The sequence below is a fragment of the Suncus etruscus genome, chromosome 4 (assembly GCF_024139225.1).
Source record: "Suncus etruscus isolate mSunEtr1 chromosome 4, mSunEtr1.pri.cur, whole genome shotgun sequence".
Taxonomy (NCBI): domain Eukaryota; kingdom Metazoa; phylum Chordata; class Mammalia; order Eulipotyphla; family Soricidae; genus Suncus; species Suncus etruscus.
In genome coordinates, this window is record NC_064851.1 from 26975411 (window position 1) to 27047499 (window position 72089).

A 72089-nucleotide genomic window follows, 5' to 3' on the forward strand; every position below is an offset into this window, starting at 1 on the left:
AACAGATTGGTATTGGAATAAAGACAGAAGCTCAAATAAATTGAATAGACTTGAATATTCTGAGATCAACCCTCAGATATATGATGAATTAATCTTTGATAAAAGACAAGAAATAAAAATGAAGCCATGTAAGTCTCTTTAAAAACTGATGTTGGATGGGGCTGCAGTAGTAGCACAGTGGTGAGGCATTTACTTTTTATGTGGCTAACCCTGGAGGGATGTGGGTTCAATCCCCAGCATTCCATATGGTCTTCCAAGCCAGGAACAATTTCTGAGAGCAGAGCAAGGAGTAACCCCTGAGCACCACTGGGTATGGCCCCAAAACCAAAAACTAAACCAAAACAAAACAAAGCATAAAACTGGTATAGGTGATAAATTAAAAAGGATACAAGGAAATGAAAACATATACTCTGCTCATAGATTGGGATGATTAATGACACTAAAATGGTAATAGTTCCCAAAGCATTGTATAGGTTTAAAGCAATCCTTCTCAGGATAACCTTGACATTTTCAAACTGTATCAAAAAATCCTGAGATGTACTGGAAAAATAAATGTCCACAAATAGCTAAAGAAATCCTTGGAAAAATAGAAAATGAAGGGTAGGGTATCAATTTACCCAACACTAAATTGTATTATTAAGCAATAGTCATTAAAACAGTATGTTATTGGAACAAAAGCAGATCATCAGTTCAATGAAATAGACTTGAGTATTCTAAAACTGATCCCCAGTTATACAATCAACTAATTTTTGATAAAGGGACAAATAACATACAAATTGGAGCAAGGAAAGCCCCTTCAACAAGTGGTGTTAGGAAAACTGGTAAACTACATACAAAAATGTAAACTCAGAACTCTAACACGGTGCAAGTCATATAAGATCTGAACCCATGAAGTACATAAGGTAGCTGAAACTATCAGGCACATAGGGAAAAACAAGTCTAAAAACTCCATGATATTGATACTAAAGGCATTGGACCAATGTCCAAGCAAGTTATAAACAAATGGGACTATGTACATTAATCTGAGAAGCTTCTGCACTTCAAAGGAAGGAGTTAATAGGACACAAAGGCTACCAATAGAATGAAATAAACTATTCAACCAATACCCATCTAATAAAGGGTTGATATATACATATATACAACATATATGTTGATATATACAAAACACAAGGTATTGACAGAACTTAACAAGAAAATATAATTAACCCCATCAAAACTGGAAGAAGAAAAGAGTAGAAATTTCCTCCAAAAAGAAATACAGTTGAATAAAATGAACATGAAAAAATGTTTCACATCACTATTCATCAGGGAGATGTAAATAAAAACAACAATGAGGTATCATCTCATATCACAGAGAATGGCATACACCACAAAGAACAAGAATAACCAGTGCTGGCGTGGATTTAGGAAGAAAGAGACTCTCCTTCACTATTGGTAGTAATGCCATCTAGTCCAGGCTTTCTGGAAAACAATATGCATATTCCTCAAAAATCTGGAAATTGAGCTTCCGTCTGATTCAGCAATATCACTCCTAGATATACACTCTAGGAACACAAAAACATAAAACAAAAATGCCCTCTGAAGTCCTAATCCAGTGTAGGACTAATTACAAGAGACAGAATCTGGAAATAACCCAGATGCCCAACAACAAATGAGTGGCTAAAAAAAAACTGTGGTACATATACACAAGGAATCATATGCAGCTGTTAAGAAAATAAAATCATGAAATTTACTTGTATTGAATAGACATGTAATTTATTATGCTGAATAAAATAAGTCAGAACAGAGAGGGATAAACATTTAATAAACTCACTCATCTGTGGAAAATAAGGAAAATAAAAGACAGGGTGGTAATGATATTTAGAAAAAATAGAGATAAGTATTATGAGGACCGATTCATGGGTAGAAAACTGATCACAAAGAGTGGAGAGTACAGTTAGATTAGTTAAAGGTCTACTATGAAAGTTATAGAACTGATCATTCTGGACAAGAACCGGAGCTAGAACATGGAACCCCTTAATTAACAGTAGTGTAAAAGTGTCAAAATAGAAAAGAGATTTAACTAAAATATCATCTCAGAAGCAGGCAGGGGAGGTTGTATGGGATATAAGAAGGCATCAGAGAGGTTAAGAGGGAAACTGGGGGCACTGATGGCAAGAAATGCACACTGGTTATGATTGCTGTACATTGTATGAACAACTTAATGGGGAAAAATGTATTATGAACAAGCATGTAATACAGTTTTTAAATAAATAAAAAAACTTGTATTAGGGAAACTAGTCAACTAAATGCAAAATATGAAGATATGCATATAAGAACTTTTTTTTTTGTTTGTTTTTGGGTCACATCCGGCAGCGCTCAAGGGTTATTCCTGGCACTATGTTTAGAAATCGCTCGTGGCAGGCTCAGGGGACCATATAGGACGCCGGGATTCAAACCACTGTCCTTCTGCATGTAAGGCAAATGCCCTGCCTCCATGCTATCTCTCCGGCCCTTGTAAGAACTTTTTAATGAATTAAAACCTAATAATATTGTTATTTATATTTTCAGAGTATAGGGAATAAGAGAATAATGGCATTAAGGCATTGGTTTGTCACATTTTTCTATAAAATTCTAGCCTCAAGATATCTGTGGCTTCTCTATTCTATCACTCAGAACAAAAAGAAATGGGTAAGAATGAGGTCAAAGATGTTCTTGTGTAAACTAATTCTACAACTAATGAGAAAGTAGTTATTGTCATTATGAAATTCAAGTGATTATAAAATGGTAACTTTTTATTTTGGGGGTGGCCACACACAGTTCAGAATTTACTCCTGCTTTGAGCACAGAAATAACTCCTGGTAGGCTTAGGGGACCATATCGGATGCTGGAAATCAAATTCAGGTTCATCTCGGGTCAGACGCGTGCAAGGCAAATGCCCTACCACTGTGCTATCACTCCATCCTTGAATGTTTACTCTTATGGTCAAATATTAAAAATATTTAATGAAGGGTCAGAGAAATATTATAGCTGGCAAGATACTTGCTTTACATCTGATGAACCAGGATTTGATACCTACCAACTTATATGTGTCCCACAGGCCCTGCAGGAGAGATTTCTTGGTGCACAACCAGGAGTATACCCTAACTCTACTGAGTATAGACCAAAAACAAAATAAAAACATGTCAGTTATTTTTATAAAATTAAAATCAAGTATTTGAACTGTAATATTATATGTTCATAAGTAGGTCTAAAATAAATTGATATCCTGACTCTCAAGGATATCATGTTAAACAAAGCAAGGAGTAACCCCTGAGCACACTGAACGTGGTAAAAAAAAATTAAATCAGAATATAGACAAATACAGGATGATCTCATTTATCAGTGATATGTTGAATAAAATGATAAAGAAAGGAAATGCAAAGAGTAAAATGGAAGATGACTAGATGACTCTGAAGTGAATGGGGATGTAAAAGAGATAGTAGCCAGGAAATTCAAGCACCCTGGAGGTGTAGAGCTGTTTCATCTACATGTTATCTGAAAGACAGAATCAACAAAACTAAAAGCATGAGACGCAAATGCAAATTCACACAACTAAAAATGAGCCTGTTGGGGCTAGAGCAATAGTGCGATTTGACCCAGGACAGACCTCAGTTCGATCCCTGGCGCCCCATATGGTTCCCCAAGCCAGGAGAGATTTCTGAGCATATAGCCAGGAGTAACCCCTGAGCATCACCAGGTGTTGTCCTAAATCCAATAAACAAACAAACAAGTCTGTCAAGGAGTCAGGCTGGAAGGTGGAAGGAAAACTAGGGACATCTTTAGACACTGGCAATTGGACTGGTTTTAGAAAATAAAAATGCCTAAAATTCAACAGAAAAATGACTTTGTAAATTATGGTGACTTAATAAAAAAATTTTTTTATAATAATATATTGTATATACATTGTATTCCATTATTGAATAACAATATTTTTTTTCTTAACACCACCCATCACCAGTGCAACATTCCCATCACCAATGTCCCAAGTCTCCCTCCTCCCCACCCGACCCCCGCCTGTACTCTAAACAGGTTCTCAATTTCCCTCATACATTCTCATTATTAGGACAGTTCAAAATGTAGTTATTTATCCAACTAAACTCATCACTCTTTGTGATGAGCTTCCTGAGGTGAGCTGGAACTTCCAGCTCTTTTCTCTTTTGTGTCTGAAAGTTATTATTGCAAGAATGTCTTTCATTTTTCTTAAAACCCATAAATGTGTGAGACCATTCTGCGTTTTTCTCTCTCTCTCTGACTTATTTCACTCAGCATAATAGATTCCGTGTACATCCATGTATAGGAAAATTTCATGACTTCATCTCTCCTGACAGCTGCATAATATTCCATTGTGTATATGTACCACAGTTTCTTTAGCCATTCGTCTCTTGAAGGGCATCTTGGTTGTTTCCAGAGTCTTGCTATGGTAAATAGAGCTGCAATGAATATAGGTGTAAGGAAGGGGTTTTTGTATTGTATTTTTGTGTTCCTAGGGTATATTCCTAGGAGTGGTATAGCTGGATCGTATGGGAGCTCGATTTCAAGTTTTTGGAGGAATCTCCATATCGCTTTCCATAAAGGTTGAACTAGACGGCATTCCCACCAGCAGTGGATAAGAGTTCCTTTCTCCCCACATCCCCGCCGACACTGTTTATTCTCATTCTTTGTGATGTGTGCCATTCTCTGGGGTGTGAGGTGGTATCTCATCGTTGTTTTGATTTGCATCTCCCTGATGATTAGTGATGTGGAGCACTTTTTCATGTGTCTTTTGGCCATCTGTATTTCTTCTTTGTCAAAGTGTCTGTTCATTTCTTCTCCCCATTTTTTGATGGGATTAGATGTTTTTTTCTTGTAAAGTTCTGTCAGTGCCTTGTATATTTTGGAGATTAGCCCCTTATCTGATGGGTATTGGGTGAATAGTTTCTCCCACTCAGTGGGTGGCTCTTGTATCTTGGGCACTATTTCCTTTGAGGTGCAGAAGCTTCTCAGCTTAATATATTCCCATCTGTTAATTTCTGCTTTCACTTGCTTGGAGAGTGCAGTTTCTTCCTTGAAGATGCCTTTAGCCTCAATGTCCTGGAGTGTTTTACCTACGTATTGTTCTATATATCTTATGGTTTTGGGGCTGATATCGAGATCTTTAATCCATTTGGATTTTACCTTCGTACATGATGTTAGCTGGGGGTCTAAGTTCAATTTTTTGCAAGTGGCTACCCAGTTGTTCCAACACCACTTGTTGAAGAGGCTTTCTTTGTTCCATTTAGGATTTTTTGCTCCTTTATCAAAAATTAGGTGATTGTATGTCTGGGGAACATTCTCTGAGTATTCAAGCTTATTCCACTGATCTGAGGGCCTGTCCTTATTCCAATACCATGCTGTTTTGATAACTATTGCTTTGTAGTAAAGTTTAAAGTTGGGGAAAGTAATTCCTCCCATATTCTTTTTCCCAATGATTGCTTTAGCTATTCGAGGGTGTTTATTGTTCCAAATAAATTTCAAAAGTGCCTGGTCCACTTCTTTGAAGAATGTCATGGGTATCTTTAGGGGGATCTTTAAAAAAATTTAATAAATTAAAAATTTTTTAATGTGCTCCAAGGGATCAGTACAAGTTGAGGTACTTTAGGAGTTTTGGGACTCCTGTTGGCTGACAATACTCAGTGGAGAATGTGTTGCTCTTTAGGGCTCTAAATACCAGAGTTTGCTCAGAGAACCCCAACTAGTAATCCTCAGAGTTCACTTGGTGCTGGGGCTACTATTGCAGTTTCCACTTTTTTCACATGGACAATACTTAGGACTCAGGGATTGGTCAGTGTCCAGTGAGGTCTTGCAGTTATTTCCTACTCACTGTACCATATCAACAAGTGAGATCTTAGTGGCTCTACTGTTTGGATTATTCTGTGTGTGCCACAACAAAGTATGGGATATTTAGCATGCCGAAACTTAAGTGTGAGAACACCTCTGTAAAATCACCCCATGGGCCATATCTCCAAACCCAGTGAACAAGTCTGATTCAGGGCAGCATATTAAATAACTCAAACCAGGCTGAGGGTAAAACACATGTGGTCTGGCAATCTTCTACTTCATATGGAGACCCCACTCCAGAACTGCCAGAACTGCAGTTCTTATTGAGTACAGAGACCACCACTAGGTGGGAAAGTAAGGACAGATAGCTCAGGCTATTCTGTTCCAACCAGGTTTATAAGTAAATCAATATCGATTTTGGGTTAGATCCAAGTTATAAACAAACATGAAAAGGAACCAGAGATGATGTCTGCTTTAGGTAACATAATACGTAACCTAAGAATTGCCCCTTCTTTGTTCAAAAAATTGAGAGGAGTACATAAGTCATGCTCTACTTTTCTCTGCAAGAGACAGGATCCCCAGATCAGAACTTAAAAAAGTGGTTGTTATTTTGTATATGCACAGTAATAGTTGACTGTAATAGCATTAAAGTTTAAACTGTATCAATCATTCTCAAAAAAATCAGCTTCTTCCATATCTTTGTCTTATATAAACAACAAAAATTTTACATAGACTTTTCTAAACATAAATATTGGAATTTTTCTGTAGATATACTTAATTTGAAAATTCTTAAACATTCTTACACCAAGCACTTTAAAAGGAGTGTAGAATATCCATGAGTTCCCATCCATAAACTTCTCTAAACAAAATCACAAGAACATTTCTGCAATATAATATACAGTTTAAAAATAAGTCTGTTAAAACATTTTCATAATGAGCACTGTTAATAAGAGTCTATAGCATCCAAGTTTTTTTCCATCTACTTCTGTGGACAAAGAAATTAGAACATTTTGCAGATATAATTTAAAAATAAATTGCTACATAATAATACATAATAAAACATCTTAGCAATTGTGAAACATTAACTAGGATAGCTGAGAACTTTAAAAAATCTAACAGGGGCCAGAGAGATAGCATGAAGAGATGCAGAAGGACAGTGGTTCAAATCCTGGCATCCCATATTGTCCCCTGATCCTGTCAGGAGTGATTTCTGAGCATAGAGCCATGAGTAACCCCTGAGTGCTGTCGGGTGTGATCCAAAAAAAAAAAAAAATCTAACAACATTATGCAGTTCCCCAGAATTGTGCAAACTGATATTAAAGCACTAAAGTTATATACAAAAGTTTCCATTTGTAGTAAGGCATAAACAAATCAAGTAAGATGTATACAGATAAAACTCAATTTAACCAGCAATATAGTGACTGATGCAAACAGGGTCAACTAAATATGGGATCTTCAGTCATTCCAACAATAACAAAGAAGAAATAACTATTTAAAATATACAAGGAGCAATGTTCAAAATTGCTGTCTTCTGTTTAGTTGAAAATTGACTGGGAGAGTCAAGTGGGGTACGTAAGGAATATTCCTCACATGTGCTAACCCTCAGTTCAATCCTCAGTACCACATATATCCTACAAAACCAAAACTAAGAGCTATACCTAAGCACATAGCCTGAGAAAGTCCTGCACACAGCTATATGTGGTCCAAAAGCAAAACAAAAATAAAATTTGTCTTAACAATATTTCATAGGAAATGTCAAAGTTATGTCTATAGACAGTGTGCTATTAGAAAATTAAAAAATAAATGTCATAGTATAAATAAAAAGTAACATTTCAAAATTATAAAATGTTCAGAGCCAGAGCAGAAGCACAGTGGTAGGGCATTTGCCTCACACATGGCTGCCCAGGAAGGACTTGGGTTCGAATGCCAGTGTCCCATATGGTCCCCCAAGACAGGAGCGATTTCTGAGGGCATAGCCAGGAGTAAATCCTGAGCGTCACAAGGTATGGACCAAATACTAAATATATACATATACAAATACTAAAATATATACATATATATACAAATATATACATATATATACATATATATAATGTATAAGTGTATAGAATTGTAAAATATCTTAGATAAAATATCTTTGTGTACCTGACATTTCTACACTTAGTAAAGAAAATAATGGAGCCCAATCAAATGCTGGGCATTGAGACATCTGCACATATGTTTATGCTTTAAACATACATAACAAGCCAAAAAAAAAGAGATTTTTCTTTATTATAAAAATACTGAGATAAGAAAATGAATAAATAAACTACTTTTGCAAGGTTGCAAAGAAAGTAAGCAACTGAAAAAGCACTTAAACCTAGATCTGCTTAACTTCAAAACTTATTACTTCAAGATTTGCCATTGGTTGACTGGTTTTTCAGGTGAAAACAGTAACTCCACATAGTAGAAAACACAACTAAGCTGTCAGTGGCTCTTGCAAATGAATGATGGCATCATTCCTTTCCTTCCTCTTTTAATAGTCTGTGTAATTTATCAGGTATATATGTATTATTATGTTAGAATGTATACGAAAGTGTATGCAATATTTATTCTTTAACGATACCTTTAAGTGTTCCTACAAAAGTAAGCATTATTAATATTTTATGATTTACATTTTAGACAGAGAAATAATGAACAGAGTTTGGATTTTAAGTATATCCCAGGACTCTAGGAAGAAATCTAGGTGTGAGTTTTTTTGACAGAACCCTCTGGGTGATTCTATTTGTTAAGCATCATCATGCAAGTATGTGTCAGATAAATCTAGAGTTTAAGTATGTGGATTGATTAATAAAATAACTGGAAAATTAGAGGAGATGTTAATGATAGAATCTGTATAGCATAAAATAAGTGGGGGAGCATATCTTAGATTTGGTAAATTGAATATTTACTATGAAGCTATCATTTTCTATAGTACAATAGAGCTTATTTTGAAAAAGGCAAAAATTTGACAGGGAGAGAATTCAAATGAAGAAAATATCATTGGGATTACTCAGTCAAAATAAATGAGAAATCATAAACTGAAGTCTAAGACCTCCTGCTTTCTTTACTAGAATTTACAAATAATATCTCTGCTGGTCCCTTGTGTGCACCGAGGATCAAATCTAGCAAAAATGCCTTCATATAAAAATGGCCACAGCTTTTTAATTACCTTCCTTAATTACTAAGAGATCTGTTGCAGCAAGTGTATCTCACATGGGTCCATTTTATTCCTACTCCAGAATTAAGTGTGTACCCAGGTTTTCCTTATTAAGGAAGAAAACCACAGAGCTATAAACAAAAGCCTCTAACAAGTAACCAAGACAATCACTTCTTGAGTTCTAAATCTTGCAACTAGAAACACTATTTATCTATTATAAAAGCTAGTGCCATACTTTCCCCTACAGAAGAAAGTCTTCTCAACTTGCCCTGGATTTTAAGAGAATCTAAAGTGACACTGCTTCTTTCTGTATAATCAACTAGATCCAGGATATTGCCAGATATCACTTGATCTCAAATGCTGTAGTTAGTTGGCACTCTGAAAAAATTAATTACAACCCATGGAACAATGTGGCATTTCATTTTGCAATCATGAATCATTCTCTGTCTGGCCTAGTCTCTTGAGATTCATTTTCATAGTAAACTAATCTTTAGAGTGTCAGACTATGATTAGCGATAGTGACAAATTTTACAGATTGGGTTCTCAGAGCAGTGCCTACCCTGTTGCAATACAGAGTTAGGTGGTGACACTTTTGATAAAAATCTTGAAGTTAGAAAAATAGGCATAGAAATTTGGTTTGTGTCTCTAAACAAAAGAAGACTTTTGTTAGTTTTCACATCTAGAAAAAGTTGAATGCTTTAGAACAAACTACATAATCAAATAACTCAATGTAGATGGGACAACATATTGGGAAGATACTAACTTGGCCAAAAGGTTAATTATATTTCTATGCTTGCAGGTAAATTATTTACAGTTTGAAGTAGTATTTAAAAGTTGAGAAACTAAGTAAAAAGTTATTGGCATTAATATGTAAAGTTAAAGTCTTAACTTTAAATATTGAATCCTGTGAATTAGTTTTTAAAGAAGCAATGCATTTTCTACCAAATTAAATGTGTTATATATGAAAGACAATTGTATAGAAGAATTTGGTAGGACATGTAAGATATTGTAAAGGCATAAGAGAAAAAAATGGGCATTTTTAATCCTCTTGCATTTTTAAAAGTATTATTGCATTTTTTGTTTGATTTTTCTTTTTGTATTGTTGTGTTTCTCTTCTTTTTTCCCATTCTTCTCTCAAATTAATATTTATAGCCTCTAGAAGGACTTGCCCATATTTTGCTTGTTCATTTTTACCCCATTTCATTGCTTTTCTTCAATCAGAACCACATAACTTGAACCATCTTGCTCTGCCTCTCAAATTGAGGGGGGAAATAATGGAGGGTACCAAGACCAAACAGTTGTATGATCACTAAGTAGTAATAAAAATGATCTACTTAAACACCAAACCTTAAGCCAATGACAACAAAATCAATACCCAATCTACAATAAGCTAGACACAGAGGGGACCACTTATACTAGCAGCCCGAGAGGTAACGGAGGGGCATAGGGATGCATGCTGGGAACGGGAGGGGGGGCTGGAGGGTGGAGAGAGGACATCTCTGGTGGCGGGAATTCTCCTGATTCAATGTCAATATGTACCTAAAATATGACTATGAAAGATTTGTAATCCACTTTGGTCAAAATAAAAAATTATTATTAAAAAGTATTATTTGCAGGATACAAAATAGCATACTAGAGTCCCAGATTTGATAACTGGCATTGCAAGTATTCATTGAATACCATCATATGGACCCTAAATAAAAATATAACCAGCATTTTATAACATTTCCATAATTTGTGTGTTTGTCTTTTTTCAATTTCCATATAACTTATTATAAGAATGTTTAAAATTGATTCCTCTAATTAAAATAATCAGCTACCAGATATATACAATATTTTTGTGATCAGCTTTATAATGGCAAAAGAGAACTGTTACATTTCAAAAAGGAAAAGAAATTAGCCTTTCAATTAATAGGGAAGAAGCTTGAAGATGGTCCAAAATTTTCTTTGGCTGTTTTACCTTACTTGTAAAAAAAAAAAAAAAAAAAAAAGATAAATGGGAGAAAAGACAATTTGTTGCCAAGATATGCCTATTTACAGTACTAGCATCTTCTAATATAATGCTAGTACCTATTTACACTGTGAAATGGATGTTGATAAGAAACTCAAAGGGCAGTCCATCAATCTTTTAACATAATAATGCCTTGGGATTGAATGATCTATAGAGATACTTTGTAACCTTACCTGCTCCTTCTGTCAGTCTGCTGAATAATAAAATTTGGGTGTTTTTCTTTCTGTAACTAGTAATTCACTAGAAGAAATATTTGTTCCATTTCGTTGGTGGATTGGTAGTGTAGGCATAATTTGTTGTGGAGCCAAGAAATACACACTCAAAATATGGTGCTATTTTGATGACCAAAATCATCCCTGACAGAGCTCAGGTGGCCATATGTTAAGAGAGATTGAATTTGGGATTTCAAACATGCCTTAGAAGTTTCCGTAATAAACACTACCTCCTCTTTTTGTTCAGATAAGAAAGATAGGAAGGAAGGAAGGAAGGAAGGAAGGAAGGAAGGAAGGAAGGAAGGAAGGAAGGAAGGAAGGAAGGAAGGAAGGAAGGAAGGAAGGAAGGAAGGAAGGAAGGAAGGAAGGAAGGAAGGAAGGGAGGGAGGGAGGGAGGGAGGGAGGGAGGGAGGGAGGGAGGGAGGGAGGGAGGGAGGGAGGGAGGAGAAAGAAAGAAAGAGAAAGAAAGAAAGAAAGAAAGAAAGAAAGAAAGAAAGAAGAAAGAAAGAAAGAAAGAAGAAAGAAAGAAAGAAAGAAAGAAAGAAAGAAAGAAAGAGAGAAAGAAAGAAAAAAAGAGAGAAAGAGAAAGAAAGAACGAAAGAAAGAAAGAAAGAAAGAAAGAAAGAAAGAAAGAAAGAAAGAAAGAAAGAAAGAAAGAAAGAAAGAAAGAAAGAAAGAAAGAAAGAAAGAAAGAAAGAAAGAAAGAAAGAAAGAAAGAAAGAAAGAAAGAAAGAAAGAAAGAAAGAGCGAGCACAGTGGTAGGGCTTTGCTTTGCACACAGCCAACCTAAACAGACTGTGGTTCCATCCCTAGCATGCCATACAGTCTCCCGAGCTTGTCATGGCAATCTCTGAGTGCAGAGCTAGGAGTAACACTGAGCACTTCTGATGTGACCTTAAAAACAGAACAAAAACAAAACAAAAAAATACAGAAAAAAAAGAAGCAGATAATAATTCAGGTAAGGTACTCAAATCTATAGTGAGAAAATTAGGCTATTGTCTTTAAGAAAGGTTAGGAAGAGATACTATTGTATTTACTTTTGTTTGTAAATATTTGTTATTAGGAAGATACTGATAAGTCATGATTATCTCTCAGATATTTCTATTAAAGCCAAGAAACTCCTCAAGAGTTTTACTATATAATTTCTTGTGATGAACTTAAGAAAAGGATACCAGGGTCTTGATGAAGACAGACTTGGAATCTGAATTTAGAATTTAAGTTTTATGTCAAATGTTGATATTTAAATTATAAAACATAGGTATATTTCCATATTATCACTGAAAGAGAAAAAAAATCCAATGTCATTTGAAGATAGCAGTAGCTTTATGTCAATCTCATGCTACTGACACCAATTCTCTATAGAACCCACAGATATAAAAGTTGAGGAGTAAATTATAGCGCTAATAAAGTTAACCTGGTAGAGTCCAAAATGGCATATGCAGAAGAGAAAAAAAGCAAATAGAAACAGATCATGCTGTGATAATTGCTACAATTTTATTGGCAATTTAAATAAAATAATTCAAATTGCTGCAATTAACACACATCGAATTCAAAGGCTGGTGAGTGACCTCACACAGAACATACTGTGGAATCAGCCTCCTCCAAAGAATTAACCTTCATAAATCATTTGCATCCAAAGGATGCCTGATTTCATTCTCTGAAAAAAGAAAATCAATAGGAAAAGCAGTGCCCTAAACAAGAATGGCCATCAGAACTGCTTCCTGGTTTATATTATCCATATAAATGCATTGACATTACATATATTGCATTCACTAACTCCCAACTCCTTGGCTGAAACTGGAATTTTGCTTTTTCTGCTTGGGTGCTCCCACACAGCTTAGAAGCAACTTACAGCTGCAGACTTTTTGTATTGCTGAGAAGTGAGCCTGATTCACACTGACAGAGATTCCACTTTCACTTGACTACAGGCACACAAGACCATCTTTGTGGTTTAGGTCTAGATAAAGGGCTCTCTCCACCAACATATTAGAGCACAACAGCCACAAATTGTTATTTCAGATTTAGAGGAAGTGTGCTCACTGTTTCGCCAGTCACCTGAAACCAAATTTAAGCTATAATATCTGGGACACATTTGAAGCTTTTTCTTTTATAAGGTCAGACTTATGCAAGTACAGAACAGACAGTACCAACAATGTTGATTTGTGATCAAAAATAAAAAAAAAAGTAACAGTTGAATGAGTCCAATGTGAGAGATAACCTCAACTAAACCTGGGTCTGAGGTCTTCTAGACCAAGAGAGTAAATTGAACTATTTCAGCTAATACACAGACTCAAAACACTCAACAACTGAAGCATGTGATTTTTTTTTTAACCCTTTAAAAAACCATCTCCTCTCAGGCCTGAGCAGTGGTGCAGAGGTAAGGTGTTTGCCTTGCACGCGTCTGACCTAGGATGGACCGAGGTTTGATTTCCCCTCTCCCCCCACATCCCATTGGTCCCCCAAGCCAGGAGCAATATCTGATTGCGTAGCCAGAAGTAACCCCTGAGTGTCACCGGGTGGCCCAAAGTAAAAAAAAATCTCTTCTCTAGGTGATATTATTTCAAGATCTAACTCTATTATGACTTTTTTAGTTAACAGTTCCTTCATGACACAAAGACAAATAAGTATTGAGTTGCTATTTATAATTTTATAATTTTCTTCAAATTATCTTATAAATTATCTGTAATTTTTATAACTTATATTGTTGAAGTGTTTAATTTGATACTATTTGTAGGGCCTGAGAGAGTATAGCAGGTAGAGTGCTTGACTTATTGCAGTGATCTAGGTTCAATCCCCAGCAAACCTGAGTAAAGAACCAGGAGTTAGTCCTGAGTACCACTCAATGTAGCCCCCCCCCAAATCAAATAATAATAATAATAATAAAAATACCTGAAACAAGACATCTTCTTCTTAATTTAATTCCTCTGAGAGTTTTTATATCATTGGTAATAAAAATATAAAAAAGTTAATAAAAGGAATAACTCACGTTTACTTGGCAGAGAAAGTATAATTGTACCAGTTATGGAATGCTAATGGTAAATTTGGAAAGATCTATATAGTTCTCTACAGATAATTTTAATAGAATTCGGAAACAGAAAGAACAATAAACAAAAGCATTGGTTTTGATAAATGTGATCAAAAGCACAAACTCCCAGTCTTTTTTTTTTTTTAATATAATTTTTATTTTGATCATAGTGGCTTACATATTGTTGACAATAATATTTTAGGTACATATTTACATAAAATCAGGGGGGATTCCCATCCCCAAATTGTCCTCCCTACTCCCCCGTTTCTGTCTTACCTCCCATTTCCTCTTCCCTCACCCCCAGGGCGGCTAGAATATGTGGTCCCCTCTGTCTCTAACCAACTACTTAGTAGTCTTGCATCAGTTTGGTCTTGATGCCTCCCTTATTTCCCCCTCTAAGTAGGGGCAGGGGTAGCTAGTTCAAGTTGCGTGGTTTTGCCTGAAAAAGAGAAAATAAATAAACCGGGGTAAGAGTTTAATACCCCGAAAATGGGCAGAATCCTTCTAGAGGTTCTCATCATCGATTTGGGAAATGAAGGAGAAAAAGAAGTTGAAACACTCCACCAGTACCAAAAGAAGTGTCAAATATCCAGTGAGGACTCCAGCTATAACGATAAGCACCACAAAAGAACAGATAAAAAATAAACCAAAACAAACTAAAAACAAACACAAACAAACAAAAAACACGCCGTGGTCTTGAAATAAGAAACATGGCGTAGCACATAACGAAAGAAAAGAAAGGAAGAGAAAGAAAAGAAAGAAAAAAAAAAAAGAATAATTGGGGCCAACAATTTCAATAATCACATCCAAACTGAGGAATCGACCAAAATAGCTAGTAAATAAAAATAATAATAACAATAATAAATGAAGGTAAGATATATATATATATATACATAACCAAGGTTTTGTGTTTTTTGTATTTTTTTTTTCCTCCTGCCCTGGCACAGTAAATATTGGGGTCATTCGAAAAGGAATTCACTTGCCCTATAAGATATGGGGTTTCTCCGTCCTTGGAGTATACTGTCATGGAATCAGCTCTAGTCTTTGCTCAGGATCATTACTCTCCAGGTTGTGGTTTTTTTTTTTTTTTTTTTTTTTTTTGGTGTGTGGAAAGCTTCTGCTCTGTCCAGTGTGATAACGTCAGAGCTCTGTGTTTAGCAGTCCCAGTATCTGTACATATCCTGAGGTGGGACTTACGGTGAAGTCAGTCTTTGTGAATCTGGAGGTTCTGTTACCTCAGTGCCATTTTAATCCATCTTCTGTGGTTGGTGATCTTGGTCTTTGCGCTGAACCTAGGAAGGCATCTAGGATAGCGTCTTTCTTTGTTCTTCCAGAAGCCCCTTTCCGTTACAATTGTCTCTGCCGGACCTTTGGGACTGGGGATCATGCTTATTGTGCAGGTCTTAGTTCAAACCCTAGACTAGGGCTTTTTTATTGGTCCCAAGATGTATACAGTCTGGTCGTGGTTCTAGTATCCAGTCATCTGTAAATCACGATCTTGGCTTTTGGACCTACCAAAGGGTGCCACGTCTTCTGGTTTTGTCTTGTCGTTAGCTGGTGAGGTAGGCTAAACTGCTCTAAGGTCAAGTTGTTCACATTTTCCTCATTGTCGAGATATCATGTTAGAGCTGGCCCTTGTTGTTGACCCTGCAGTAATAAGGCTGTCCCAGATGGAGATTGTTTCTTACAGCTGTTGTGAGGAGCTGTGCCGTTTCTATGTCTGGGATCCAGGGCTCAAGGCTGGTTGAATGGTATCTAATCACCTGAGGTCTAAGTTGATTCCACATGACATATTTTCAAGGTAGGAGATAACCCTGTATTGTAAACAACTATGAGTTCCTATCTCTAGTAGATAAGAGCTCTTTTTTTTTTTTTTTTTTTTTTTACTATGTAAGATTTCCCCTTTATTTAGTGTGCCTTTGCAGGGGGAAGTGGTGCTCCATTATATGTCGGAGTATTTGGGGTGGACAGAGTGAGTAACAGAGATAGGTCACATACCCAAAGACGATTAAAAAAAAAAAAAAAGGAAATAAAAGTGTATGTGCCCACAAATGTATATGTAAGGCAAACATTTAAATAAATAAGTTAATTAAAAAAATATAAAAAAATTAAAATGAGTTAGCGAAGTTTTTAAAGGACCAATGTGGTGCAAAAGACTACTTTGCATTTGGGAGAGAACAGGTAAAGAGTTGGTGTATTACAGGTCTTATGCCTATGTTGGAAGTACAGTTTTCCCATTGTCTTTTGGATTTTTCTTGTGGTGTGTGGGTTCCCAGGCATCTTCCAATCACACCCCCTGCCCCCCTTCAGATTGGTAAAAATTTGAAACTCCCAGTCTTAAAATAAATAAGTACTGGGATATAATCCACATCAGTGTTGTGTTCCTAAGCCTTTTTTGTCTGTTGGCCCCTTCTGAATTCTTTACTTGCTGTGTCACCTATCTTTGACTGTTTGCCTCCCTATTCTAAATATGTGATTACCATTTATGTAATTGTTAACTTTGATCTCCTTGGAACATTTTGAAAGCTCACAGCAAGTCATTTAGCCCCTGTTGAAATATGCTGATTTGTGGAAAGTCTTAAAGATATTACAGATACTACCATTTGCCTTCAACATGTGTGGTCCAGATTCAATACCCGACATCCTATGTTGTCCCATGAGCAAGACCAGGAGCGATTTCTCTCTTTTGAGGGGGCATACCTGGAGAGAGAAAGAGAAAGAGAGAAAGAGAGAGAGAGATATGCTGGTTCATCTCAAGATGTCTATAATTAACAATGCATGTACTGTAGAATTGAAACTGTAAGAAATAAATGCTAAGAGCTCTAAATACAGAAAAAAAAGTTTTTTTGTTTTTTAAATCTGTATGAGATAATCAGTCTTAACAAACTATTATGGTAGTTATTTTAAAATGTAAATAAATCAAGCCATGCTATACCTTTAAACTTCTCAGTGATATCTATTTTTTGTCAATAAACCTAAAAATATAAACAGATGAATATTAACAATATATTGGAAAATAACCAAAATTTATTAAAATAAGATTTTTATTCTCTCGGAAGAATAAGAAGCAGTTTATCAGTGACATTCTTCTATGGATGACCATGAGTGAAACCAGAAAAATCTCTGACAGAGCAAAATGAAGACAGAAGAGCTATCAAAGTAATAGTAAAAGATTAAAATCCAACAAAGGTAAAAGTTCAAGTTCAATTAATCAGAAAAAATATGCAGTCAAAATGAGAGAAACAAAAAAAGCAATTTAAAACTTGAAACAAAATTGTAATTTTTATTTGCCAAGCATTTGTATGCAAATGAGAAGAAATTAAAGCAAGTTCTTTTTTTTAAAAATGTACTCCTTAAATGACTGCCAAAATCAGATTCTGAACACTAGTTGTAACTGCCTAAATGGTGCATGCTCACGAATAAAAAAAAAAAATAGTAATTTATTCCCCAAGTGACCTTTTCTAGGCCATAATAAATCATCTATATATACTGTCTTTTTCCGTGAACCTTCCTTTAAAAGAAGGCAAAATGGAAGTACTTCTGAAAGTGTGCTGCAGTACTGACACCAATAAGAAATTGAATTTGGAGCATATAAGCACAAATCGAACTTCCTGGCTAAAATTCACCTTTGAAAGAAGTGCATGTCTTGTTACTACTGAACTGAAATCATCCTCCTTCATTGACCCATATGTCCTTCACTTCTATGGCAAGCTAGAGAAAAAGAAATTACTGCTTTTGCTGCTTGCATTCTAATTTTGAATACGAAAATATTTTACAAAACGACAAAAACGTTTATTGATAATTTTTTTATCTTCTTAAGTGGAATCCTAAAGATTCATTTTGAGTGAGAATTTTGAGATTCAAATAGTATGTGGATTTAAAAATCATGTATTATTTTTGTAGGGAAAATAAACTTTATTTACAGTTATTATATTTATAATAATGAGGGTGTCTTATTTCTAAATAATTTTTTAACCAAGATATGCCCCTAACAGTCAAAGTTTCATCTAAATCCCAGTCAGAGGGATAGAGTGGTAGCAAAGTGGTAGGGCATTTGCCTTGCATGTGGCAGACCCAGGACGAATGTAGATTCAATCCCTGGCGTCTTATATGGCCCCCAAGCCATGAGCAATTTCTGAACGCAGAGCCAGGAGTTACCCCTAAGTGCCTCATCCTCAGAGTGTGGCCCCCAAAATAACGGAAAAAAGAAACTTCCAGCCAGAAATTTTACAACAAAATAACTTTGAGAAAAATCAAAACCTTTACTACAGCATTTCATGTAAATTCCATACAAAACACTAAAATTTAATTCATAAATTGTCATTTTCATCCACATTTATAAAACAGTAGTCAATCTTTTGTGTTTTGGGCCACACCCTGTGGTATGCAGGGGTAACTTTTGACTCTGTGCTCAGGAATCACTCCTGGATGACTAGAGAAATCATAGGGGAAACTGAGGATGGATCCTTTGTTGGTCATAAGCAAGGCAAACACTCTTCCAGCTATGCTATCACTCTGAGCCAAGAGTCAATCTTCAAATTCAAGAAGCATGAACATGTGCATGTGAGAATTACATGCTTAAACAAATCTCTACATGTTCTTAAATTGTCTTTTGGGAGTAGAGAAAAATAAGAAAAAGAAAACAAGTGCTATATAAATATTTCCTTGTACCCAATATAAAGATAATGCCACAGTTTATATTTATTAAGATGACTACATTTTAATTTTTTTTTAATTTTTATTGTGACCAAAGTGCATTACAAATCTTTCACTGCATCACTTAAGGTACATAGTGACAATGAATGAGGGACATTCCCACCACCAGTGCTGTCCTCCCTCCGACCCTGTTCCCAGTATGCATCCCATATCACCCTCTTCTACCCCCCAGAATGCTAGTGCAACTGGTCTCCACTTTACAGCTTGTTGTAGATTGAGCATCTATTCCACCGTCATTGCAGATAAAAAGATTAAGAAAAAAGGGAGAAAAAAATTTGGTGACAACTACCAAAAAAAGAAAGAAGAGAGAGAAACAAAAGAAAAGAAAAATGGAAGAAAAATAAATAGACCCGGCAAATAAAAATAAAAATAAATCTCTAAATAATAACCACAAGAGTGAAAAAGAAAGAGAAAAGTGGAAGAAAAAAGAAAAGGAAAATAAAGTCAAAAACTAACAAATCAAAACAAAACAAGAAAAAGTATGGGTGCTAGAGTGGTAGGGTTTGGCGTACCCCCCAATTTTTTTTTTATTTTTTTATTTTTTTTGCATAGGCACAGTAAGCACTGGGGAAGAAAGGGAATTCCCGTGGCCTAAGAGATTCAGGGTTTCTCCATCCTTGAAGCATACCATCATGGGATCAACCCCTGGCTCCATATATACTCATTACCGTATACAAAAGGCTTTTTTTGTGATGCCAGGAAAGTTTCCTCTCGGTTCAGTGTGAGAAAATCAAGCCACTGTAGCTAGCGATCTTGGTGTTTGCGCAAGTTATAGGTCAGGGTCTAGGATAGAGTCTCTAGTTTCAAGGTTCCTATTCATCGTTGTTGTGTTTAGTCTTCTGTAACACTTGCTCCCTGTTTTCATTCAGGCCCTAAGACGAAGCCTAGGATATTATGGATCCAAAGGTTCTGCTCAGTCTCTGTTGTCCAAGTTGGACCTCTGCAATAAGACATCTTGTTGTTATTGTAGTTGTTTTATGTGTCCTGGACTACAGCCTAGGGTAGGGTTTTCTTTATTAATCCCAAGGTAGGTTCTGTTCAGTCACGGTTGTCAAAGTCAGTTTTCTGTTGTTGGTGCTCTTATTTTTCACAGTTCAAAGGACGGTATCTCTTCTGATTTCCATTTAGTGTTAGGTGATGTGATAGAACAGCCTGGTCTTAGGTCAAGTTTTCCTTTCCTCATTGTCATATCAAAACTGGCACAAGTTGGTGCCAGAGTACTGTTTTAAATCCAATGGAGCTTAGTTCCTGGTGGTGTTACCCGGAGCTGTATCATTTCTACGTCAGGGATCTGGGGTTTCGGATTGGACTAACACAGTCCAATCTCCTGGTGACTGGTTGTATCCACATGACACATGTTCAGGATGGGAGGCACCTTCTGCTATAAAAAGTGAGTTCTTATCCCTAGAAGATAAGATCTTGTTTCTGTGTCTATGGTTTCCCCTTTTTTTATTGTACCCATACAAAAACGTATGGTGTCATACTGTGTTGCTGGTGCTATTACATTTTAATTTTTAAGTGAATGATACTTAAAATTCCAAGGATGTAAATAAGTCACACACAAGCCACCCTCTCCGATCATTCCATAATTACAAAACAAACAATGCACACTGTAAATGAAGCTGGTAATTTGTGATAGTATTAAACTATCTCAAAATACTGACAATTTATGTTAAATCTGCATTAAAATATGTAAATGTATCAGAGTCTAAATGAAAACGGTTTAAAGATTCTTGCATGGAAAGCACAGCTTTGAAGACATTTTGCTAAAGGCTTATAGGAGATCAGAAAATACATAAGCAAAAATGCTAAAACGTCTAACCAACTTATTCACTGGAATCATCTTCAACATTTCAATAAAGATTTCACACTGTCCTATGGGAAAAAGATCACAACAGATCACAGCCCTCTGTAACCACTAAGGAAGAGTTTACAGACATGAATTTCTGTGATAGTCTGTAATGTTAGAAAAAGTATAAAATAAAGCTTAGTTTCTTGATTCTTACTAGAACTGATTTTCTTTTATTTCTTTATCTAGAGGTGGGAAGTGAGGTGTGCTATTTCTTAAGGGCTCAAGGCTCTACCAGATCAGTTTCCAGGTATGTGTGAAAGTTGTTAACATTCTTTTTTTTCCTGCCCGTTTATTAATGACATTGTGGACATACAAAAAATTTCACAAATAAGCTTTCTACAATAATTTTTTCTTTCTTTTGTTTTTATTTTCTTTTCCATTTTCTTTTTTCTTAATAACTTTTTCCGATTTTTTCTTTATTTAAACATCTTGATTACATAAATGGTTGTGATTAGGTTTCAGTCATGTAAAGAACACCCCCCCCCTTCACCAGTGCAACATTCCCAACACCAATGTCCCAAATCTCCCTCCATCCCACCCCACCCCCACCTGTACTCCAGACAGGCTTTCCAGTTCCCTCATTCATTCACATGATTATGGTTGTTCTCTGTGTAGTTATTTCTATAGCTACACTCACCATTCTTTGTGGTGAGCTTCATGAAGTGAGCTGGTGTTCCAGCCCTCCTCTCATTGTCTCTGATAATTGTTACAAAAATGACTTTTATTTTTCTTAAAACCCATAAATGATTGAGACTATTCTGCGTCTCTCTCTCTCCCTCTGACTTATTTCACTCAGCATGATAGATTCCATGTACATCCATGTATAGGAAAATTTCATGATTTTATCTCTCCTGACGGCTGCATAATATTCCATTGTGTATATGTACCATGTTTCTTTAGCCATTCATCTGTGGAAGGGTATCTTGGTTGTTTCCAGAGCCTGGCTATTGTGAATAGTACTGCAATAAATACAGGTGTGAGGAAGGGGGGTTTTGTATTGTATTCTTGTGTTCTTAGGATATATCCCTAGGAGTGGAATACTGGGTCAAATGAGAGCTCAATTTCCAGATTTTGGAGGAATCTCCATATCACTTTCCATAGAGGTTGGACTAGACGGCATTCCCACCAGCAGTGGATAAGAGTTCCTTTCGCTCCACATCCCTACCAGCACTGATTGTTCTCATTCTTTGTGATGTGCACCAATCTCTAAGGTGTGAGGTGGTATCTCATCGTTGTTTTGATTTGCATCTCCCTGATGATTAGTGACAAGGAGCATTTTTTCATGTGCCTTTTGGCCATTTGTATTTCTTTTTTTATCAAAGTGTCTGTTCATTTCTTTTCCCCATTTTTTTTATGGGATTAGATGTTTTTTTCTTGTAAAGTTCTGCCAGTGCCCTGTATATTTTGGATATTAGCCCCTTATCTGAAGGGTGTTGGGTGAATAGTTTCTCCCATTCAGTGGGTGACTCTTGTATCCTGGGCACTATTTCTTTTGAGGTGCAGAAGCTTCTCAAGTTTAATGTATTCCCATCTGTTGATCTCTGCTTCCACTTGTTTGGAAAGTGAAGTTTCCTCCTTGAAGATGACTTTAGTCTTAAAGTCATGGAATGTTCTACCGACGTGTTGTTCTATATACCTTATGGTGTCAGGTCTGATATCAAGGTCTTTAATCCATTTAAATTTTACCTTCGTACACGATGTTAACTGGGGGTCTATGTTCGTTTTTTTTCAAGTGGCTAACCAGTTCTGCCAGCACCACTTGTTGAAGAGATTTTTCCTACTCCACGCAGGATTTCTTGCTCCTTTGTCAAAAATTAGGTAATTGTATGTCTGGGGGACAATGTCTGAGAACTCAAGCCTATTCCACTAATATGAGGATTTTCTTTATTCCAATACCATTTTGTTTTGATAATTATGCTTTGTAGTACAGTTTAAAGTTGGGGAAAGTAATGCCTCCCATTTTCCTTTTCCTTAGGAGTGCTTTAGCTATTCAAGGGTGTTTATTGTTCCAGATGAACTTTATAAGTGTTTGATCCACTTCTTTGAAGAATGTCATGGGTATTTTTAAGGGGATCACATTAAATCTGTATAATGCTTTGGGGAATATTGCCATTTTAATGACGTTAATCCTGCCAATTCATGAGCATGGTATGTGTTTCCATTTCCATGTGTCCTCTCTTATTTCTTGGAGCAGGGCTTTATAGTTTTCTTTGTATAGGTCCTTCACATTTTTGGTCAAGTAGAATACAAGATATTTGAGTGTGGCACTATTGTGAATGGGATTGCATTCCTAACTTCCATCTCTTCCCTATCATTATTGGTGTATAAAAAAGCCATTGATTTCTGTAGGTTGATTTTGTAGCCTGCCAACATGCTATATGAATCTATTGTTTCTAAAAGCTTTTTGGTAGAGTCTTTAGGGTTTTCTAAGTAGAGTATCATGTTGTCTGCAAACAATGAGAGCTTGACTTCTTCCTTTCCTATCTGGAATCCCTTGGTATCTTTTTCTTGCCTGATCGCTATAGCGATCTATCTATCATCTATCTATCTATCTATCTATCTATCTATCTATCTATCTATCTATCTATCTATCTATTTATCTATCTATCTATATACTATGTTGAAGAGGAGTGGTGAGAGCGGACAGCCTTTCTTGTACCAGAATTTGAGGAAAGGCTTTTAGTTTTTTTCCATTGAGGATAATATTTGCCATTGGCTTGTGGTACATGGCTTCAACTAGATTGAGAAAGGTTCCTTCTATTCCCATCTTGCTGAGAGTTTTGATCAAGAATGGGTGTTGGACCTTATCAAATGATTTCTCTGCGTCTATTGATATGATCATGTGATTTTTATTTTTCTTCTTGTTGATGTTGTGTATGATGTTGATAGATTTATGGATGTTAAACCAACCTTGCATTCCTGGGATGAAGCCTACTTGGTCATAGTGTATGATCTTCTTGATGATGCATTGGATCCTATTTGCCAGAATTTTGTTGAAGATCTTTGCATCAGCATTCATCAGGGATATTGGTTTGTAATTTTCTTTTTTGGCAGCGTCTCTGTCTGGTTTTGGTATCAAGGTGATGTTGGCTTCATAAATGCTGTTTGGGAGTATTCCTGTTTCTTTCAATTTCATGGAAGAGCTTGGCTAGGATTGGTAGTAGTTCCTCTTGAAAGATTTGAAAAATTTTATTAGGAAATCCATCTGGGCCTGGGCTTTTCTTTTTGGGCAGATGTGTGATAACAGTTTCAATTTCCTCAGTAGTTACGGGGGTGTTTAGATATGCTACATCCTCCTTATTTAAATGTGGAAGGTTATAAGTGTCCAAGAAATTTTCCATTTCTTCTAGGTTCTCATGTTTAGTAGCATAAAGTTTCTCAAAGTAGTCTCTGATTACCCTTTGGATCTCTGCAATATCTGTAATGATCTCCCCCTTTTCATTTCTAATATGGGTTATCATATTTCTCTCCCTCTCTTTCTTTGTGAGTTTTGCCAATAGTCTATCAATTCTGTTCATTGTTTCAAATAACCAACTTCTGCTTTCATTGATCTTTCGGATTGTTTTTTGGTTTTTTACTTCATTGAGTTCTGCTTTCAGCTTTGTTATTTCCTTCTGTCTCCCTATTTTTGGTTCCTTTTGTTGGTCATTTTCTAATTTTTTGAGCTGCGTCATTAAGTTATTCAGTTATGCCCCTTCTTCCTTCCTGATGTGTGCTTGTAGAGCTATAAATTTTCCTCTCAGGACTGCTTTTCCTGTGTCCCATAGATTCTGGCAGTTTGTTTCTTCATTATCATTTGTTTCCAGGAAAGTTTTGATTTCCTTTTTGATTTCATCTCGGACCCACTGGTTGTTCAGTAGCAGGATGTCTAATTTCCAATTGTTAAAGTTTTTCTTCTGTATGCCTTTGTAGTTCACATCTAATTTCAGAGCCTTGTGTTCAGCAAAGGTAGCCTGCAAGATTTCTATTCTCTTGATTTTATGGACGTATGTTTTATATTTCAGCATGTAGTCTATTCTGGAGAATGACCCATGTACATTGGAAAAGAATGTGTATCCAGGTTTTCTGGGATGGAGTGTCCTGTATATATCTACTATTCCTCTTTCTTCCATAACACTTTTCAGGGCTAGTATGTTTTTGTTGGGTTTCAGTCTGGTTGATCTATCAAGTGTTGATAGGGCCATGTTGAGGTCTCCCACAATAATTGTGTTATTATTGATTTCTTCTTTCAGATTTGTCAGTAATTGTATTAGATAATTTGCTGGTCTCTCATTGGGTGCATATGTGTTTAATAGTATAGTCTGATTTCTTCCTGTTGCACATATCCCTTAATTAGTACATAATGTCCATCTTTGTCCCTTACCACTTTTCTGAGTATAAAGTTGATGTCATTAGATATTAATATAGCCACCCCAGCTTTTTTGAGGTTATTGTTTGCTTGGATGATTTTCCTCCAGCCTTTGATTTTGAGTCTATGTTTGTTCTGACTATTCAAATGTGTTTCTTGTAGGCAGCAGAAGATTGGATTCCTCTTTTTGACCCATTTTGCCACTCTGTGTCTTTGAATTGGTGAATTTAGTCCATTGACATTGAGGGAAATGATTGTCATAGGATTTAATGTCATCTTTGTAGATAAGTTTGCTGTGTTTGTTGGTCTCTCTTGTCTTAGAGTAGACCTGTCAGTTTTTACTTTAAGGCTTGTTTATCATATGTGAAGTTTCTGAGCTGTTGTTTATCCATGAAGCTATGTATTCTTCTTTCAAGCCTGAACTTGAGTCGGGCTGGGTGCAGTATTCTCAGTGAGGCATTCATTTCATTCAGTCTTGTCACAATATCCCACCACTGTCTTCTGACCTTGAGAATTTATTGTGACATGTCTGCTGTAAGTCTTAGAGATCCTCCTTTGAATGTAATTTCCCTTTTTGATTTTGCTGCTTTCAGTATTCTATCTCTATCTATGGGATTTGTCATTGTAATGAGGATGTGTCTTGGGGTGTTTTTCTTTGGGTATCTTTTAGCTGGTACTCTTTGGACATGCAGGATTTGATTGTATGTAGTCTTTAACTCTGGGAGTATTTCTTTGATGATGTCTTTGACAGTTGATTCTTCCTGGAGATCTCCTTCCTGGGTTTCTGGGATTCCAATGATTCTTATGTTGTTTCTGTTGAATTTATCAAAGACTTCTATTTTTATCTGTTCGCATTCCTTGAGTACTTTTTCCATTGCCTGTTCGTTTGTCTTAAGGTTCTTTTCCAATTTCTTCTGTTGTGTTATTTTTTTCTGCATCACATCTTCCAGTACTCTGATTTTCTCCTCAGCTTCTGATACCCTGTTGGTGAGGCTATCCATTGAGGTTTTCAGTTGAGCAACTGTGCTTTTCAGATCTGTTATTTCAGTTTGAAGTTTTCTGATTTCTGTCTTTGTGTTCTATTCAGATCGAAGCGAAGCGGCCACACTCTTCTGCTGCCTCTAGTTGACAGTCCTCACAGTGAACAAGGCATAGCAGGGCAGAGCCTCCACAGGCCCGAGACCTCATCTTATTGAACAGCGACCCCCGCAGCCAGAATGTACTTACTGGGCAGCTTCAAAATACAGTTTTTTGGGGGTGCGCTACCTAGGCCTCTGAGGAAACCTTCAGGGATTCAGAAACACCATTGTTAATATTCTTGAGGACCAGAAATGGTGTTGGCAATTTGAATAAGGAAAACTCATGCAAAGTAAGCAAATATTTTCTGTGTCATATTTTAGCTCTTCTAACTAGAAGCTTTGTCTTGATCAGTGATATTGTATGCAGTCAACCAAAACAAAAATAAACATTTCTCAAAATATTTACAGTGAAGTCTAGAGATAAAGGAACTCCATATTGTCAAGTCAATGTTAAGTTTCATTTAAACAAGGCTAAGTTTCATTAAAGGGCTATTTTTTTAATTATTTTATTTTTAATTATATGAACAATGATGCAAAGAGAACAAGGTAAAGTTACAGTGGAAGGACAATCACCCAAAAACATAGTTCTCAGAAGAAATCCCCCTGCTGACACCTTAATTTTAAACTTACAATCAAAGAAAGATAAAACAAAACCCATGTACAATTACTTTGTCCCTCAAGACCCCATAAAGGGCTAAATTTCTATCCCAACAATAATGATGTAGACCCCCAAGGCCTTATAAACCACAATATACCACTCTAGACCTCTAGCCATAAGAAAACATGGTAAAAAGCCCTAGAATCACCCTATAAAAAAAACCTAGATAACTAGCCCTTATAACCTGGTTTGTGACCCCTAGGCCAGGTGGCCTCCGGAAGAGGTGGCCCTGATTGGCCAGTTGGTAGCTTGGTGGTAGATGAAATAAAACTTTGTTTTGCTTTTTTAATTGTATGGTCTCATCCTTTGATTAAGCCCCCTAACATTTGGGGATTTATCCAGGGTTAAATGACATAGACCAGGTCACCAACATAGCTACCAAGAGTCTCCCAGATACTCTGAGACCTACTCAAGGTAGATAATTGTATAAGGGAAACAGAGCTCCAGGTGTGGCTGAGGGGAAAAAACTGGATGCAGAATTTCCTCCAAGCCAGAGGTAGTACAGGGACAGCCAACTCCTCCCTAAGCTGGTGGCAAGAGCCATGAGCTTTGCATTAGGAGTTTCGAGAGTTTACAGTAGGGGCTGTGAGGTTTGGAGGAGTCCTAGAGTTTGAAACAGTTGCTGTGAATTAGAAAAGACTCTCATTGCCTCATTGTTATTGAGAAAGTCAAGAGTTGTGAGATTTTGAGGGAGACAAAGATGGCAGTCCATACATTTCCTCCTCTATTTTGGGTAACCAATGTGCTGTAATGGTCTTTGTCTTTAGAGCCATCATGGTGAGAAGGAAAAATGCCAAAATATAAAAATTGTGTGTATGTATCTGTTTTGGTTGTATAGTTTAAACTGCAGCTCTTGTACCAGTTCAGGAATGGAGTATTAGGGTCAGGAAACAGTGGAAAGTTTCAGTTGTTCAACAGGGGTTTAATTTGCCCTGGAGACATCTATCTTTCTTGACCAACCTCAGCTGCCCTCTTGCTATTAAATGAGAGCAGAAGAACATCAATAAAGTTTATCTGCCTGTATATGTAGAAAGGGAGAAGGGTGAGAAAAAATGAAGGAAGGAAGCCCTGAGGAGCCTGGGAGGTTTGTTCCCATTCTGACTCTCCACAAGTTCACTGCCTTAAGGGAAAAGCATGACTCTACACCCCTTCTCCTCTTTCTATGAATCTGCAGGTCTGTGCAATTGTTTATGGGAATGTGGTCACTTGGAAGGCCTGCTCAGAGACAAGCAGTCTGGGCTGGATGGGGTGAGCTATCAGATAAAGGCCAAGGGCTTAGCCCCTTCCTATGGAGAAAATTAGCTGGAGAAGAGCAAGAGAGAAGTTGAGGAGACCAGAAAAGACGGGCTCTGGCTTGTAGAAAGAACATTAAGACATTGGGCATTGGGGGACTTTGGAAACTCAGGCCTAAAGGAGATAAAATCTTCTGGAGAAAATGCGAAGGAAGCCCAAGATCTACTTTGCTCTCTCTTTTATCACTCAGCTCTCAGAAATTCCTCAGCTTTGGACATTTATTTAGTCTTGGTTAAGGAGTCATCTGCGAATAACAGACTATCAGGAAAGAAAACATTAGCCATTTTCAATACTAATGACAAGTGGGTTACAAAAAGCAGCTTTAATTTTGTAGTTTCTCCCCTTTCATGGTGTTCTGTCAAGTGAAGAGGAACATCTTCTTTAACTTTAGTATTTCTAGAAATGAAGAATTGGGTGGAAAATTTTGCAAATCATGGTGATTTTGCTTTTTCAGATTATACTGTTAATAGTTTGTCCAGTCCAGGGGATTTATAATATCATTGAAGTAACTCAATTTCATGTCAATTTTGCCATCAGATATCAGACCTAATGTTGGTCCTCTAATATCTTTAAGTTTTAAAATCTCAATGGATAATGGTATATTAGTAAATGCTATCTAAATGGAATGGTACTAAATTGTCAACATCCGAATATCTATAGAAATCTATAGGACTGATTTAAGATCTTTAATAAATACCATAAAGGAGGATTTGGTCCTGCTTGGTGTAAGCATGTCTAACAATTTATTTCTAAATTGAAAGAGGGCAGTTTCAAGTTTCTCTCCTAGACCTACAGCTCTGGTTTAGGGGGGAAAAAAGAGCAAAGAAAGAGGCCAGAACACTGAGATAAGAATGACCCTGTCTGGTGCTTCGAGTTGGTTACATTCAGTGGCAGGACTACCTGATGGAGAATGAGAAGATAAGGTTAGAGAAAGAAGTGTAGATGTGTGTTTTTGCAAGAAAAATAATGGATGAAGTTATAAATGTTAAAAAAATAGGAAGGGAAAAGTGTAACTAGTTGCAATTTGGAATAAAGGGAAGCTACAGAGTGAATGTAAAGGAATGTGAAGAAGGTTTGAATATGTATACTAAGGAAAAAAACTGGATGGTCTAACTGGATTGTTATTTGTATACCTTTAAATTAGAACTGATCAAATAATTTTGCATAGAGAATTCTATTGGAAATGAGCTTAGACTATCTAAATTCATGTTATAGTATCTTAGAAAATTGGACCTTTAAAAGTGAGAGGAAATCAAGGTTTCCAAATGAAATTTAAAAGTTATTTGCATAATGGTTGTTCTCTGTGTTCTGTAAATTTGGAAACATTTGTTTTTTTATCTTTTCTTTCTTGGCATCTTCAGTATATTTTATGCTTATAACACTTGTTGATTTGCATAAATACAGGAAGGAAGTTTTCCTCCCAGTAGTGGGGATTACTTTTCATACAGACAGCAAATCTGAAAAGTCAGCTAGGGGATATTAGAACCCTCTTCCAGGAAAATATAGTTTATGGAAATTGAGTTTAAATAACAGGAGTAAGTTCAGTAATATTGGTATAGTTACAAGAACTCTGCTAACTTCAGAGAGACCATAGAGGAAGATTAGGCTAGGGAATCAGAAATTGTCTAGGAATGTCTAGATATACAATGACACCCACAGCCTAGGCCCTACTCTCAGTATTGAGAATGAAGATCAGAATCTCTTCCAAACTTGTAGAGGGCAGGACACAGGTTGAGAGGTCCAGGACCACCTTCACCCCATCATGCTGACCTGACCTTCACAACTTTACATCTGCCAAGCCTGGCTAACTCTGATGTGATTGGTAAAGCATTAATGATTTATTGAAAAGCCATCTGCTCTGTCCTAAACTAATACCCAAACTTCTCTGTAAATAATGGGGTAGCCTAATAAAGATTTCTCTAGTCTTGCTGAGTTTATGCAATGGAACAAGCCAAGTTTATTCAGCCAATCTGGCATGGTTCAAACTTTGGGTGTGGTTCAAGGGAAATAACTGGGTGGAGAATCACCCCCAGGCCACAGGGAGTGCAGGATACCCACTTTCCTCCCTAGGGTCATGGCAGGAGCCATGAGGTTTGGAGCAGGAGCTGTGGGAATTGGAGGAGTCCTAGGGGTTGCAGCCAGGGTTAGATAGAGAAAGTACTTCCATTAATCTGTTTTTCTGGATAGGTCCAAGGGTTGTGGCAGGACTTGAGAGGTTTGGTGGGGAAAACACAGTCAGTGGCGTCCATACATATCCTTATCAATTATATTCAGTCTTGCATAAGTGCAGTTAAAATGATTTTGCTAAGGTCTTGGTATGTGCCAATAGGTAGGGATGGGGTAAAAGGACCTCAAGGAGAGTGGAGGATTTGACTCAGGTCCAAAAAAGAGGAGGGACTATGAAGTCTAGAGCAAAAAAGACTCTATTTTGTCAAACCAATGTTAAGTTTCCATTTAAGATTAACAAGACTAAGTTCCATTTAAGATCTAAGTTGCTATCCCAACAATACGATGCAGACCCCAAGGCCCTATAAAATACACAATATACCTCCGTAGATATCTAACCATAAAAAGACATGAAAAAATACCCTAAAACACCCTAGACACACCCTAGACAACAGTCATTCAATTTACAGGTCAATACTTTTGACTTCTAGCCCTATATAACCTGGCTTGTGACCTCTAGGGGGTTACCTTCTGTAGGAAGTGTCCTTGATCAATCAGTTTGTAACTTGTTGGTGGATAAAATAAAGCTTTACTTTATTTTATGTCAGTTTTGTAGTCTCCTCTTTCAACTCCAAATCCTAACATTTATAATAATTTAATTTAACTGAAAGATAAATCTTCTGAAAGTTCACACGATCTAGCTGTACTAGGAGAATTAATGAGTAATACATTTTTCAATTGACATCAATAGAAAAATTAGAGTGATTAAGAAAATTAGGACCAGCACATGTGTTGCCTGGGTACATGGTGTCTTAGAACATGTCCCTTCATCACCCCTCCTGAGATGTGTATTTTCACTGTTTAAATCAGTCCCCAAAGAAGCCTGTGTTCTCCCTTGAGCATGTTACTCTCTTTTTTATCTTCTACTTTGAATAATATATTTTTATTTAAAAAATCTAAAATCAAGGTGTAAAAGCATTAAATTAACCTTTAAGTAACCTCAGAGAAAAATAACAAAGGAGTTAGAGCATAAATGTATTCTTTTAAACTTCTATAGTTCTTGAAACAGTATCCTCCCAAACATTTCTATATGAAACTTGAAAAGTAATTCTGCTTTTTTAAAACAATATATATTTCAAAATCTATTTATTTACTACTTAATTTTAACTTAGTATTTATTGAGTAAATAAAGATCAGATAATAATTTAAAATGCAGAGCTAATATTCAATATAAAGGTTAGCCCCTTGTGTATTGATCCATAGTAAGATATGTCCATATCTTACTAACTGTGAATAAGTTAAATGGGTTAAAATGGCCACCATGTAACAGACTTTGTTTATGTTTGAAGTTTACTTTTACAGTGGCAAGTAGCCATATTCTGATTCCTTTAGTATGTTTTCTTTTATCAGAGGGAAATAATAAAAATTCTCCTTATTAAAATAATCACTAAATCAAGCAATACATAGTTAAAATTAGTAAATGTTTTAGTAACTTGATTTGTATGTTTGATGAATCAGTTGAAGTTCCTCTGCAAATATTTCAACTAGAATGAATGAGATGGCATGCTGCTCCACATATACTGGATTCATAACTATCAAGTATTATGACCAAAAAGTTTGTAGCACAATCTTATTCTAAAAAATCCTTTCTGAAATGCTGATCATTATACAATGTTACTTATGTATGAATTAAAAAATAAGTTGAAAGGAAATGGAATTTATCACCCTAGTTCTATAAAATAGGAGAAATGTTTATGGGAGTAGAACACACACACAAAGTTTAATACTCAGACAATAGCTGAGCTAATTCTTGCTAAAGCTATTATTACTTCAGATAAAATGTCACTTGCAAGTGAGGAATTGAGAATCTTCATTGTGTGATATAATTCATAATTGATTATAGCATACCCATAGTCATTGAGTTATGGGAGCCTAGGGGGATAAGGGAGGGGGATATGGGATCCATGCTGGGAACAGGGGTGGAGGGAGGACAACTTTGGTGGTGGGAATTCCCAGGATTCAATGTCATATGTTCCTAAAATATTACTGTGAAAGATTTGTAATCCACTTTGGTCAAAACAAAATTATTATTATAATAATAAAATAAAAAATATATTGTACTTAAAAAATGCTAAAAACAGAAACTGGTGTGGTGGTGCAAGTGGTAAGGTGTCTGCATTATCTTCACTAGTCTAGGATGGACCGAGGTTCCATCCCCCAACATCCTATATGGTCCCCAAGCCAGGGACGATTTCTGAGCATATAGCCAGGAGTAATCCCTGAGCATCACTGGATGTGGCCCCCAAACAAAACAACAACAAAAAAAGAAATGCGTTAAAAAAAAAAGAGTTAGGTAGTTACATTTCATTAAGTCATGTGAAATTTTTTACTGCTATATGTCATGTGGCAAAAAATGTCTGTTTTTGTATAATCGTGTTGGAAAAATAAAAATCATGGTGGTTTTACTAATAAAAATCATTACAAACTCCAGAGCAATAGAACAGCAGGTAGCATGTTAGCTTTTCATGCAGCCAACCTGTATTAGATCCTTACATAACATATGGTCCTCCAAGTATCAGCAGGAGTAATTCCTGAGTGCAGAGATAGGAGTAATTACTGATCACTGCTAGGTGTGTCTCAAAAACAAACAAAGAAAATTCCACAGGCTAATATCAAAATATAAAACTAATCTTGTTTAATCTTATTATTTTTAAAGAAGAGATTCATTTAAAACTATATAGAATTTATAATATTTAAAAATTAAAGAAAGTATTCTACCATAAAGCAACCTCTTCAGTTTTAGTATTGTATTTATATAAAGGTAATAATCTTATATTTAATATTATTAAATATAGCACCTTATTATATGTACATTTTCTGCTACATATTATTTCTCTCTTCTTGCACTTCTTATTTTTGTATTTCTACATACTCTTTATTGGAATTTAAACATACATATTTTTCTTTTAGTGATTATTTCCGGACAATCAAATATAATGATTTTTATTTACTAAACTCTAATGTTATTCGGCATTTTTATTTTTTATTCCGTGAATATAATGATATTAGAATACTTTTATGCCATGTATATCTTACCTAAATTTTATGTTATTTGGTATAATGTAATTTATTTGTACATGCATTATTTTGGGGGAGGTAACTTTTATGTTATTTGGTAATAAGTACTTTATTTGTAAATGCATTTTTAATTTTTTTGGGTGGGTAACACCCTGTAGTGCTCAGGGGTTATTTCTGGCTCTGCTCTCTGAATCGCTCCTGGAAGGCTCAGGGGACCATATGTATGCCAGGAATTGAACCCAGGTCCTTCCTTTCAGGGTTGTCCACATGCAAGGCAAAAACCCTACTGCTGTGCTATTGCTCTGGCCCCACTTTTTATTTTATTTTTTTGGGGGGGTCAAACCTGAAAGATTTTTGTGTTTAAATTTAGTATTTTAGATCACTCCCAACAGTACTTAGAGACCATACAATGCTAATGATCAAATCTAAGACCCCTGCATGCAAAGCCTATGCTCCATTTTTTTGACTCATATCTCCAACCCCTTGGCATAATTTTGGAACACTCATAAATTTATTAATATTGTTTTATAAGTTCACTAATTAGAAGTTTGTTTACTTTTGGCCTACATTTCTGATTTTCAGTCTTAGTATAAACTGAATGTTTACTTTTCTTCAAATTTATAGACTGGATTTTTAATTCCCCAATGTGGTGGTCGTAGAAAGTGTTTTGTAGTAGAAATAGTGAAAATGTTATGAGGTCATGTAGATGAAATCCCTAAAGTAAGACCTCTGAATGAGTAAATGTCCTTAAAGAAGAGACAAAGCTGAGATATATTATAAGGATTAAGGTTCTTGCCTTGAACATGGCAGATATTGTTTGATTTCAGGTATGGTGATCCCACATGTAGTCCAGAACTAGTTCCTAAGCATTACTGGGAGTATACTTCAAAAACTAAAGTGTTCAGAGAGATAGTACAAAGATTAAGGGTCATGAATGAAATCAACCTTCATTCCATCCTTGATACCACATATAACCCTCTGGAAATTGTATATAATTCCCAGATTACCCATGGGAGAGATTACTGAGCAGAGAGCCTGAAGGAAGCTCTAACCACAGCTGATTGTGCCCCATCCCCCAAACAAAAAGATACAGGAGACTTTGCCCTATCTTCAATGAAGCGCAATAAAGAATGCCACAAGAGTATTTGCTTACAAAAAGAGGATGCCATTCATAAGGCTCCAGGAAAGAACTCTCAAATGGAGCTTTAAAATAACCAATATATTGACCTTGAGTTTGCAAGCAACAAATTCATTTTGGTTAAGTCACCTAGTCCACACTATTTTTATAGCATCCATTGCTGACTAACACTAGGTTATTTTCCAATACACTAAATCTCAGCTACTGTTACTGTGAAAATTTCTTTTCCTTCCATCCTCATTCTTCATTTATTTTATTCATTCTTTTAGGGTTAGAAATCTTATTAGGAGCCACTTTCCTTTAGAAACTGATAGTTTAAATAACATTGTTTAATACTTTTTATTGTTCCTATAGTTAAATCTGTTCTTAGTATACTCATTACGTCTATCAAAATGCTACCTATAGCTACTGCACTCATCACCTATAACCACTACTTTGCCTATGGCTTTATATCACCACCCATCCACAATTTTCTGCAGAGAAATCAATCTAACCAAACTCTAGGTATTGCCTTTATTTAAACTGTATTCACCAGGCCTTTTTGGGAGGGAGTACAGGCATCACCCAACCTCCCAACATACACACTTTCTCCTCCTTCTGGAGTGTTGGCAGCTGAGAATATACTCCACAAAGGCCACAGATTCAATAATAGTGTTTTGAATGCCTGGATAACTTCATATGTTTGATGCTGTCATCCCCATAGGAACACAATAATTTAGATGCCAATGTGTAGCTGAGATCACTTACTGTTAGGAAACATAAAATAATAGAGTGGTCAACCTGTGACAAGAGCTTACTAAACCTTCTGCCGATGTCTTAGTGACCATTTTGGGGATACAATAATTTTCAGAATTAGCTTGTCATTGTACTTTTTAATTTTCTTTTTTCTATTATTTTATTCTTTTATATTCTTTTTAAATAACTTTACTCTCGCTTATCTGGAAACAAATGTATTACAGCCAACTATATCAGTTGTGTAAGTTCTTTAAATAATGAAATATTAAATATCACTACCTATGGATATTTTTTAAGTTACTTTTTGTTTCTGCCTTCAACAGATTTACTGTGGTTGACCAAAGTAAATTTTATTTTTGTTAATCCTTCTAGAAATTTATAGGGTTTGTTGAGAATTACTGAATCACCAATTTTAGAAAATTAGTTGTCAAATATGATGACAAAATTATAAGCATCATTAGAGGAGGATTTGCTTGTGTCCTTTTAATCACTGTTTCATTTTGGCAACTTCCAAGTGTTCGATAAATATGATAAGTTACTAATAGTTTTTCTGGGAATACTTTTAAATGTGTCCTTTATTGCTTCTTTATTTGGGGGCGATTGGGGCCATATTAGGTGGTGCTCAGGGGTTATCCTGGTTCTACATTCAGAATCTCTCCTGGCAGACTCTGGAGATCATATGAGATACCGGGGATCAAACCTGGATCTGACTCATGTGGGCCTTGCCACTTGCAAAGCAAACTCTATACTGCTGTGTTATCCCTCGGCCCTTCTTTACTGTTTCTTATGCTGATTTCAACACTTTCATTTCTGACTCTTAGTACCCTATCCTCTGGTCTTTTTGTATTTTTTATTACACAGACACAATGTATTATGTCTTTATAAAAGCATAAATTTGTGGATGTGTTGTTAAAACAGGCCATGGATGAAATATGGACTAATTTTAAAAGCATTTGTATAGATTTAAAAAAATAAATTTAGTAATTTGCCTAAGTAATTTGAAACTTTTATACATATAGGTGGGCTGGATAGAGAATACAGCACCTTGTATGTAGCCAATCCAGGTTCAATTGCTGGCATCAACTATGTTCTCCTTAGCACCACCAGGAAAAGTTCCGCAGTGTAGAGCCAGAAGTACCTCTAAGTATAGCTTGGTTTGGACCCAAAAGAAAATAATTAATTAATTAATTAAATGATTCAGTGGCAGCAGATGATAGTAATTTAAAAGATCTTTGGCAAAGTCATTTCAAGAGAGGATTTGAAGCATCTATTTGCATAAACTAAATAGGTAACACCTATTAACTTTGAATTGAACATTCTTTGCAAAAAAGATAATGTATTGGGACAGGAGGGATAATATAGCAGGTAGGTCATTTGCCTTGCTTATGGCTGAGCTGATTTGGGTGTGATCCCTGGCGTACTATATGGTCCTCATAAGTAAGGCCTGAGCATATCTTGGTGTGAACCGCCCAAAAAGATAATTTATTAAAAAGTGATCTAAAAGTTATTCTAATTGAATGTAATGTTGTTTCATATTCTTCTTAAAATAAATTCCAAAACTTCACACTATAATCTCAGTTCCCCATTCTCTCTCCCATTGAGATATTTCAGAATAACTGAGTATACTGTAATGCAAACTTCACTTGTATGTATCTTGAAAGTTTGAGCCATTTGCATGGCATAACTTGTTCTTGCTCATATTTTATAGAACCAGAGAATAATACAAAAAGTGTAAGGAAAAATTAGTGTACACATGAATGATTTTGCATAGTGTAGTCATCTCAGTTCAGAATGTCTTAAGAAAATGAGAGTTTGTGGGTGGCAGGCATAAACACTGGAAAAGTCTGTGAAAAAACATTAAAAAATTTAAAAGTTAATAGAAGGATATAAAACCTTTACTCACAAAAGGTAAACACATCTAACACAATCTGTTTCTGCAATATTAGTAAAGCTAAACTGAAACAACTGACATTGTGTATAATCATTTAAGTTAATATATTCACTCCACCACATTTTGCGTCTATTTGTTTATCTGTACACAAACAATAATAAAAGATTTATTGTTTGCTAGCTGCTTAACTTCTGTGAGTGCAGCATAATTATAAGTGAATTGATAAGTAATGAAAACATTAAGTGTAATATAAAGATTATGACTCTGATGCCTAGTAGGGCAATTAAATTTGATGTTGTTACTCTGTCTCACAGTGAATAATGATTTGGTTTCCCCTGTGACTATGTAAATAGCTGATTGATAACAATAGAGAAGTGGTTATGAAGGCCAGTTCCACTTATTATTAAATATGTGACTAAGCAATTCATTTTAGAATTACGTTGATTAGTAACAATCACTGTGATTAGGTGCAAAGAAGATCAATGTTAGAACCTAATGAATACAATACAGCAATATTTTTAAATTTATTGAACTGAAATAAGAATAAGAAATGATGGGACAGGAGAGATAGAATGGAGGTAGGGCATTTGCCTTGCATGCAGAAGTACAGTGGTTAGAATCACGGCATCCCATATGGTCCGCCAAGCCTGCCAGGAATGATTTCTGAGCGTAGAGACAGGAGTGACCCCTGAGCACTGCCGGGTGTGACCCAAAAACCAAAAACCAAAAAAAAAGAAAAAAGAATAAGAAATGAATGACATAAAACATAAGTATTTGTAAGCTAGGACTTGAATGCACTAATTTACTCTTATCTAATAAGTTAATATTCCAAGACTCACCTGAAAACCTGTATATTCCATACTCTCTATATAGATTTTGTTTATAAATATCTGTGATAAAAATTAAAAATTTCATAGTAATTATAACAATAATAAAATATAATAACCATAACGTTTAAACATAATAAAGGCTGAGCAAATAGAGTTCATCCTCTCTACCCTCTTACTATATATTATTATACTAATATTTTAAACAACTGTTAGTTGTTAGTTAAAAATTATACTATGAATAAGGGAAGAGTTCAGTATAATTAACTGAGACTAGTAAATAAATGGTAACAAAAATATGACTTTTCAGATTGTAGAATTGTATAAGCTTCAGATACTATATAAATTAATTTGAAGAATATATTTTAATTTTGTGAAGTTACTGTGTCTGTTCTTTGGTCTCAAGTTTCATCATCACAGTATTTTTTTTGTCAGGTTATTTTTTACAATATCTTTATTTAAGCACCATGATTACAAACATGATTGTAGTTGGGTTTTAGTCATAAAAAGAACACCCCCCCCTTCACCAGAGCAATATTCCTATCACCCAATGATATGTCCCAATCTCCCTCCTCCATCCCCCTGCAACCCCCCCCACGCCTGTATTCGAGACTGGCATTCTACTTCTCTCACTCATTAACATTGTCATTATCATCACAATAATTTTATAAAAAAATTCATCTCTTTAAATTTTTTGCCAAATAGTTTTAAGGTTTATTTTCACATTTTCCAGTCAAAAATTGCTAGGTCGCATGATATTATTAGATATAAGAATGGAGCAAATGGATAATTATAAACCAGAAACCCTTAGAATTCAATCTGGACCTTTCCAAAAAGCAAACGAGAAACCTAAGGGAATAAGCAAATAAAAACAACATAATCGTTTTCGGAAAGATTTCCTACTTTATAAAAGACACAGAAATACCAAAAACTCTCTTGGACTTCCCTCCAATTTACTTGATGATTTTTAATTGTATTTTCTGAATTACATAAAAAGCAAAGGGTCTGAGAAATTACCGAACATTTTTGTGTGTACTAAGTTACTGCATTTTGGTAAACATAAAGATTTTGAAAAACATAAAAACTACATCCCATATATAAATAAGATATAAAAACTCAATATTATATTAATAAATTATGTAAATCTTTAATACACAAATTAATAATGTATACATATTATATATAACTTCATTTACAAGAATGATTAAATCATACATAAGTCACACTTTAAAAAAAACTAGGTTCATACAAGTATTTATTGTGATTCCTACATGTACTGTCCTCATCTCAACAGGGCTTTTTTAGGACTAAAGAATAGAAGACACTGTTGGAGTACATTGAATAGGCCGTATTCTATGATCCTGTCTCTTGAGACAAAATTTACCCAAAATTTAAAGAGACCAAATAATTTTAATTTGTTTCACTGTTGTTAGATAAAAGCCTGTTGGTGATATTGCTCTCTTCTTATTTCTAAAATAACATCATCAAAGTTATAAATAGATTTTTAATATCAAATGATCATTTTAAGATAAATTAGTGATTCTAGAAAATATTTTACTATCAAAAGACAATATTTACAATTACTGAAAATCTTTGCTTGCCACAATTAACCATCTGGCAGATAGGATATAATTAGGTCATCATTTTGGCAATGTAATTTTAATAGACAGACTACTAAGAACACAATGAGCCAAATTCTATAATCTAATATAATTCATTGTCATTTTCCCAGTACTTCATTTTTGTTTTAAATGACTCCATTTGCTAATCCTTCATCATTTTTTCCTGAAGATAAATAAAAACTGCACATTTCCAACTGATAGACATGGAAACTGAAAATAAACATCAAGTAATTTATCCTTGGTCTTACTGCCAACATTTAAAAAGACTATATCATTGTCTCTGATGCCTCTTAAATCAATATGAACTGTAAATATGCACTGGATACCTACCAGGTCAGACCACTATGTTGGTCACTATAAAATCAAATATGAAAACAATGTAGGTCCTGAAATAAATACATTTAGAAAGGAAAGTAAGAAAATCAGGGCTAAAGAAATAGTGTGCCAGGGAGCCATTTTCCCGGTTAGCAGTCAACCTGATTAGATCCCTGACACCACATACGTTTCCTTTAGTCTGCCAGTAATGTACCCTAAACACATAGCTGGGAGTAAATCCTGAGCATGGCTGGGTTTTGTCTCAAAACTCAAAAAAAGTGAGTATTCAGAAAACTTTTCATAAAAATATGATATGAGGACATGTTTCAAGAATCTTGACAAGTGTGAAACTGATTATGAGAATTAAGGAAAATAGGACTCTAGTATAATTTTCTTCTCTTTTTTCTACTTTTATTTTTCCCTCTCTTCCACCTTCATTTTCATCATTGTTGTTGCTCTTTTTTTAATTATTTTTAAATTGAACTGGCAAAGCTATAGTAGATTTAAATGAGACAGATAAATCATGAGAAGAAAATTTTCTCAACTATTGATCAGCAAGAGCAGCTTCAATTGATATTTTGTGAAAGCAGAGCTTGGGTCCAACTGTGATCTGTTCTGATTTTCTCTGCATGTCTTCTTTTTCTTCCTAGACCACTAAGTAGACATGTTCTCATGGCCCATTATAAAAGCATGCGAAGCATGTATACATACATTTTTGTTTATCTGATGTCGGCTAGTATTTATTATACTGACAAAATCATGTATTTATCAAAGAATCAGAGATATTTACTATATTTACATAAGTAACCGAGTTTTGCAAAACAATTTGGAAAAATGCACCAAGCAATTGTTTGACAAATTGGACACATTACATGAGGAATTGAAAACTATAATGTAATGCAAACCACAAATGAATTATGTGATCAGCTCTCAGAAAGCAAGTAAGAGGACTACACTGATAATTCTTTATTGCAATATAAATCTCTAAGTTCATTTTCATTACAAGAATTTAAAGAAAAGAGCCAAAGAGCACAGAAGGTAAGGTGCTTGCCTTGCATACGGCAACCTGGGTAAAATCTGTAGCATCCCATATGGTCCCCAGAGCACTCTCAAGAGTGGTCCCCAAGTAAAGCCAGGAGTAACTCCTAAGCAACCTCTCCTATAAGACAATAAATAATATTAAATGCCCTATACAATTAATTCTCTGTGTTCAAAAAGATCACTAGGATGGCAATAATAGTGAAGTACTTTTCTTCAGAGCTAATAAACATTTTCTAAAATTTTAACATATAATTTTGTCATAAGAATTTGACTAAATCTGGAAATATGAGATGAAAATGATCTTGAGAATTAGTTTGTGAAAGTTCAGTGTTCAATGCACATTTATCTCCTCAGTTTTTCGTAAAATGATGTTAAAGTTGACATTTTCGTGTCATGAAAAGGGTATTTTTTATATAGAATTTATTTTGTTAGGCAGCCTATACCTCTGACTTGATTACAAAAATTAGATGTACCATTCAATATGAAAAAAAAAAAAAAGAAAACCAGAGGCTGAAGAGATAGCACAGTGGTAGGGTGTGCATGCAGCTGACCCAGGACAGACTGTGGTTTGAATCCTGTCATCCCAATGGTACCCTGAGCCTGCCAGGAGTGATTTCTGAGTGATTAGCCAGGAATAACCCCTGAGTTCTGCTGGACATGAGAAAGAAAAAAAAGAAAAAGAAAGAAAGAACGAAAGAAGGAAGGAAGGAAGAAAGAAAGAAAGAAAGAAAGGGAGTGAGAAAGAAAGAAAGAAAGAAAGAAAGAAAGAAAGAAAGAAAGAAAGAAAGAAAGAAAGAAAGAAAGAAAGAAAGAAAGAAAGAAAGAAAGAAAGAAAGAAAGAAAGAAAGAAAGAAAGAAAGAAAGAAAGAAAGAAAGAAAGAAAGAAAGAAAGAAAGAAAGAAAGAAAGAAAGAAAGAAAGAAAGAAAGAAAGAAAGAAAGAAAGAAAGAAAGAAAGAAAGAAAGAAAGAAAGAAAGAAAGAGGAAGAGAAAGAAAGAGGAAGGAAAGAAGAAAGGAAGAGAGAAGGAAGAAAAAGAAAGAGAAAGAAAGAAAGAGGAAGAGAAAGAAAGAGGAAGGAAAGAAGAAAGGAAGAGAGAAGGAAGAAAGGAAGAAAGAAAGAAGGAAAGAAAGAAAGAAAGGAAGGAAGGAAGGAAGGAAGGAAGGAAGGAAGGAAGGAAAGAAGAAAGGAAGAGAGAAGGAAGAAAGAATGAAAGAAGAAAGAAAGAAAGAAAGAAGAAAAGAAAGAAAGAAGGAAGGAAAGAAAGAAGAAAAAGAAAAAAGGAAGAAAAAGAAAAGAAATCCAGAATAAAGTGGATACAACTGCCAAAATTTGTCTTCTTAAACATGCAAATGTAATATATTCCAAATTTTAATTCAGTTGATTTGTTGACACTTTAAAAAGATAGGGGCACATTTATGGCCCAATTTTTCCCATCTTTCTAAAAAATTATTTGTTTCTATACTTTGAAAAGAAAAGGCAGTTTGTATTTTTGTAAATAATGTTTCTGTGGTTTGTGACATTTAGGCACATATGTTTCAAGAATAAACGTTTTCTACTGGGAACTCCATAGAAAACCTATTATCTAGAATTAGATGATTTCATGCTTCATAAGTTTAATACTAACTGGCAGAAGTCAAGAGAAATAAACTTTCCTGCTATCGTGTCAAAACTCTAAGCATTGTGCCAAACATCTTAAATCTCAGAATTGATTGTATAGTACAGTACGTTTGTTCTTTATACTGTAAAGGGGTTCAATTAATAATTTCATAAGCTTTTATTATTGTTTTATTAAATCTGAACCAAATAGGGTTTTTGAGTTACAAAACATAATCTATACCTTTGAAAGTATTCTAATTGGCTTTACATAAATCTAGTGTTGCAGCAATAAGTTATTTGGTACTTTCCTATTCTGCATCCATATGATTATATAACTGAAGAAATTTTAAAAAATATTTTAAACAATGCATATCTTGTGTTATAGAAAATGTTCATATTTAGTCTACAACTAAAGTAAATGGCCCAAGTATGTCTACGAAAGAAATGAAGTGTATGCATCACCACACCTATTTTTCATTGAACTGCACTCGAACTTTTTATTCAGAGGCATAGTTCAGGAAGCAGAGCCACAAATAACTGTTGCATGATACTGCTAATCGTCATTGATTAGTAGAGGGAACAAATTTTCCCTTATACAAAATCCATCAACCTGAAGACATCCAAAACCATCCATGCCCAAACTGAGTTTTAAATTCTGCCCTGATGTCCTTTCAACCACATTGACCTTCAGAGAGACTACTAGAATAAATGGGCTCAGCATGCAGTAATCCTTCACTGGTTGTGAAGCAAGAGAAATAACCCTTCCCCTTGATGAAAACTCAAAGGGAGGTTAAGCTTTTAGTATATTAGTTGAGCAGAAAATTTAGTATAGGGTCACACTGAAAATATAGGAAGGACATTTCCTCAAACCAGAGAATCACATAGCTAGGTTCATTTTCTTACAATACATAAATATATATATATATATATATATATATATATATATATATATACATTTCTTTATATATATATATGGTCAAAATAAAAAGTATATATGTATACTTTTTATTTTGACCATATTACATATCTTTCACAGTAGTATTTTAGGTACATATTAACATTGAATCAGGGGAATTCCCATTACCAAATTTGCCCTCCCTGCACCCCTGTTATCATCCTGCCTCCCCTATCCCCCACCCTCACCCCCTGGGCTGCTAGAATAAGAGGTCCCCTCTGTGTCTAGCTTACTACTTAGTAATCATATATCTGATTGGTTCTGGTTTATATTAAACCACAAATTGAGTCAGTCATTGTTTAGTCAGAGTACAACATTACAGTAAGATTGCATCTAGAAAAAATTATCTGAATTCTGCTTCAGAATAAAATAGTGTCTCTATATATTTTAAGCATGAAAAAGATTCAATGCTTTCAATGTGATTTTAAATAGTAGAGAAGCTTTTCTTCTGATGGTACTTATGGGAATTCTTTTGCTCATTAATTAGATATGAAAAAGATCAATTGCCACCAACTGCTTTGATAGAAGAAATAACTATAGCATTTAAGCAGGCCTTCTTTTGTAAAAAGACAAAATTAAAAATTTCATAATATGCATAACATGTAAAATATTGTATATATTTGAGTATATTGATTTTGAGAATAGCTACTTAATGATATCTAATGAGCTATAATCACTACTATAAATATAATCTTATAAAACAGAAACTTTCAGGCTTCTTTGTAGAAGGAGTATTTGCACAAATATTTTTCCCTTGTAATTGAAATATTTACCTCTTTATAACAGAGTAAGCTGTCTATACAGAATGATATTTAAAGGTAGTGTTGGATTTTCATCTGCTCTATTCTGACTATGAATATCTCCTGATGCCCCCTTTTTTTTTATCCTTCCTTAGATGTCATAAAAGGGCAAACTCAAATATCCAGTGTTTTCATATAAAATGTCATTCATCACATGATTATAGCTACCCATTTATTATAAATCATTATTGAGAGAATTCTCAGAAGAAAAAACTCAGGAATAACACACATATGACACTGAGGTTAAAAGAAGCCTAGTGTAAATCTACATAAAGTAAGAAACATGACTTATGATTTATTGTATTCATTTTTCTCTTTCTCTAAATGTGCATTTATTTTCTTAAATGAGTTAGAACATTTACTTTAAAAAATCTATCTCTTTAAATTTCCATGGTAAACCACTATTGACAACTTTTTATGAGGCTATAAATCACATTTGGAAAGACCAATTTAATGTTAGCCATTTGATCTCTGAGTGGCATATATTCCAGAAGGAGGTTTAATTATACATCTGACTCCCACTCACCCATTTGGCAGAATTTCATTTGATTTTTATTAAACAAGACTTGAAAACATGAGATACAGCTTTATCTTTCATTCTTTTTTATCCATCAGGAAAAGCAGAATTTAGAAACTGAACTTCTAACTCATAATTTTTTTTTCCTTCTTGCTGTGGAACAGATAACCTCATTCTAAAAGGAAAACAGCTTTTTTATTCCAGAATATTCTGCATTAGGTGATTTTACCTAGAGTCATCATAGTGAAAGAAGAAATTATTTACTAGGATACTAAGATTGCTGATGATATTTTTTATTCAACACACAACAGTTTTAATAAGTAATTATTTAAAGCCCAGCGATTCATGGAAACAAGAGTAGAAACTGAGTCCTAATTCTCTGCTACCCTTAGATGAATACTTACTCAATAAACACTGGAATATAGCAAAGTTGGACAAAATAAATTGAGATTTTCTGAATTTCTTCAATTTGTGCTTTGTTTAGTGACTTCCAATGTATGTGTTAAGCAAATTAATAAATTATACTGACTCTATTTTTAGCAAAATATAAATAAAGCATAATAATATCTTCCTAAGATTATTGTGAAAATCAAATAATATAACATATATAATTTTATAATTTATATAATTTTGTAGTGTCAAACACATAAAGATAGTTACTGTACAATGATCCAGGTACTGTCCTTTAGAAATAGAAAGATTAATAACTTGATGTTTCAAAAATATTATAGTTTTGTTAGTTACAGGAGAACATACTATTAGTAAGTGTGGCTTATGAAAGAGAGCAAAGAAGCTACGATGCAAGTATGAAGAAAGAAAAAAAATTCTAAGCAGATGCCCAAAATGTGGGAAATTGATTAGGTTATTTAAAGAAAGAATCTTATAAAAGTTATCTAAACTACAATCATAAAATTAATTCAATTTTTAAGAGACATAGACTTTTCAAAGTTATAGGTCAGAGACTAGAGAAACAGTTGCTGCTTACCTGCATGTGACTATCCTGTCATTTATATATATATATATATATATATATATACACATATATATGTGTGTATATATATGTGTATGTATATATATGTATATATATATCATTTTGTATAGCACCAGAGATCCACTAGGTGTGATCCCCAAGTGCAGAGCTCTCAGTAAGCTTTGAGGAGTGCTGGGTGTGACCCCCAAACAAAAAGAAAAGAAAAGAAAAAGAAAAAGGGAGTTTTTCAATGTGTCTCAAGGATTTATGTTCACACATAAGTCCTTAATATACTAACGTCTAGGCATTAGAAGTTATTTATTCTCTTTTGAAGAACAGAATGCAGGGGCAAGAACAGGTAAGGAAGTGTAGTGTTTAAATCATCCTGGTTTAATTTTATGTACTTACATTCCCTGAGCATCACTAGAGATACCCAAGCAGTATAATCTAATCTGGCTCTTGTATGGAAACTCCCAGGTCCCATGCTCAACCCTTAGATTGGTCAACAATCAAGGAGAAAAAGAGTGAGCAAACCTTAACTTACTTCTCATATAAGTAATCCATATTTGTGGATTAAATGTAAATTAAAGCTTTATTTTTTATCCATGCCAGACTGAATTTCTTCTCACAGCAAAAAATGTCATATAGGGTGAAGGATAACTAACAGATTATTCTTAGTTTTTATTTTTATTTTGTCGTGAGTCTAAGAATCAAATTCAGTCTTCTAAACGGAAGCATTTTCTTTATCACTGATTCATGTACAGAGGGTAAAAATGAAAACAGACAGCAAAGAGTAAAGAAAATAAGATTACAAGTATAAGACCCAAGTGAATAAAATACTTAATGAAGAATACATTCATCAGCTTGTTCATTACATTGCAAATGAATGAAGTTTAATGACAACCTGAGAACTAGCCACTAGATGAGACTTTAAGATTTATTTCAAAAACAAAACCTTTTTGAATTGGGCACAAAAATAATGGCTCAAAACTAATTGTAGTGAGCACATGCATACAAATTTATCATTTCTTCACTAAAGAAAAATAGGAAATGGAAAAGTATACAACTATTAAAATGGCTTAAATGGGAAAGTTTGTGAAATGACAAGCATTTTGTCCATTTATAAAAGACATGTGGAGGATGGACAGAAATATAGCACAGTGGGAGGGCATTTGCCTTGCATGAGGTCAACCTGAGTTTGATCCCAGGCATCCATATAATCCTCTGAGCCTCCTAGAAGTGAATTCTGAGTGCAGAGCTAATAGTCACCTGTGGGCACCTCTATTGTACATAAAAGCAAGTTAAAAAAGATATGGGATAGAGGGAAATGGGGAAATAGTAGAGAAGTATTATGTTGTAATTATCTGTTAATTATATCTGTAATATATATATTTAAATCATATCAACAGGACAAAAGAGGAATGTATCCGATAGTTTGAGAATTAATTTCTTTAAAAGCATGAATACATAACATTTGAAATTTATGTACAATTTCTATAAATTGTACAAATATATATATATAATAAATTTACATTAAAATTCAGATGCATTGTTAGATATGTGGTATAATTTTTTTTGGAGGGTCACACCTGGCAGCATTCAAAGATTACTCCTGGCTCTGTGCTCAGAAATCGCTCCTGGCAGGCACAAGGGACGATATGGGATGCTGGGATTCAAACCAACCCAACATAGGTCCTGGGTCAGCTGCTTGTAAGGCAAACATCCTACCATTGTGCTATTTCTCCTGCTCCAAAGTGGTATAATATTTTTCAAATTGTTTTCTCATTAATTAAATTTTCTCTAAATAGTAAGATCTTAATCTAAGGTTGAAGATTAAGAGATGTGTGAAGTTTGATATGGTAAAATTTTAATAAAATAATTATAAAAATGAGCAAAAGGTTGAAGAAACTGAACTAGAAAAATTAAATATAATTCTAAGATTGAACAAAAGTACTTACTTTAGCTTAGTGTTTCAAATTTAAATGGAAACCATTCAGCTGGTATGTGTTTTACTCTCATAACACTCACTTATATAATATCAATTTTCTTTCATGACACAGATTAGCAAATAATGAAGGTTATAAATTATTGTAGTGAATATGTGAGGAAAGAACTTGAAGAGCACATATAGAAAATTGCTTATAGTAATTTGTTTGTTTGTTGTTTTTTTTGGTTTTGCTTTTGACCATACCTGGCCGCACAAAGGCGTTACTCCCTGGCTCTTTGCTCAGTAATCGCTCGTGGTTGGCACGGGAAAACATATGGAATGCCAGGATTCGAACCACCATTTGTCCTATATTTAATCGGGCCGGCGAGTTAGCACAGTGGTAGGATGTTTGCTTTGCAAGCGGCCAACCCAGGACTGATGTTGGTTTGGTTTGAATCCCAGCATCCCAGGTCTCTTGTGGATGCCAGAAGAGATTTCTGAATGCAGAGCCAGGAGTGACATCTGAATGCTGTCAGGTGTGACCGCCCCCTAAAAAATTATGCCACATATCTAACAATACATATAAATTTCAATGTAAATTAATTTGATATATTTATACAATTTATAGAAATTAATATTTAAATAATGGTATTTGAAGTACCAAATAGTAGTCAGGATATAAATTAATAATGGCAAATATAAAGTTATCAAATCAAAGAGCTCTGTGTCCTCATAATATACAATTATTACTGTGGTTCAGGTACAATAATAAATTTTAGTTGAAAGAATTAAATAAGAAGAATAGACAAGCAAATGCTAAAATGTTGGCCCAAGAGAGAGTAAAGCAGAGGAAATGTTTGCTTTGTACACAACCAACCTGGGTTTGATTGCCAGAATCCCAATATGTTCCCCCAAACACTGCAAGGATTAATTTTTAAGAGTAACACCAGAATATTATCAGGTGTATTCCAAAAGCAAAATAAACAAACAAGACAAAAACATATGCTTGGAAGTGAGGCCATATTATAGATTTAGGATCTACTACTGACATGAATGCCTAATGTCTATAAAAATTGAAGTTATTAAAAAGAAGATAAAAGAAATAAAAGTCCTAAGAATTAAACAGATACTGTATATGGATGATGATATACTCATAAACTATGAAAATGGTAGTATTGAAGAAAGTAACTGAACTATTTGAGATAAGTCTAAGTAAAATTATTAAAAATGACAACAGGAGGGACCACTAAGATGGCATGGAGGTAGGATGTTTGCCTTGCATGCAGAAACAGTGGTTCAAATCCCGGTATCCCATATGGTCACCGGAGCCTGCCAGGAGTGATTTCTGGCCCCTGAGCCCTGCTGGGTGTGACCCAAAAATCAAAAAAAAAAAAATGACAATAGGAAAATATTGCAGTTGGTATTCTTTCATTGTAGGTTATTCAAAACTAGAGGCCAGCATGAGAGAAAGAGAATAAACAAAACAATTCACAAAAAAAAAAAAAATAGACAACCATTCCCTTTTCTTTACTATAGTTCAGGGGTGGCGAACACGCGGCTTTCGAGCCGCATGCAGCTCCGGCCAAAATGAATGCGGCTCTTTGCCTCTAATATTCTTTCCTATACTGTGGTTCTTTGCCAAGTTTGGATTTTGTTCTGCTGCTTCTGAGGAGGGACATCTGAGGAGAAATCTCCGAGCGCTGAGTCCCATCTCCCGTCTCTCGGAACAACTGCACAGGCAAGGGAGCAGGGACCCGTGTGTCACATGTTGTCTCACATCTTGCCATTAGTTCTGAGTGTGGAGGACGCAGCACACCCTCACCATCACTGCAGGATTTTGACCCTCACTCAAAATGGCAAAATGCAATATGTGTTTAATAGATAATTGTTAAAATTATATGCTTTTGTGTGAGTGTTTGTCTGTTTTGGCAGGTCACTGCAGTGTGGCTTTCTGACTCTCACAGTCTAAAATTTTGGCTCTTTGTGTCGAACTTGTTCACCACCCCTGCTATAGTCCAATTGATGCAACAATCATCATATGAAGTTCTTTTGTTTTTGTTGTTTTAAAATGAGTGTCCACAGGTGACAAGTAGAATTCTTCCAAAAATACAGTGAGTGTGCAGAGGACAAATCCTGATGATTTCATGAACTTCATGATGAACTTCATGATGATTTCATGAACGATGATTTGATCATTCTTCATAGGCAAGAAAGATGTCACAAAATGGAATCAAACCGTTCTTAGAGATTAAGTTCTGAAAGAAGATGGATGACAGACAAGGATTGAGCTATTAAATCAAAATGCTCTTGGATCTGAAGCCAAAGTACAGTGAGTAGATATTTGACTTTGTACATGGCCAATTGAGGTTTGATCCCTGACATCCCACATAATCCAAATTGTGCCACTGAGGTAATTCCTGAGTGCAGGGCCAGGTAGAATTTATAAGCATCTCAGTGTGGCCTCCACCCTCAGAAAAAAAAACCTTCAAAATTTGTATGTCAAACATATTCTTTTTTTTTAATATATTTTCATTTCATTTCATTTTTTTAAACAAGTATTTCACATTTGTATTTCAGCCATATCGTGACAGTGAATTTGGGCCATTCCCACCACCAGTGTTGACCTCCCTTCACCATAGTTCACAGCATGCATCCCATACCTTTACACTTTGCCCTCTGATCTTCTAGTGTAACGGGTCCAGTTTATGTTTAGCTTGTTATAGTTTGGGTTTCTTGATTCTATTGTCATTGACTTTGGCTTGAGTATTTAGTTCTGACCATTTTTTTCTCCACTCAATGAACCTGAGATCACTTCACCCCAGGTCAAACATAATCTTGAGAAATATGGATCTACCAGGGGTCCTCAAACTTTTTAAACAGGGGGCCAGTTCACTGTCCTTCAAACTGTTGGAGGGCCAGATTATAGTAAAAACAAAAATTATGAACAAATTTCTATGCACACTGCATATATCTTATTTAGAAGTGAAGAAACAAAATGGGAATAAATACAATATGTGGCCCGCGGGCCGTAGTTTGAGGACCATTGAATCTGATTGTGGTGAAATGGCACTGACCTTTGGGATCACTCAGATATAAAAGACAAGGCTGGATCAGGACCTTCCATGTTATCCTAATACTTGCATCAGCATTCTTCAACTATTGTCCATGTAATGGTCTCAATGAAACAATTTTAAAGCGACTGACATACTGCCATTATAACTACCAGTCCATCTATGTTTATTTAGGATAGATTCTGGGACACAGAGATTGAGTAAACATCTGTCCTTCTGATTTTACCGAAAGATCTAGTGAACTATTCTTCAGCAACAAACTATATGGTATATCAAAAGCTTTAGTTTTGCTAAACCAGACCAACACTGGTTTTTCAGAAGGTCAGATTTCTTTATAGGAAATGAGATCAAGTTGAGTAAGTCTAATACACAATTGTCTATATTTATCATGTAATATTATGAGTTCTGACTCATTCTCTCACTATTTCTCTCACAATTTTTATGCATTACTCCTGTTATACTGTCCATACGATGTTTTGAAGATCCTTAAAGACAACTACTATAGTTCTCTACTAATCCAGATGCTAGCAGACCAAAACAAAGCTGATAGAAAAAATTCTAGCTACTTTGAGTGCCACCTTAGGGAGGACTTTGAAAACTGCAAAATATGAGGGTAATTAGTTCTGAAGTACATCTTAATAAATCTGAGACTATCAAGGGAAAAACTTCATATATAGAAAAAGAAGCCTGAAATAGCCTTGCTATCTAATACAGAAATGAACACATGTTATTATAAAGGTCAACCAATTATAGAATGTACTTCTCATAATGGAAACAAAGCATTGAATGCAGTTGAGCAAGACTGTTATTCTTGGCTGCAGTGAATTATGTTAATATTTATTAAGAGAATAATGATATAAGAACCATTCTAAATTTAATATTAGTGTGTAATGATATTGCTTACTATCAAAGTTTGCCAAATATGGTGGAGGAAGAAGAGTTATAAAAAGCCAACTGAATTACATGATGAGAGAAAAATGAAAAAATAGAAAAATATCTGATTTTTTTGATATTTTATCAATCACACAAAGAAATTTTGGTTTAATCTGTTTAATGTGGAGTTTTCAAATGAGTTTTATGTGGGGAAAAGAAGGAATCAAAATCCTGAAGTTTGTGAATAAACCTTGTTCAACTCTGTCCTCATAAGGATCTTTGCCTTAACTCTTAGTTTTTGTCTAAGTTTCTATATTAATAGTTTGAACCCATCCTATGTTGCAGTCCTATTCATCTTCTCATAGATGATGTAATTTAAAATAAGACCTTACATTTTCACTTTAACTATTTTTAAATAATTTATATTTTCATTATCTAACGGTACAATACTGTCCAACTTTCACATACGAAAATCTTGAGAGAGTCAAGGATGGAAAACATGAAAAATGAAAAGTTAAAATAGTTAATTAAATATAAAAGTTTGGAAAACATGACAAATGAGGACTAAAATTGCTAAAAAATTGATAGCAAAAATAAGAATAAATCATTTGCATGGATATGTGATAAAATATTCCAAAGTTTTATAATGGTAGTTTCATAAGCATATATATTTGTCAAAAACTCATCACATTGTATACTCATATATTCAGCCTACTGAATATAAACTACATAATATCTACTTATGTTTTAAATAGATACATATTTTTAAATCAATTTAAAACTATTGTATTAAAAATCTCTATTTTGCATTTTACTAAAAGTACAACAAAATAAGCACCTTTTAAACTTTTGCATCTTTTAGCTAATTTAAATTGAATATTCTTTGCCTTGAATTTCATATTGAGTTTCTGTACTAGCTCTACTATCCCATCTATCTCCACTCCCTACATTGCTTTATAACACAAACCTTCTATTAATTCCAAGTAGTGCCAGTAATAATTCTACAAATGTAAAAGACATTACTGAACCTTGCTTGGTTCATGTCAGTGTGTGTCTGAAAGAACTCACTTCCCTCCTCTTCAAACACCCTATCGCTGTACTATCTCTTCAGCCCCTAGTGTGTGGTGCGATTCTGTCTCAAACCCACTCCATTTTTTTTTAGAATCTGAAAAAAATTCATATACTAAGATATTCATATGAATATAAATAAGATATGAATATCAGTATATACTCATATGCAAAAGATAACTGAATTATATATACATATTCATTTATACATCACTTTATATTCTATTTTATTTTGTTTGTTTTATTTTGTTGGAAGCCACACACAGCGATGTTCGGGGTACTCCTGACCTACACTCAAGAATCATTCCTTGAAGGTTCTGGGGACCAAATGGAATTTTTTGGATTGAACCTAGTCAGATGCACTAAAGGCAAGAGCTTTACCTGCTATACTGCTATCACTCCAGTCCCTGTATTGTATATAATTTATCATATATAAAACATATACCTTATTTTGTACAATATACTCATATAAGCAGCAGATCCGTGTCTTATTTATTGGCCTTTCCAAACCAATTTATAAAATTGGTATGTCAAAATATATTCTAAGATTTAAAACTAATTTGGATACTTTATAAAATATTTGCTATCCACAGTATTGTACTCTTCTAAATAGATTTAAAGAAATTACACAAGTGTTGACAATGCTGATTGCATTTAACAATACATTCTGCACACTTTCATGATTAATAAACATGTCAGTGGAATAGTTGGGATACTCTCATGTGTTTTTTTGTTTTGGAGCTACAACCTGGCTCTGCACTCAGGAATTACTCATGGTGGTACTTCGAGGACTATGTATGATGCCAGGGATCAAAGTTGCACATAAGTCAAATGCCCTACCTCATGTACTATCACTCTTGGCCTTCACGATTGTACTTTTTCATGTAAATCATAATTGTGAAAAAGTTATTCATGAATTATAATAAAGTTAATTGAACTATTTTTTGAATTAAAGGTTCTGTTTATTTTCCTAAGTGTAAAGTATCTAACGCCAAGATATTCTACTAGTTTTATTTCTTTTTTTGTTTTGTTTTGTTTTGTTTTTGGGCCACACCCGTTTGACGCTCAGGGGTTACTCCTGGCTATGTGCTCAGAAATCGCCCCTGGCTTGGGGGGACCATATGGGACGCCGGGGGATCGAACCGCGGTCCGTTCCTTGGTAGTGCTTACAAGGCAGACACCTTATCTCTAGCGCCACCTTCCCGGCCCCCTAGTTTTATTTCTAATACAAAATTCTGTTTTACTTTTTAAATGTTTTGGGGCAGATCCAGCCTCTCTTAGAACTAACACCTGATGATGCTAAAGGGACTGTACTTGTCACCAGTGATAAAATCAGCAGTTATCAAGACAAAAGCCTTACCTACTATCTACTCCAATATTCTATTTCCTACTTTCCTTGACTTCTTTTCAAAATTTGACATTGATTTTAACATATTAACTGTTCAGTAGTCAGTCATGTTTATTTATTTATTTATTTGTTTCTTTGTTTTTGACCCAAGTAATTATAGACAGTACTCTAACCTTAGTAGGTTTATAAATTAATTTTTCTTTTGACTACTTAATTCAATGAAACTAATGGTTTTAAAAGAAAATGTCCTATGACTCTAAGATGAAATAAAGTAGTTAACTATAGTGAATTGTTGATATATTACATAATCTCCTGGGAGTCATTGTGCAAAGCCAGGCAAGAATCCTGTACTTTTTTTAAAAAAGAAGTGGCACTTTTCATTAAGAATTGTGAGAAATACCTCCCTCTTCAACTACAGACTAGTTTCAAGATTGACGTTTCCCAGTAAATTGTGTGAACTACAGAGGAAAATTTTTGTAGAGGGGGCAATGTTGGTTCAACCATACCTAACAGTGCTCAGGTTTTAATCTTGGCCCTGTGCTCAGGGATAACTTATTGCAATGTTTTGGGAATTAATGTGGTGTCCAAGTTTGATCCAGGGTTGGCTGTATGCAAGACAAGCAATTTAATCCATGTTTTATATCTACAGCTCAAGAGAGAGGCTCTTCTTAGATTAGAAATGTGATGGAAGAGCAAATAATTGTTAGAATAGAATAAAATGTGATAAGGAAAAGAACAAAAGAAAGTACACCTTTAGACAGGAAATCATAATTTGAATTCTGACATGGTTCTTGATCCATAAAGACAATTTACATCTCTCTTATCTAAGAACAATAACCTAACTTTTTCCACCTCAAAGATGGTATTGAACTTTAAAAATGATGAAATGTATGAGGAAATGTTTGGAAGTATAAAATACTTTACATATTAAAAAAAAAAGCAGAGTCCAAAGAAATAGTGCAATGGGTAGAGTTTTTGCGGACTGACCCAGGTTCAATCCCCAATATCTCATGCAATACATCAAGCACTACCAGCAGTAAATCCTGAGTAGAGTGTCAGGAGTAACTACTTAAAAACAAACAAAAAAAGTCAACACCAAAACAAAACATACAAACTAAACATTTCTTTGCTTTAATCTACTACAAAACATATAAGGAAAAAGGAAGAGTTGGAGCAAGGAAAATTTGCAAGAATAGCTGAAATCTTTGTTTCTTAAATATTTTCTGAAAACTATTTTTTAAATTGTTATAATACCATTAGAACTTAATGCATTAAATGCCTATATGTTTGTACAGAATATTAAAGTTATTTCCAGGAAAAAAAAAAAACAAGACTACACTATTGAAAGCTAATACCGTATTTTCCGGCGTATAAGACGACCCCTTAATTTTACAGTTAAAACATAGGTTTAGGCCTATATTTGCTGTATAAGACAGAATGTTCCTGAGATGCAACTGTATCTTCCACAGTGAGCCAATCACCACAAGCAAAGGTCCAAAGGTTATACTGTAATAGACGTCCTCTCTGACTCTGGCCAATCTGAGCAGGCTTTTTACAGTGTAGATTCGGGTACAGAACACTGTCTAATTTGCACGCATAAAAAGCCTGCTTGGATTGGCTGAGTTAAAGAGGCGGTCCGAGCAGCCTAGCAGTGATTGGTGCAGGATTGAGTTGGAAAATTCGTTTGCGGCAATATTTAGACAATTTTCGTTTAGCGGCATATTGAAACATTTTTCGGGATATACTCGGCTTATAAGACGACCCCGATTTTCCGTTGACTTTTTGTGTTTCAAAAGTCATCTTATATGCCAGAAGATACGGTAACTAAATGAAAGAAATATTGTGCAACTGAAAATATTCAAACACATTCTCTATCATTCTCATAGATGAATATAATTTTTTAACTGAGTCTCAAGGATGAATGGAAATTTGAGAAGTGGACAGAGAGATAGCTCAGCAGCTGGAGTGAATGTTTTGCTGCTGGAGGCAAGGCCCTGCTTCAATTTCTAGCACCACATGGTCCCCGGAGAAACCTGAAGAGACCCTCCATCACAACCAGAAACTACCCTTCAGCACATACAAGAGGAATTTTTTACCAAGAAAAAATGTTTTAGGAGTCCAGAAAGAACAAAAGAAACAATAATAGTAGATAACATAAGAAGCCTACATTTGAAAGTAAGAGGAAAAATGCTGAAAACTGGTTGCAACAGGGATTTACAGTGAGAAATTCACTGCATTATAAGTTTAGTTTATACTCGTTGAGGTACTTGCTACTCAACTTGCAAAATATTAATGCTTTGTTTCAGATTTTAGAGTCCAGTCTGTCTACATTTGATCCTGTTGATCAAACTTTTCATCCGAGTAGCTCAGGGGATGTCTGGCAACTTTCCACTTTCTAGAAACTGTTCAGAGCCAATGCATCCAAATTAGATATTACTTTGATGAAACTGCCATTGTAATCAGTAAAAGGTTTCCTTCATGCTCTGTCATCCAACAAAAAAAATAAGTATCAACCAAAAAATTACTTGTGAAGAGAATATCAAGGAATTCAACTTGAAAACAATTTCCAAAAGCCCATTTCTTAAAAGCATTGAAGGATTCCTTGGAAATTTTCTGAGCAGGCAGTTCATCTAAGCACAGGTGATTGAATTTGTGTTTATGGTGAAGTTATACAAAAGAAGGAGACATACAGATGAAATGTAATATTAAGATGCATATTGTCAACATCAAATAGTTTCAGAATCTTCCTATCTTCGTGTAAGTGGGCAAGAAAATAAGAAAATTTTCGAGTAAGCTTGGTTTACTCTAAACTTTGAAATTTAAAGTTTGTTGCAATTGATGTTACTTTCAGTAAAGAATATGATCTAGGATGAGGCTGGAGAGATAGCACAGCGGTATGGCGTTTGCCTTGCACACAGCCGATTGAGGACGGACAGTGGTTCTAATCCTGGCATGCCATATGGTCCCCTGTGCCTGCCAGAAGTGATTTCTGAGTATAGAGCCAGCCAGGTGTGACCCAAACACAAAACAAAAATAACCAAAAACAAAAATTGTAATCTGGGGTCAGATTTATCAAACAATAAAATATATACTTAATTTGAAAAGCCTACAAACACTGCTGGGCTAGAGTATTGTACGATTAAATATTAAAACATCATGTCTACACAGCCTGACTAAGCATCACTGGGAATAAATTCACTGAGGTGACCCCAATCCCCCCCCAAATAACAACCATGAATTGACCTGACCTCTACAGATAAATCTTTTATATTTTTATTTCTACCTCATATTCAATCTCTTCACACATTTGCACTACCAGCCATGACATGATAGACAATGAACAACCCCTAACACTCCATATGACTAATAATCAGCTACAATTATGCACCACACAGCCATTACTCTGGAAACGGTAACATAGAAAACACTATTTAGAACATGACTATGTATTGAAGAAGACATAACAAAAGGTGTAGAAAATCTTTCCTGCAAATTATAAAATGAATGGTTCTTATACTTATAATCAAAGTCCAGTTAAGTTAAAACCATTCAGATATTTCATCAGCCTTGTGAAAATTTTATGTAAATGACTTTTAATATTTTATTAGACTCACATGAAATAATTTCTCCCTCACACTGAAAATTGCAAGCCTATATTTATTCTTGAAAATGTCTTTAATGTTCCATTCATACCTATAGTTTTAGTCTAAAAAACATGCCATTGATTATATGAACTAATATCCCCAGCTTTGGGTTATGTGGTTAGGTGTACTACTTTAAATACTTATATTTCTTAGATTTTATTTCTTGAAATTTGCTAGAACGAAAATTATTTTCCCAAGTTAAATAATAGTAAATTCTTTAAAACCCTAATTAAAATATTGAAATCACATTTAACGTAGGTTGTAAGTTGTAGCACCATCTTCCTTACTTTCAAATGCCAGAATTCTACAAGATTGATAAGTAAATATATTTGTCTGAAACTTTTTATTTATAAATTCAAGTTAAATAATTAAGAAATTTAATATATATTCTAAATGTTAACAGACAAAAGTACCATCAAAAGAGACAATAATGGAAGAATAGTAAAAAATCAGAAAAGTCACAGAGGTGAGCTTAGTTATGATTGATAGAAAGTGACACTTCAATTTAATGTGAAGTACCTATCTGATTTACTATATAATACACGCAAAAATTTATTTTCAATATTTATTAAATTATGTATTTTATTTATCCATGATCAAAAAAGAAATAAAAATAAACAATTGTAGAAGTTACATAACTTAAAGCAGCTTTTCATGTCACTGTAGTGCAAGTTTAATACATCTGTATAATAAAATTTCAAATAAAAATTCATAGAGAAATGTGGGGGCCAGGGATGTGGTTCAGTAGCAAAGTACATTCCTTAAAATCAGGAAACCTGGATTTGATCCTGGGCACCACAAAAACACAAAAAGAAAGAAGTTTTATCTTAGATAATTTACAGCTTCCAGAACTTTCTAGATCATAGAAAACTTTTGACTAAAGTTTTTAATAAATAAAAATTTTATTGAATGGTATATAATTCATAATTACAAAGTTGTTGTGAACACCAGTACACATTTCCCACTTGGTCCCCATCTTCCCTCACTTGGTCCCCCAATCCTCTCCCCTGCCTGCATCTATGACTTTCTCTTTCTCTCTCTCTTCTATTTTTTCCTTTTAAACACTGTTTTTTCTTTTAAACGTTGTGCTTTTTAATATTGTTACTGAAGGTAACATACATCTAACCTGGTATTAATCACTTGATCTCAGTATGATACAATGGCGCCATACACATCACTTGATCTCTCAGAACTCACAGTGATCATTTCCAAATATCATGGCTTTTGACTAAACTTTATAAGCAGTAAATAAAACTACTTCAAGACAAATTACAAAGACTGACAAAAATTTCAATGAAGTTCATGATCGTCTAAAAGAATCATAAGTGTTCCTGGAAGAGAATACTTTTGAAGTAAGAGGAAATTAGTGCATCATCCAAAATCCAATAGATCCCCTGAGTCACTGTATAGGAATACCTGTGTAAAACAAGAAAGCATTATAAAGTCAATAGCACAACAGTTTTATACCATATTATTATATTTTCCATTGCCTAGGGCTTTATTCTAGAAGCATTCCTTTTGAAAATCCAATAAAATTATTAGTTCTATTTACTTTCTTTGCATAGGCTATAATACATATTTGGCTTTGTTCCTATATTTTATCAGCAAGCTGTCTTCAGGCATAAGACATGCAGCATAATACAATAAATAGTGACCAAATAGCCAGAACCTAAAGGCATAACCAGTACAAACTTAATAAAACTTTAATTTTTGCTTCTGGACAAACTCTTGCAATGCTGCAATTTAGTTCTCAACGTGTCCTAAAAAGAGAGCAATTTTCACTATTCTCATAGAAAATTTATTTGAAATACAAAGAGGCTAAAGAAATCAAGCCATTTTTATTCTGGCTGTACGAGAGCATAAGTACTGAAATCAAAGAGAGTCATAGACTCCAAAGCTTGGTTATTACCAATAGCTCCAAACCATTTTCTCACTCAAGGCTACATTTTCTTTCCCATTCTGGAAACTCCTTCTTGTTAAACCTCTTTCAAAAAATTGACTTAATAAAATTAAGGACCTCTAGGGGGAGGCTCATTTTGCCTACCCATAGGTAATAATCATTTGGCAAGGTTATTTCCATTGGCACTCTCCTGCTCTTTTTCTTTTATTTTTTTTGAATATTTTACAAAAAACCATAGGTTACTCAGAATTTCTGGACTATTGGGAATAGTTATCTTCCCCCACAAGATAGTTCTTAAAGAGACTTCATAGTCATCTTTCTTATGATATGAGAATTAGAAAACTGGAAAACTAAAAACTGGCTTAGCTATTAGAATTTATATAATTTATATAGTATAAAAATCCATTCAACTCAGAATTTTCTAAAAACATTGTAAGATTTTTTTTTTTTAGAAATTACTGCCTGCTTTTGAAAATGCCACTATGGAAAATAAGAAGTGTTGTTGGAAAGCATACATACAGTGCTGCTGAAGAAAGGAGAATGCTTGAATTATCTTCTAGAGTTAATACCTTGACTATATCTCCCACTGCTAATGGCTCACTAGGCCAACTAATAAATCATGCTTCAGAGACCAGAAAAATCTCAATGGATCAGACAAAATCTTAAGTACAGCTAAACCATTTCAACATATGTGTCTCAAAAACTTAGATGTGTAGGCAGCCTGAAGCCCTATTTGAGAGAAGCTTGTGCATTTCTACTTAGAAAAGAAAAATAAACAAACTAAAATAGTGGTTAATTTAAGTTCTGTGTTCCATAAATGACACCCACCTAGCACATGCCTTCTAAGTCATATCAGAAAAGAAACAAGGAAAAGAAAGAGAAATAGAAGGAGACAGAGCAAGGTTGTGGTTTTCTTTAATACTCTTAAAAAAGAACAGAATGATTCAAAACTAGAGCTCTGAGAAAAATTTTAATTGGCTGGAACTTGGTAGATGTTTGGGCAAAATTTGTGAGTTTAAAAGAAGTAAGAGTGTATGACTCTTTTCACCCCAGTAGTATTCCTGAAGTTAATTATTGTAATCTAGAATTCCATCAAGACTAAAGGAAGCACTTCAACCAGTGAGAACTTTTCAATAAGAATGATACAAGTGGAATTAGACTATTATGAATAGTTGAAGATGGTAATTAGTTAACCATACATTCTTAAAAAAATTGTCTTGAGATTTGTGCAATGTCCATCTAGGTTTTAGATGTAACTAAGTCATGCCAAAATGTTACACAACAATTCTAAATTACTTAAAGCCAAATTGAATAATCCTGTCCCCTCAATAGTTTATTTTTGCTATGGACAAGTAAGGCCATTATTGAAAAATTTGAGATATAATTTATTTTTTGTTCTGGGGCCATATCTGACAGTGTTTAGAGTTACTACTGACTCTGTACTCAGAATTAGTCCTGATGGGATTGGAAGATAATATGGGATGATGAAGATTAAATATGAAAGGAAAAGACCTACTTGTTGAACTAGCACTAAGACTCAAAGATAGGATTTTTTTTTTTTTTGGTTTTTGGGTCACACTCAGCATCGCTCAGGGGTTACTCCTGGCTCTATGCTCAGAAATCGCTACTGGCGGCTCGGGGGACCATATGGGATTCCGGGATTCAAACCATCGTCCTTCTACATGCAAGGCAAACACACTACCTTCATGCTATCTCTCCGGCCCAAAGATATGATTTTTTAAGCTTATATAGTTCTTTTATTCAAAGCCTTATGTCTTGACTTAAAGTACTGGGTAACTGATCATTTGGGAGTTCTCCTGAAACAAGAAATCACTGGAGTTAACTTTATGGTCACTTTACTAGATCATTTAAAAAATTGAGATCCTGGAGAAATAATATAAGGATTAAGGCACTTGCCTTCTAAGGAGTCAACCCTGACTTGATCCCCAACATCACATATGGTCTCTGAAGTGCCACCAGGAATAGTTCAAATCCGCTAATACTTTTTCCATAATAATTCTCTTTATCCAGAATTTCTTTAATTTCCAGTACAATCTATCAGCCATTACTATTGGCTTTAATTTTAGAAGCTGTGCTTTCAACTCTTTCCCATGAACCTCATTACTATAATGCTGTTGCTACAAAGCTTTCTTCTTCTGAGCATACACAATGAAAGATTCCAAATCATTTTTTATGACTAATCATTTTCCCACAGTCTATTTCCATTTATTCCCCCCCTCACACAAAGAAATCAGATTAAATTTTACATCGAGGCCTATTTTCATTTTCTTTTAATGGCTTCTTATTATAAAGCAAAATAAAACTCATTTTCATAGTCTGCAATGCTCTAGTTTCTGCCTATTTCTTTGAATTAAATTCATATACTGTGCCCATGTTCATTATATTCTAGACATTCTAGACTTTTGTTTTATCCCTGGAGTACTCTAAGTTGATTCTACTCCAAAGCATTTGGACTAGAGTTCACCTCAGTCAAATCTTGCTAAAAGAGGTTACCTAAGAACAGTGTCAAGGGTCATGAGCACTTTGGTAGTAAATAATTTTGTAGTTTAATAATTTTGTGCACTAACACCATAAATTTAGCAGTACTATAGGGAAAAATATCCTGAACTAGTCACGTTCTTCTTGTAGAATTGTGGCTGCAATCTCCTTGTCTGCTCCTTGAATAGTAAGCCTTTATTTACTATTGTCATTGACAAGTACTTGAAAACTGCAGTTTTAAGAAAAATGAAGTATAAAGAAATCTATTTCCTTCAGTCCAGTTGATATAAAGAAAAGCTTGGTTCTTAAAGCACATTTCTGTATATTTCCAAAGCACACAAAGCACAAAATATTTTTAAACTTTTGAAATAGATTCTAAGTCACTTCTAATGTCAAACAACAATATATATACAATAATTCATTCCATTTTAAGGCAGTTTATTTCACTTTTGAGTTTTAACACCAAACATTATCCTGGCAGCACATGGTACAAGGCAAAGAATGTGCACACACACATGTCTACTCACCCCAATTAGGGCAATTTAGAGATACCAAGAAAACTAATAAGCCAGTTTTGGGATCTGGAAATAAATCAGATTGCTGTGGATAACTTGTGCAGATAATGCAAACTTTTAAGTCAATGGATCTAGACCAGTCTCTATTTTATTTTTCTCATCAACATTAAACAAAATGACATTATTGGAAGACCTGCTATGTATGGTCAACAGTGTGTTCAGTAGTATTAGAAGATCCCATAAAACTCAATGGCAAGTAACAGGGTCTTGCATGTAAAAATACAGAGGTTATTTTGGGGGACAAAAAGGGCAATTAATGATGACAATTACAGAACTTTCAAGTATATTTTGATTTATAATCTAATAAAGCCTACTCTATAAAACAAGATTCTATTCTACTTTTCACTTTGCAGGTGGAATAATTCATCATAAATCAAATAACTGTCACACCAAATAAATACTTGTATCATTATGTTTTTAACAATATAATACTATATGCTAGATACCGTTATTTTAATTAAATATTGCAAATCTATACAGAAAGTCTTAGTGTTGTGAAGATTTCACAAATGAGAAAACTAAGGTTTTTAGATTACTTAAATCTAAGTAAACTAGGACCTAAACCAAGTCTTCATGATTCTGAATTCTGAGCTTTAATTAAATATAGTTATCTTCTTTACGTCTATATGTCTATATTCCTTTAGGAGGGGGCATACCAAGTGGTGCTCAGGACTTACAACTAGTTTTGCACTCAGAGATAACTCCTGGTTGTCTCAGGGATGATATAAAGTTCTGAGAATTAAACCCAGGTCAGCTGTGTGCAAGGAAGGTGCCTTACCTCCAGCATTACCTTGCTGGTCTCTCAGTAATTATATTATTATATGTCTGCTCAAGCAACCAAAACCATAGAATCATCTATCTTCTGGAAAAGAGAAGCAACTAGCAGGAAAAACTCATGACAAATGACCTCACAGCAGATTACACTGAGCCCATCAAAGAATCCCTACGAACCACTTCCGTACCTATAAAGGCTCATCAGATCAGATCCATAGAAATGCAAAATCGTGAAACACATTAGCAGCCAAATAACACCCTTATGTTTTTAATACTGATTTCCCAGTAGAATTACACCCAATCAAATGTGAAATTTTAATAGAAACCACAGAAGCCCAACAAACAAAACAAATGCTCAATTAGTAACATACAGCTTAGTAGACCTTAAAACAATAATATAAGATCCCATTACAAGATATTACAATTTTCACAAATTTTCTTTTAATGAGCTTTCTTTTGATAATTGCAATACCATTTTGTTGTACTGAGTAGTATTGAGTAAATTATTCATATCAGTCAAGGGGAAGGCTTTAGGAAGTTTTGAACTGATGATAAAAGTAGAGGGAGGGGACGGAGAGATAGCACATCAGCATTTGCTTTGCAAGTAGCTGACCCAGGACCTAAGGTGGTTGGTTCAAATCCCGGTGTCCCATATGGTCCCCGGTGCCTGCCAAGGGCTATTTCTGAGCAGATAGCTAGGAATAACCCCTGAGCACCGCCGGGTGTGGCCCAAACCCCCCCCCCCAAAAAAAAAGAAAAGAAAAGTAGAGGAAATGTTACATTGGAGGTTGGGTTGGTGCAGGAATATCAAATGCCAAAAATAACTGTATTATGAAAAATACTGTAAATAAAGAGTCTATAAATTATTTTAAAAACTTTTATTAAAATAATTTAATTCATAAAATAAAAAAATCAAATTTTATATAGTTTAGTTTATTTTCTATAGGATCAAGTAAAGGGAGTGAAGTCCAAATTACAGTAACCCAGATAAGTTTAATGCTTGTGCTATTTTGTTTGTAACCCTTTCTTAAAATTTGAGTAACTCAGCAATTAAGATTCAAGCAATGAAAACTACCATTTAACATATAAAGAGAAATAATTTAGATTCAAATTTGGCATATCAAAGACAAATTTTCTACCGAATATCAGTGAGCTTTGTTGGATGTTATATGGTCAACTTCTACCTCAAATATATACAATTTTCTTGAATATATATTTAATCATTTTTGACAACTAAAAAACTACATTAAAATCATGCTTAGCAATCACCCCCCTCTTCCACAAATAAAAAACAAAGTAAAATATAGATCCAAGTTTATAGCAAGTGTTTGTGGAATATTTGTGAATTATGGTGAAAAAATTATATCACCACATTACTCTGTGTGTGTGTGATTAAGTAAATTTAAATCTGGGGCTGAGCTATAAACACAAGCTGGGAGGGCATTTGCCTTGCATATGGCCAAACTGGTTGATTTCTGCCATCATATAGATTCCCTGAGCCTGCCAGGAGTAATTTCTGAACGCAGCACCAAGAGTAACCCCTGAAAGCCACTGGGTGAGGCTAAATAAATAAATGAATAAATAAATACATAAATTTAAATATCATATATTTGATTTTATGTACTAATTATGACTGATAAAGTCTCCTCAAATACTGAATGGCAAATATAAAAGCACTGCTCATTAGGGAGGTCAATATTAAGTCCCTCTGAATAAATGGTTAAAACATTTTATCAACCAGTTTTTAAGCTTGTGTTTCCACTGAATGGTACCTTATTTTCTACGATTTGTTGATTCATTAAAATAGCTAACATAATTATAAAACCTCACTTAAAAAATTTATCTAAAACTTTTGTTTTTTGGTTTTGGCTGGTGCTCAAGGAGTCCTCCTGGCTCTGCGCTCAAGAAATTCCTCCTGGCAGACTGGCAGAATATATGGAATGTTGGGATCAAATCTGGGTTGATCCTGAATGACTGCATGCAAGACAAATGCCTGACCTTCTGTACTATCACTTTGTCCCCTTTTCATAGATTTTATTCTGTAAGACATATTACAGTTCTCTTGAACTTAGGCATTCCAAATAGCACCTCACCACCATATTTGGAGTTCATATCACACACAAAAATTACAAAAATGCAAATATAGTGATGTCAATTTTACTACAAAATTAATATTTTTTGCTTTATGAGAACTAAAAATAGGTAGTATCTCCTTGTTCAATGATCAGCTGAGAATTAGCTCCTTTTATGATTCAAAATTTGTAGTTATAATGTTTGAAAATTATTTTTAAAATAATATATATTAATATGGGGGTTTTTTTGTTTTTTGTTTTTTTTTGGTTTTTAGGCTACACCTGGTTGATGCTTTAGGGTTACTTCTGGCTATACGCTCAGAAATTGCTCCTGGCTTGGGGGACCATATGAGACATGGGAGATCAAAAAGCAGTCCATCCTAGGTCAGCTGCGTGCAAGGCAAATGCTCTTCCACTGTGCCACCACTCTGGCCCCTACAAATATAATTTTAATTGAATAATTTAAAAGGGCCGAGAATGTATCCTAAGGGTCATAGCACATTACTTCAATACAAGGTCCTGAGTTTTCTCCATTTACAAAAAGCTCTTTTCAAAAACATCGAAGACAAGTTTGCAGAAAGACTATATAAACAATTAATTGCAAGTATGTAAAATGTTCTCTTTCTTAAAACTTGTCTTTAAAATGACAAGTACATTCTAACCTATTCCTGGATCCCCATCTCTTATTCTTCAAATTTGTATTGTTTTGCTAATTAATTTTACTCTCTTCAAGTTCCCAATTTGTTTTCTCATCAGAATCTCCCAAATTATCAAATCTGATCTAAACTTTTGTCATTCTCCTATAAGAAAAAGCATATTAAAAAGAAAATTTCAAAATACACATCCTAATAAATAATTACACAAAATCAGTCATGACTCTGATCATTCTTGTAACACAACACACACACACACACACACACACACACACACACACACACACACACACTTTTCTTAGGGCTGCAGTTACAAAGTACTCTGAACTGGGTAGCTTAGACCAACATAATTTATTTTTTCTTAGTTTTGATTCAATCTTCTCTGAAAACCTGTAGAAGAGAATTCTTTCTTTTATCTTTCTAGTTTCTAGTGACTTCCCAACAACACTTGTCATCTTTTTGGCTTGCAGCTAGAGCACTTCAATCTATGCTTCCATCAAGTGACATTCTCCTCGCATGTGTGTGTCTATGCATTTCAAATAGCTTTCCTTTGGAGTAGCTTTCTCCTGAGTGAAGAGGAGTCACTAAAAATGATAAATATTGCAAGCTATAGAATATCCGACCAAATTTTTGAAATGTTTCTGTATAGGCAATCAGAAGGCATTGTACATTCCCTAAATACTCAAGTATTATACATTTGAGAATAATTTACAGTTACAGCTAACTTCCTATTCCTTCAACACATTTGAGAATTGTTTCTCTACTTGATGATGCCCTCATCAGAAAATGAATAGAAATGGAAAATATTTGTTAGAGTAATCCTCGAACATATGACCTCCTGCTTGCTTCATTAAGTGCTATACTTGTTTTTAAAGGGATTGTGCTCAGAAGACAAGTATCTGATACCTCTAGATCATCTCTGATTGAACAAGTGATGTACTAATCTCAGTCACTCAGCTATCTCACCAAAAGTATAATTAGTCAGAGAAAGAATTTTTTTCCTCTTGGTAGATAAATTAAGTACAGGTAAATATATGAACTATAAATAAAAATGACCCACTATGAGGCCTAGAGAAGAAGAAAGACAAAATCAAAAAAAAAAAAACAAAAAACACGGAGGAGCCAAAGAAAAAAACAGGAAGTTCAAACACATTGACTACATTGGAGCCTTTCAAATTACATCCCCCCCCCACTAAAATTACATTTTTATTTTCATGAAATCATCATATATCAGCTGCCTTGTTGTTCCATAGGATATAATACATCTGGAATACAAATATCTTAGCTTCATTCTTTTACATTGGATTTATTTATTTCTGCTTTTGCCACTAAATATTCGTCACCATCTGATTGTTGGATCAGACAGTTAATCAGTAGCTTGGTTACAATATGAAGTTGAAAGGATAGATTAATTTAATTAAATTTATGTATTTACTTTTGGTTTTTGGGCCATACCCAGTGGTGCTCAGTGATTACTCATGGTTCTACATTCAGAAATTATTCCTGGCAGGCTCAGTGAACAATATGGATGCCAGGGATTGAACCTGGGTCAGCCCCATACAAAGCAAATGCCCTACAGGCTGTGCTATCACTCTGCTCCCTTATTTTATGATTCTGTTTATTTTGGTAAAAAAATCTTCCAAGTAGTGCTCAAAGGATGTTGATCCTCCTCCTGGTAATTCTCAATCAACACAGTAGGAACTAAATGGAGGTCTTTCCTTCAGCAATGCTTGAGTACTGCAGTGTTAGCATTACATGAGCCAACCTGGCAGTGTTCCTGGACCCTAGGGCTGTACTTTATAATGCCTTGGTGGAGTATCTGGTCCCAGGAAGAGAACTGGAATTAGTCACTTGCTAAGTCACTTGATAAGGCTTGCTCCTTAGCAGTTGTACTATCTCTCCATGCTGGAGAAAATTTTTTTAACAATCTTTAAAAAGTTATCCAATGAGAAATAAAGAAAAATAACTAAAAAGCAATATTTTAATCATACAAGAAATATGACTACATATGGCAATAAATTTTAAAGCAGATTAGAAATCCTTGATCATCTATCCATTTTTAATTAACATGTATTCCTTGTAAAACAATGCTAATACATGTAGGGTCAAAGTTTCATCTTAGCAGACTATAAATAAAACTGATTTCTAAATACCTACAACATATTTCTATATTATTTTCTATAGGCAGCAACTTGCCTTGCTTCTTGCTATATGCTAGAATACCTCAAAAATATGGAAGAACTGGTTTAATGGTTCCTTCCCAAGTTCTGTCATTTCACATTAACATGGAGCTCAATAAGTTTTAATTGTCACCATCATGTTAAAACTCAAACCTTCTGGTTTTTATTATAGTTTAATCTGTTTTTTCTTACTTCTAATATATTTTTTCAACTATTAACTTCTTTCCTGAGATATTATTTTTGCCAGTTTCAGGAGTTAATATCTTAAATTCTATGACCATGCTCCACATCAAAGATATTCATTGATTCAACTTCAAATTTTCTGGAACATACTTCGCAAGAAATATGTCTGTGAGCCAATAGTCTTGCCTTTAACAAATTTACAATTTACTAGGAAGTTTAAACATAAACAAAAGTCAAAGTAATAAAGCTAGAAAAATAGTATGTTTAAGAGAAAAATGAGTATTAATTCTGATAAAATGTATTAAATATGAGTAAGCACATTAAACAATATTTCTAAAAATGAACTATAAAATTAGACAATGTTTTTCAAAAGGAAATAGGGACCCAGAGAGAAAGCACTGAGGTTAGGGCTCTTGCCTTGCATGAGCTCAACACAGGGAACCCATAAGGTACTCTGAGACACATTAACAGTAATCTCTGAGTACAGAGTCAGGCATAAACTCTTAGCATAGCTGGTGTGGCTCCAACAGAAAAAAAGAAGAGATCATATAAGAATTTGTGAAATTGGAAAAAGATATTTTGGAAATTAAATAAAGTAGAAATTAGAATATATATTTTCCAATTGAAAACTAAAACATCTTTTAACTTTAGCTAAAATATCACATTTCTTACTGATTGCTTCAGTTTTCTTTGCAATCTTAAGTTTACAAAGAGCAAACAAATAGTAATAACACGTTATTTTTATCTTTACTCATAACTACCTAATTCAATCAAAAGTTACCAATAAGGCAACCTTTTCAGAATTAATATATTACAAGATTTATAAGAACTGTTGCAAAGCCTACTATTTTCTTGAAAATTCTTCAGAGCAGACAAGTATCTGTCTTTCATATGCCCTGGGATAATGCATCAGAAAATTGAATCTAAATGTTACTGCCTGCAGGAAACACATATGAATAGTAGGAGCAAACACAGACTCAAAGTCAAAAGTTGGAGGAGAATCCTTCAAGCAAACAACTTCCTTAGAAAGCCTGGGGTGGTCATAATAATATCAGATGACACAGGCTTCAGGATTTAAAAGGTTAAAAGAGATAGGGAGCATCGTTCCTCTAATCATTATGAGGAAATCACATTCCTAAACATAGATCCAACCATTGAGGGGCCAGCAAAATACTTAAAATAATTGCTAATTGACATTAAGAAATAGGGGCTACAGAGATAGCACAGTGGTAGTGCATTTGCCTTGCATGCAGCCAACCTGAGATGAGTCTTAGTTCGATCTCCACCATTCCATATGGTCCCCTGAGCCTGCCAGGAGTGATTTCAGAGTGCAGAGCCAGGAGTAACCTGAGTGCTGCTGAGTGTGGCACCAAAACAAAAATAAAAAACTAACAATAAAAGAAATATAACTGTTGAAACAAAATAGTAATTGGAGATTTAACACCACTTTGTAACCTCTTGATAGATCAACCTGGTTAAACTTACAAGGATATACTACTGGCTTTGAAGGAAAAAATGGAAGAAAAGGCTTAGTGTATATAAGTATATATATACACACATTTAGACATACATATACACACATATATACATGTGTATGTATATATAGGATTTTCATACCTATAAAAACAAATGCACATTCTTCTGTAATGCATATGGGACATTCTCCAAGATAGACTACATGGTAAGCTATAAAAATACCTCCATAAATTCAAGAGTATCGAAATTATAACAACTATCCTTTAAACAGAGGGCCAGTTCATTGTCCTTCAGACTGTTGGAGGGCCAGATTATAGTAAAAACAAAATTTATGAACAAATTTCTATGCACACTGCATATATCTTATTTAGAAGTGAAGAAACAAAATGGGAATAAATACAATATGTGGCCCATGGGCTGTAGTTTGAGGACCATTGCTTTAAACCATAATGCACTGAAAATAGAAGTGAATTACAAACAGAAATGGAGAAACAACCTTAAAATCTATAAATTAAATGTATCACTGCTGAACAGTGTGTAAAGAGTAAATTAAAGAGGTAACCAAAAGATTTCTGGAAACAAATGAGAATAAAGATACAAATAATCAGAATTTGTGGAACACAGCAAAAACAGTACTAAGATGAAAATGTATAGCTTTGCGAGCATCTATCAGGAAGAAAAGGCTTACAAAATGACTTAATGACATAGCTTAAGAAATAGGAAAAGGATCAAAAGAATGAGTCAAAAGTAGGCAGATAGAAGGAAATAAAACATAGAATGAAATTAATAAGTAGACACCCAAAAATAATCCATAACAAGCAATTATTCTTTGCAAATAATAAACCAGATTGATAAACCATTAACAAAACTCACAAAGAAAGGGAGAGAAAAAAAATTAAGCGATAGAATCAAAAATAAAAAAGGCAATACTTCTACAAATATTACAGATATTCAAAGGGTAATCAGAGATCATTTTGAGAATCTTTGCCACAAAACAAGAGAACATTGAGTAATGGATAAATTTTTGAATTGCTATAATCTCCCAAGGTTGAACCAAGATGATCTAGAATATATGAACAGACCTATCACATTTGAAGAAATTGAAATGGTTATCAAAGGCTTTCTAAAAACAAAAGTGTAGGAGGCCCCAGGGCCAGAGTGGTGGAACAGCGATAGGACATTTGCTTTTCTCTCAGCTGACCTAGGATATAATGCAGTTGATCACCAGCATCCAAATGGTCCCCCAGGCCAGAAGCAATTTCCGAGCACATAGCCAAAAGTAACGCCTGAGCGTCATCAGTACCAATACAGTACCAAAAAATATTTAAATAAATAAAAAGTGTAGGCCCCAGATGGATTCATTAGTGAATTTATTCAAAGTTTTAAAGAGGATCTATCATTAATCCTTTACAAGATCTTCTAAGAAATTATAAAAACAAATACACTTCCAAATAGTTCCTAAATAACTAAGATTACCCTATACCTAAAGCAAAGACACAACTAGATGACATTATATTGATGAACACAAATAGAAAGCATTTACAAAATTAACAGAATACAAGCACATAGAATCTAACAACTCAAGAAAGTTATATACCATGAACAATCAATTTGGATTCAGCCCAGTGATGCAATGATGGTTTAATATGCAAGTAAGTATATATAATATATCACTTCAATAAAATAAAAATCATATGATCATATCAATAGATGAATAGGAAACATTTGACAATGACTACCATCTATTCATGATAAAAAATCTCAACAAGATGAAAATTGAAGGAACTTCCTCAGTATGGCCAAAGCCATTTACCACATGCTCATTGCAAACAACTAAAATAGAGAACAACTAAAAGCTTTTGTTGTTGTTGTTGTTTGTTATGGGGGGACATATCTGGTGAGGTTCAGGGGTTACTCCTGGCTATGCACTCAGAAATCGCTCCTGGTTTGAGAACCATATGGAATGCCGGGGATCTAACTGCAGTGTGTCCTAGGTAAGATATGAA